This window comes from Phaseolus vulgaris, chromosome 7 (assembly GCF_051622355.1).
Source record: "Phaseolus vulgaris cultivar YP4 chromosome 7, ASM5162235v1, whole genome shotgun sequence".
Lineage (NCBI taxonomy): Eukaryota > Viridiplantae > Streptophyta > Magnoliopsida > Fabales > Fabaceae > Phaseolus > Phaseolus vulgaris.
The window spans coordinates 13181516-13253604 of record NC_143504.1 but is presented as its reverse complement, the minus strand read 5'-3'; the positions used below and the strand labels follow the sequence as shown (position 1 = coordinate 13253604).

At 34.9% G+C, this 72089-nt stretch overlaps 2 protein-coding genes and 1 pseudogene across 9 annotated transcripts in view; 2 read left to right on the top strand and 1 right to left on the bottom strand.

Moving 5' to 3' along the window:
- The window catches only part of LOC137828364 (uncharacterized), a 5546-nt gene extending 3657 nt beyond the window's left edge, over nucleotides 1–1889 (top strand). For 5 of the 8 annotated variants that reach the window (XM_068634895.2, XM_068634897.2, XM_068634896.2 and 2 more), the window contains 5 exons: nucleotides 354–400; nucleotides 500–621; nucleotides 716–817; nucleotides 1233–1589; nucleotides 1677–1889. In XM_068634895.2, coding sequence (XP_068490996.1) covers nucleotides 502–621; nucleotides 716–817; nucleotides 1233–1589; nucleotides 1677–1751 — 654 coding nt within the window. In that variant the 5' untranslated portion in view covers nucleotides 354–400; nucleotides 500–501 and the 3' untranslated portion in view covers nucleotides 1752–1889. Of the gene's footprint in view, nucleotides 1–353; nucleotides 401–499; nucleotides 622–715; nucleotides 818–951; nucleotides 1107–1232; nucleotides 1590–1676 lie in introns of those variants that run through there. The other 3 variants (XR_016523296.1, XM_090305031.1, XM_090305032.1) reach the window with 3 other exon arrangements.
- A 32899-nt stretch (nucleotides 1890–34788) lies between these two features.
- LOC150025789 (uncharacterized) lies at nucleotides 34789–36150 on the top strand (annotated as a pseudogene).
- A 7662-nt stretch (nucleotides 36151–43812) lies between these two features.
- On the bottom strand, nucleotides 43813–47170 carry GH3.9 (putative indole-3-acetic acid-amido synthetase GH3.9). The gene is made up of 4 exons (XM_068635700.2): nucleotides 46786–47170; nucleotides 46575–46676; nucleotides 45104–45924; nucleotides 43813–44608 (listed from the first exon to the last, which is right to left on the bottom strand). The coding sequence occupies exons 1-4, from the start codon at nucleotides 47082–47084 to the stop codon at nucleotides 44013–44015; spliced, it is 1818 nt and encodes a 605-aa protein (XP_068491801.1). The 5' UTR covers nucleotides 47085–47170; the 3' UTR covers nucleotides 43813–44012.
- Nucleotides 47171–72089: the final 24919 nt, after the last annotated feature.

Below are 72089 nucleotides of genomic sequence, written 5' to 3'. Positions count from 1 at the left end.
ACAAATAATATATATATATATATATATATATATATATATATATATATATTTGGAACAGTGCACTAAATTGGAATCTGATAGAATATATAGAACCATAAAAGTGATTATTTGCCTGTCTTCTAAACTGAGTCATTAAAGATTTTTTTTAGCTCAACTTTCATTAATAGTCTTTACTTATTCCCTCGTTGATGAATGGACCATAAAGTCCACATTGGTTAGTGACTAAATTTGTTTGAACTTTTTTGTTATGTGAACTTGAGTTTGTTATTTCATTTTTTGTTATGTGAACTTATTTTTTTACTGTAATCTAATGATAACGTCTATCTTTGATGTGTCTAATGGACATTTTCCAGCTTCACAATTATCTAGCAGCTTCACAGCTTCACAACCATCAATCCAAGTAAGTTTGTTTTGGTTAACTTTTTTTACTTCAGTTTAATATATAATATATGTATACATTACTAGATAAGTAATGTTTTATTTTGTTGTTTTGGTGTAGTCATGCCAATTGATAAATCGAGGATTTGTAAACCACGAAACACCATTGAGTATGCAAATGGGTTGAATGTCTTTGTCTTTGTCGGTGGTGCTATGTCTTTGTCAAGAAGAAGAAATAATTTGGTATTTGTTTACTTATATTGTGCTCTCTATTTTAATTTTAATATATTACAATTTTCACCACATTATACTTATGTTATTATTGTTGAACATATAGAAAATTGAGACTGGTAAAAATATTGGACGAGCTGAAATGTGGAAGATCACACATAAGAGGAAAAATGGCACATATGTGAATGATGAGGCACTGGAAATTGGGGTAAGTGTTTGGACGGCTTTGATGATGATGTATTGATCATGGAAATATATTGGATTGCTTTGATGATGATGTATTGATCATGATGATATATTGGACTGCTTTAATGATGATGTATTGATCATGGAAATATATAGGACTGCTTTGATGATGATGTACTGATTATGATAATATATTGGACTGCTTTGATGATGATGTATTGATCATGAAAATATATTGGACTGCTTTGATGATGATGTATTGATCATGATGATATATTGGATTGCTTGCATACATCAAATCTTCCTCCTGAGTAAGCATCCTGATTACATGCAAATGCTCATGCTATTGGGATGCCTGATTATTATGTTTACTGCTGCCATAATATATTCTAACAAGTATATATGTTGTTCTTTTGATTATTTTCTATTTTATCCAGGAAAAAATTGATGAACTAATGTTGACAAATCCAAAAGGTGGTTCAGATATATCTCCAGAAGATCCAATTGGTGTCATATTTGGAAAGGAGCATCCGGGTCGAGTTAGAGGGCTATCATATGGAGCTTGTCCCAACCTTGCTTTCAAAGGATCCACAACAAGGCTAAGTGGTATGAACCATGCTTCCTCTAGTTCAACTTCGTCAAATGTGGAGGACAAGGTAACTCAAATGGAAAATGAGCTTGCAACTCTGAAAAATCAAATGAACACTTTGCTTGCATATATTGCTTCAAGAAAAGATGTTCCAGAACATTTTGCTGCAATGGCAGCTAATTTGGTTCATGCATCCACCAATGAGGTATTAATATATTTAAATATTTATTAGTGTCTTTTATTTTATAATTATAAACATACAAATTCATTAACTTCAAATTATTTATTTCAGGCATCAGATTATGGAAGTGGTGCTCCATCACCTAATCAAGTAATAGGATCAAGTGCCGGAAGCAAAACTAATTAGGGATGTGTGTTTTAATTTTAAACTTGATTAGGGATATATGAACTTTTGAACAATTATGTGTTGTAATTTTGAATTTGATTAGGGATGTATGAACTTTTTATGTGTTTTAATTTTCAATTACATATAAACTTTTGAACATTATTATGTGTGCTTTAATTTTCAATGAAATGAATGGATGGTTATAACTTTATACATTATTTTATTTAATTATGAAAAGTGGTGGTTAAATTTTATAATTGTATAAAATAGAATATAAAAAAGTGGTGGTTAATTTATAATTGTATAAAACAGATTACAAAAAGGGGTTAAATTTTATTTATTCAGTATTAAAATTACGTCAGTTAAAAATGCCACTACTTACGTATATTATGGTGTTAGAATTTTCTTCAATCATTGTAAATTGCGACAGTTATAACTGACACTCCTTACATATGAAAACCGCCACTATTTACACTATGTTTAAAGTGGCGGGTGTTGCGGCGGGTAACATAAAACCGTCACATTAAACTTTGTGGCGGCCAGTTCTATGGCGGTTTGGGAAACCGTCAAAAGTGTATATTATGGCGGTTATAAACGCCACTTTATACGGAAAAAACCGCCACAATATACACTTTTTTTTGTAGTGTATACACTAGGATATCATCAAAATAAACTACTACATATTTACCTATACAATCTCTCAAGGTGTGATTCATAAGCCTCATGAATGTACTTGGGGCATTAGTAAGCCCAAAGGGCATTACCAACCACTCATATAATCCAAATTTGGTCTTAAAAGCGGTTTTCCACTCATCACCCTCCTTGATTCGAATTTGGTGATATCCACTTTTAAGGTCAATTTTGGAGAATAGAGTTGACCCATGTAATTCATCAAGCATATCATCAAGCCTTGGGATTGGATGCCTATACTTGATGGTGATGTTGTTGATTGCTTGACAATCACAACACATGCGCCATTTTCCATCCTTTTTGGGCACCAACAAGACAGGTACAGCACAAGGGCTTAGGCTCTTTTGAACCCAACCCTTCTCCAACAAGTCTTGAACTTGTGATTCTATCTCCTTTGTTTCCTCGGGGTTTGTTCTATAAGCAGGCCTATTTGGTAGGCTTGCCCCCGGAATGAAGTCAATTTGATGTTCTATACCTCTAAGGGGAGGGAGCCCAATGGGACCCTCATTAGAGAATAGTTCTTCAAATTCACTTAAAAGGTTTTCTATTTGAGGAGGTAAATTCATAAGTTCACTACTTGTGGCAGTGCATGTAAGTGCTCATTTACAAAAGATAAGGCTTGGTTGTTCAACAAGAAGCAAATTTTCAAAAACGTTTTCAAGAGGCTTTTCTTGTTGATCAACCTTGTGGGAAGGAACACTCTTCTCCCACGCCTTCCTATCCCTAAGGATTTTCTCTTTTTCTAGCGCTTTTTTTTTTTCCTCATCCTTCTTATGCTTCATTTCTATTTGGTCTTTCACCACTTGAGAATGTGGTAAAGGACTAAGTACAAACTTTTTATACTTGTGGGTGAAGGAAATCTCGTTAGTGAGACCATCATGCAAGGTTTTCTTATCAAATTGCCATGGTCTCCCTAATAAGATATGACAAGCTTCCATAGGTACTACATCACATAAAACTTTGTCTTTGTAGTTCCCTATGGAAAACTTGATTTCCACTTGCTTGTCTACATGTAGTTCCCCATTTTCATTAAGCCATTGAAGTTTGTAAGGTTTTGGGTGAGCAACTACTTGTAGCTTAAGCTTTTCCACCATCCTAACACTACAACAATTACAACTAGATCCACTATCCACAATGAGGGAACATATGTTTTCTAAAACATTGCATCTTGTATGAAATATGTTCTCTCTTTGTGTTTCAATGGATGTGCTAGGGTGATTGTTGAGGGTTCTCCTAATCATAAGCAATTCTCCCTCTAGTGGAGCTACCCTCTCATCCTCTCCCCCTTCCTCTCTCTCACTAGGCTCATCCTCGCCACTAGTGTATTCATCTACACCCTTAAGAAACAAAGTCCTTTGGTTTGGACATTGTGCTTGCACATGCCCTCTACCATAGCACTTGAAACACTTAACATCTCTAGCTTGGATGGGTGGGGTGGAGGTTTCTTTGGTGAAAGGTTTGGTAGGTTCTTTTGGTTTTTCTTTTGATGTACTACCCTCCCTTCTAAACTCCTTCTTGGGATAAAAGTTAGAGTAAGGGCTCACCTTTTGACTTGACGTTTTGCGTAAGATTTGTTGCTCAACTTTAATGCAAAGTTGAACCAAGTCATTCAAGTCTTGGTAAGGTAAGAGCTCTACCCTATCTCTTATCTCAAGTGATAGGCCACTAAGGAACCTAGCTATTGTGGTATCCTCCTCTTCTCTAATGGATGCTCTCATCATGTAGAGCTCCATTTTTTGCCTATACTCTTCCACACTCATGTTCTTTTGTTGGAGTCTTTGGAGCTTGTCCATCAACTCCCTATGGTAGTAGGAAGGTATGTGGCGGCGTCTTAGGGCTCCCCTAAGGTCATTCCAATATGTAATGGGAGGTTCCCTATGAAGACGCCTTTCTCTTTCGAGAGAGGTCCACCAATACATGGCGTTCCCTTGGAAGCTAAGGGTGGCTAGGGGTACCTTACGTTCTTCACTCACCCTATGGCAAGCAAAGAGTTGTTCTACTTTCATCTCCCAATCTAGGTAGGTTTCTACATTCTCCTTACCATGGAAGTGAGGTAGGTCTACTCTAGTTTCCCTTGGCCCCTCTTGCTCCCTTTGCCTATTCCTTCTAGGGGGTGGTTGGTAATAGTCATTAATTCTAAGGCTTCCCTCCCCTAGAGACTCATTACTCCTAGATGCATGAGTATGAGTTTTCTTTGATTTTTGTGATTTTTGGGATTTCTCTTCTTGGGCTTTAGCCAATTCATTAATTTTTGTCTCATTCTCCAATTGTCTAAAAGAAATCATTTGCACAACTTGTGAAACTTCTTTTAAAAGAGATTTTTATAGATTTTACTTCACTTACAATAGACTTTGGAGAGTGAGGAGGAGAAGACATGGCTAAAGTTTTTGTGTATATAAGTGTTTTACCTTGAGGAAATTTAGGAAAGTCAAAGAAGGTAGTTTTCCAGGTAAGGGAGGTGAGTCACAAAGGACTACTTAAGTACCAAGCCTTTGCCTTAGCCAAAAACTATCCCTCAATGTCTTCACACAAAACTTTCTCTTAGCAAACTACTTAGAACACAATTAAGTTGAGAAATCAATTTTTTTTTTCAATGCAAGAAAACAATGTTAGCTACTAATTAAGAAAGCTAGACGGTTCAACAAGCTTAAACAAACCAAACACACATGCAAAGCGTAACTAAAGAAGCAAGTTAAGTAATTAAAACAAATAACAGTTTTCTAATTAAAACTCTACACTAGTCGGCCCTAGGTGAGGCTTCTTAGACACTTTGAGCCCTTGAAGACACACTCACCGTCTAAGTACGTAATTAAGAAGTAATTAACACAAACTAAGTTGCAAAGAAATTAAGAAAACTCCCTTTGTTGATCCTCTTTTTGCTATTGGCACTTCTTTGGTTGTCTTTGCTTGTTGGGCCTTCCAAGTGTTTGTGGTGTTTTGGGAAAGTGTTTGATTCTGCCTTGTCTTTGTTTCCCCTTAGAATGAAGGTCATAATTCTTGAATTCCAGCACCTATCAAAAGACTAAACCCTACCCAAGTCAAGTTTCCATTCCATTAAGCACCAAAGGAGAATAAATTCCAGCACCAAATTAGAGGTCAAAGAACAAAAGCAAGAAACAATTTAATAGAATAAAACAGTACCACCAAAAGGAGTTAGATTATGACAACTAGAAAGAGGTCCAAGAAATATTAAGCAAGCAATTAAAAGGTACTCAAATAAAGGTAGGCAAACAAAAGAATCCTAAGAATAGCACTAGAATTAGATTACAAAATAAAAAAACAGCACCACTGGAAAATTGTTGTGGGCCAGAAACGTGTTTTTCCCCAATTTATGCTGAGCTGTGCTTTTTAGATTTGATTCTGAAATTTGATATGCAAGATATTCAAGATCTTAGCTAAAATATGGCGTTGGAATCACTCAAAACACATGAACCATTTTGTTTTAATAAATATTTCAATTTCAGTGTTCAGTTACACCAGCTGTAGCGCCTCAGATTTGCACACTGATTTTAAAATATTTATCATTTTTTTTCTGTTGACTCTTTTGAACTAATTCTTTTTTTGTCTTTTCGGTAACACTCTAATCTTGCATATTCCAGAGAATCAAAATTTTCCTATGAGTGAAAATATTTTTCTGGAACAAAACAGCCAGCACAGAGAATGTGAAACAGGGGATTCTGGAAAAAACTGGAAAAAACAGTAAGATACCAAAATTTAAACACAATGGAATTGAGAAAAGGAATTTGTGTAAGATCTAAACACAAATAGGAACTCAAACTAAAATTAAAAAGGCACCAAAAGATTAAATGAATAGCAGATTCAAAGCAAAAGTATATACCCAAAATCAAGAAACAATCAAGCCAATCAAAGGACTACTATGAATTGATGACATTGTGGATGAACATAACTTTACAAAACATATATGGATTTAGAAATTAAAGACTCAAAGAGCATAATATGAACCAAATTAAAAGTTCAATAAAGACTCAAAAACCTAAAATAAAACAGCAACTCAAAGGTGTATGGAATCCTATCACAATTTGCACAAGAATTGTTCAAGATCAATTGAACAAAGTGCATCGGTTGGATCTTCCAAATAGCACACCAAAACAAATTAAAATGTAAAAAAAAGCAAGACAATTATGGGAATAAGATAAACAACATGAAATAAAGAAGAACTAAAAAGGAAAAGACCAAGAACAACTCATCTTTGAAGAACCTATGCTCATGATACCAAATGATGGCAAATTCATGAAGTTCTTCTTAGAATCATGTGAAAGATGGTGAGGAAGCCATGGATGTGTATGAGCAAGATCCTCCTAAGAGCTATGGTGATCTTGAAGGTGCATGGTGTGTATGGAAGTTGGGAGGTTCGGCCAGCCCAATGAGAGGTGAAGGATGTGAAGATTAGAGCCTAGAAACTAGGTAGAAGCAAAACTTGGCACAAAGTTGGCAGCATAACTTTACTATCAATAATCTTGGAAAATACATGAGATGGCCTTCCCTTTTATAGGCTATATGACCGTGAAAGCTAAGCTAAGTCAAATGAAATGAGAGCAAAATGAAATGCAAGATGACAAGGCACATGGCACATGTGCTCATGACCGGCCAAGCAAAATGAGCTTCTAGAATATTCACTCATTTATGCTTTCTAACACTACTCTAATTACTAAGCACCCCTAATGGGCCTCCATGTAACATGTACAAGGCTTTCTCTCTTCCATCCGTGGCTTCATCCAATTGGGCGTGAATGTGCTTAGCCATTGACCTTGTAATAGGGCCTAGACGGTCTAGGTCTCCTCCTAGACGCTCCATGTGTAGCCCTCCCTCATCACGTCCTAGACGCTCCTTCCTTGAGTCTAGACGCTCATCACGGTCTAGCTTTGGGTCTTGGCTTCCATGGTGAGATGTGCTTGGCCCTCCTCCATCAGAAGTTCCCCGTATAGTGTGGGCATATCATACCACTGAGCAATCGGGAACCCATGAAACCCCGTTTAGTTTGGTGTATGGGTGTGATGCGATGATTCCAGTTGAAATCCAGGAAAGCTCGCCGAGATTCCAAAACTTCGTGGCGGAAGACTCGAATGAAGAAAGGAGAATGAACTTGGATTTGCTGCATGAAGTCAGGGAGGAAGCACGGGTGAAGGCGGAGGCGGTGAAGAGAAGAGTTGAACGCAAGTACAACTCTAGAATAAAACCAACGCAATTCAGAGATGGTGACCTGGTGATGAGGAATGCCCACCAGTATGAGATGGAGAACAAATTGTCGCCCAAGTGGACAGGACCATTTAGAATAACCGAAGCACTCGGAAACGGCGCCTACCACTTGGAGACGCTGGAAGGAGGGGCGATTCCTCGTACTTGGAACGCCACCCATCTCAAGTTTTATTACAATTAAAGCATTGTAAGTAGCGGTTAACTTGAACAGTTTAAAGCAGTTTCAGTTAAAACAATTTTTCAAGGGGGCACTCTTTTTCCCTAAGGAGGGTTTTTAACGAGGCCACCCAACAAAGAGGGTTTCAAAGTTTATCAAAGTTTCCAAGTTCATTAAGTTTGCATGCTTATCGTTTTTAAGTTTTCGGAAAAGAGACCTTGTCGCCCTTGCGTGATTTAAGGCAACGGTAAACTCAGATCGCGTGCATTCAGTACAAAGTTTTAAAGTATAAAGTTTTTATGTCCTCATCTTCATCTGGCGATCGGAGGCACTAGTGTAAAGTTTTAAGTCCTCGTCGCCCTCGTGCAATCGGAGGCATCAGAACAAGGTAAAAAGACCTCCTCGCCGTAAGCGAGTGTAGGCAAGAAGAGATTAAAAGGATCTCCTCGCCTTGAGCGGGCGCAGGCCGGAATAGATTGCAAGACCTCTTGGCATAAGCAAATTGAGGCAAGTTGAAAGTCCTCAGTGCATCCAGGGGAGGAGGAGATGTAACCCATGGGCAAGTTGAGGCACCAGGAAAAGTCCTTCTCACCCTCGAGTGAGTTCAGGCAAGATAAAACTGAAAGGCCACGGGTGTTAATGATCTTAAGTATGGGGAAGGAAGGTTGATGGAAAACGCCTTTTCCCTTAAGTGAAACATCAATATTGACCTAGTAAGACCAGTTAAAACTTCCACGCTTGCGGGCGTTTTGAAGATAGATAAAATCCTTCTCGTCTTGAACGAGTTCGGGTACGGTGTGAAGGGTGGAAGAAGTTAAAGGATGGCTGGGGAAGGTTCGCAGAAGACACCTCACCATCTAGGTCATTGTTCTAAATCTCAGGGAGGTAGGGAAGGATCCGAAAGGCGGCTCTACCCCCAGTTGAGGGGACAATGATCAAGTTATCTCAGGTTAAAAACTCAGGGAAGGTAGAGGGAGATCCGAAAGGCATCACTCCTCCCAGTTGAGCAAAGATGAAGTCATAAAAAGTTATAAGGTAGCTCTGCAGAGAACGCTTTCCAGTTAAAAGGAAAATGACATCGCCAAAAGACTATGGCTTTGAGATTGAGATAGTAAGAAGATTACGCGGCAAGAACTAGATCAGCGAAGTTTTAGGCGATGACATAGAAGTACACATGTCACTTGGCGGATCAGGCAAGCGATATTTTAGATACTAAGATTGACCTACGCCTACTGCCCAGTAAGTGATTTCGTGTTAAACGTTATTGCTATAGACTAACAGTTTGTTCAAGTTAAGTTGATTTCCAGAGAATTAAGCATCAGTTTGTGCTAAGTTAATTGGGTTGAGTAAAAACTAGCCAGTTACATCAGATGATCGCACAACAGATAAAGTTAGAACCATATATATATATATATATATATATATATATATCAAAGCAGTTTGAACGGAATGAAAGTTATTACAGATAAATCAAAACTTAAATACAAGAGTTTTCAAGATGATAAAATTGAAGTGGCAAATGGGAGCAGTTAAGTTGAAGGCATGATCTTGCCATCCACCACTTCATTGTACACGGAGAACTTGGAGAGGTCGAGATCAGGGAATTCACAAGCAAACTGCTCCAAAGCAGCCCCAAAGCCTGAGGTAAGAACCTGGGCAGCCTCAAGTTCAAGCTCGTCGATCTTCTTCTTGAACCCACTGTTCTCCTCACGAACCTGGGCAGCCTCTAGTTCAAGCTCGTCGATCTTCTTCTTGAACCCACGGTTCTCCTCGCGCACTTGGGCAAGCTCTGCGGTAGTTTCGCTCAGTTCTTTGGATTTCTTGTCCCGATCTGCTTCGACTTGTCCCATAAGGGTTTCTCTCTCGGTCGATCTCTTCTCCAGTTTAGCCATCTTGGCCTCGCCAGCTTTTTGGGCTTCCTCCAACTCAGCTATTTTGGCCCTCATAGGAACGAGCTTACTCTCTAACTCAACAGTGTCTTGAAGTTTGGCATGCAGTTTCTGGCGCAATTCAGCTTTATCCTTGCGTAAACTTCGAAGCTCATCATTGAGAGCATTTTCCACCCGTGAGAACTCTAGCCCTTGTATCAGCATGTCACATTTGAGTTTATCAGCTTCGGCTCTCGTGGTGCTCGCCTCTTCCTGATGAATGCGGTTGTCGATTTTGAACTTGCTCAGGGAATCCTTCAGAGCTTCACCAACAACTTGAGGAAGGTTCTCGACAACCATGGCATTTAGGTGCCCAGTGAAGGACTTCAGAGCTTCCTCAAGAGGGGCTGGAAGAGCTAGAGTTGGAGGAGGTGGTGAAGGTTGATTCTCGCCACCACCCTCACAAGATTGGATGGCGAGGGGAATCTCGTGGCGTGGTGGTGAGGCAGGTAGCTCTGCTGCAGGTTGAGGGGAAGCTTGCGTATCCGCAAGCTATTCTTGTGTAGCTCCAATAACTGAGGCGTTTGAAGGGAGAACATCCCAAGCAGACTCGAAGGGTGTGGAGGCGCTGGGGGGTTCTCGGCGTAGTCGGGGGTGGTGCCTTCAGCTGCTGGTGGCTCAGCTACAGTCGCCCTTTTTCTCTTACAGACCAGCCCGTCTTCTGTGCTTTCATCTTCCTCCTCGTCCGACACCCCCCCTGGGGGCCTTCCTCTTAGCCCTTTTTGGTGGCAGCTTCTTTCGCTCAGGGGCAGGAAGAGTGACGGCAGTGGATGGGCCAATCTGTGGAGATTTGCCTTGGGCGGAAGCGGCTTCCGCGAACGAGTTGGGAATGGTTTGGGAGCCCGCTGCCAGATTATGAAGTTTGGCAATTGAGCGCAGCCTAGCCATCTTTTATTTCCCTAACATTGTATCTGCATAAAGAAACCAATGATCACAAACCAGTCCAATTCAAGCAGTTGATGACACAAAAAAAAATAAGCAGTGTGAGCTAATGCATGGACTAACTAGTCAAGACTACATGCAAATCAGAATGACACAAGCAACATCAATATGAAAGATAGGGTGATGCGAACTCAGGGAAAGGAAAACTCGGAGATGAGGGGAAGACAAACCTATATGAAAGTCCAGTTGACTTTCATGGAATTCATAGGCGATGATGGAGGAGGTGGCCATGGTTATGTTGGAGGAGGCAACTCCTTTCCAGAAGTTGCATAGATCCTTATCGAGCTCCCCCATCTTTTCTGGACCTCTCGCCCTCCTGAAGTTGTCTTTAGACTCCTTCTTTCCCTTGTTCACCCAGTACAAGGGGAATCCGTCGAGGAGGGTGGGGTCTTGGTTGTTGCAGCAAACACGTACAAACTTGCCTTTCCAGTCTTTGTAGGATTGCTGGAAGATGGAGAGGGTGGACCTCCCCGCAACCCCGTTGAGGCTGGCCCATAGACGATCACCTGGGTTCTTGGCCTCGAATAAGAAGAGGAACACGTCCACGGAGGCTGGGTGTCCCAAGTGCGCGCAAATGATCTGATATGCCCTGACGAATGCCCAGCTGTTGGGGTGTAGCTGGGCGGGGGCCATGTCGAGCTCGGTCAAGAGCTCCCTCTCGAAGCGAGTGAGGGGGAAGCAGAGCTTGACCTTCTTGAACATGGTGGCATAGATGAAACAGAAGGGTTCGCCATTGTTCCCCTAGTCGTCAGTGCAGATGGGCTCCCCAGGGGGACAAGGGTGAACGGTCACCTTGTCATCATGCTCTTTGCTAAAGGAAAGGTGAGCTTTATCACCTTTCTTGAGGCGAAGGACGTCGATGTCGGTGTTGATGGAAGAAGTTTCACCTAGAAAAGCTGAAGTGGCCCAGGGCTACAGTTGTTTGTAGTCAGGAAGAGGTCTCACAGCCACGCTGGTTTGAGGTGGGGTTGGTTGCGGTTGGTTGGGTCGAGAAGGTGCGGGTCTCTCGGCCTGCCTCAAAGGGATACTAGGATCCCTTGATGGATTGCGAGAAGAAGAAGGGATGACCCTACGAGTTTTCGGCGGAGGGTTTTGAGAAGATGAAGGAGGGTTTGGAGTGATTTTGGTGCGAGCCATCAGAAGAGCTGCAAAGAAGATGAAAAGGGAAGAGATAAGAGTTCATAAACAGAATGACTCAACTGAAAAAAGAAGACAGAACGAACAAGGGTGCTCACAGAGAGAAAGCTAGAAAACCTAAACGCAGGAAAAAGCGAAGCAAAGAACAAAAACATCCCACAACATATGCTCCAGACAGTTAATGGATTATGCAAACCGATTAAAATGCAGCAAATGTCAGTGGGAGAGATTAAAAGTTACCTTTTGATGATTAGAGATGTGTTGAGCAAGATGATGATCGAGGGAGACGAAGCGTTCGCTAAGGTGTGTCGGGAGTTTGGAGTTAAGGTGAAGATAATGAAACAGTGAAGTGGCGCGAAGGTTTTAAGAATTTCGAACGTTGCAAGAAGCACAAACGACAATGAATAATAGTCGTTGATAAGTCCACGTGTCATTTGGTCGGAGGGGTTGGTGAAATGTCAAATCAGTAAACAGTATGAGCGTCAGCGCAAGAGGCCACGTAGATCGCCGAAAATTCAACTCCTTAGTCTTTTCGCTGGACAAGTCACAGCTTAAGACTGGGGGGGCTTGTGTGTACCGATCAGATCATCGGGTGTGATGACGTGGATAGTAAGTGACTACGTTGGGCGTGCTTAGAGGGACGCGTGGACAAGAGAAAGATGAATGGTCCAGAAGTGAGCATAGTCGCCGTTTGTGGAGGTGGCGTTCTACAGCGTACATAGTCGGTTGTTGCCAGGTTTTAGTGTCATCGCCGTGTTAGATAATGGAATATCAGGTGGTCTGGAATCGCCACAAAAAACACATCGCCGGGTTTCCCAATAAACTTAGTTGAAGTTGTTGGAGGTTCAGGCGAGTAAGTTCAAGCGTGTAAGTTCAGTAAAGATGATTGTTACGTCAGCATGAAGCGTGAAGGTTAAGTGAGTTGGAGGAAACAGCTTGCTCATCGATGACGGGATTCCCAGAGTGGACATTCGTCGATGGCGAGGTTTCCTCAACTAGAACATGCATGGCGTGGCAGAGAGGAAGGTGGCACTTGCGACAAGTGATATCACAAAGACGGTGTACTTTGTTGCATCCGATACTTGCCTTGTCGGGTAGTGTTCCAGAGCGTGATACGTGCTAGGTTACACCTTGAATAGGAGACTTGGCCGCGCAATTGGATGTTACATAGAAATGACGCTCAAGTTACCCCAGCCCAGATGATGACACGTGTAGGGGTGGGTACTACCAGTTACCCCAGCTCAGATGATGACACGTGTAGGGTTGGATGCTACATAGAAATGACGTTCCAGTTACCCTAGCCCAGATGATGACACGTGCATGGTTGGATGCGAGCCACGCGTCCAAAGCGTAACTGTCTGGAGAGAGAAAAAACCTAGGTATAAAAGGTAAACGTAACAGAATTTGTAGAGGTACGTTCATTATGGCTCATGATTTTTTGGTTGAAAGCACTTGAGTACAGTTCTACAACACTTAGTTTTCTCTCAGTTTTTGGGTGTTCCTGTTACTGACTTGAGCGTCGGAGCGCCATCGGCCGCAGAGGCGCCATACTGTGTTTTCAGGTTCTCAGAGAGACAATCTGTAGCGTGGACTTGAAGCGCATGTGGTGTTCAAGCTGGTGAGGAAAGACCGTGACGAGGCATCGTTATTGCGCTTAGTCAACCGGCAAGATCAATGCACATAACGAAGAAAATACCTGAAAAGCTTCAAGGATATACGCAATATAAAGATATGAAACGTGATTTCAAAACTGTAGTCTGTGAGTCGCCAAATGTTGATTTTTTATGTCCTCGTGGGATAATTTCATAAGTAAATATGAGTTATGCAACAATGATTGGTTGAACACATTATTTGAAGAACGGGCACGATGGGTTCCTTGTTTTGGGCAGGCATGTCCACAACACAATGAAGGAGTATATTAATTCCATTACATGTCTCCAACAATTTGTGCACCAATATGATAATGCACTGCAGCATAAGGCAGAATTGGAGTGTGAAGCAGACTTTGTTTCTCTCAACACAGTTATTCCTTATAGCTCACAATCGGGCATTGAAAGATAATTTCAAGCAGAATACACTCATGCAAAATTCAACGAAGTCTAAGTTGAGTTCAAAGGGAAGATGAACTGTGCTATTAATAATTTATTTGTTGATGGACATACCTGTTGGTTCAATGTTATGAAAGAGTCATTCCGGGATGGCCAAACAAACTACTCCAATTGTGTAGTGTTATTTGACCGCAAAAACCATGATGTTTGTTGCACATGTTTGTTATTTGAATTTAGGGGGATCTTATGTCGCCATTTCTTGGTTGTTCTTGCACAAGAGTGACAAAATTGTCGACGAAGTATATTTTGACCAGGTGGATTAAAAATGTTTGTTGGAAGCACACATATATAAGAGCTTCATATGGGAGCAAGGACAAAGATCAAAGAGTTGAACAATATAATGGGTTGTGCAAGAAATTGTATGATATAGCTGAAAGTGCTAGCAGGACAACGGATACAACATAACTTTTGCACAAGCATTTTGATGATTTTGTCATCAAACACGATCAACCAACACACCACAATTGTAGAACAAAGAACAATGTTGGCTAGCCACTCGTGCTTGATGTACATCCACACAATGTCACCTACTCGTACGACTTTTAGTTACCCGGTCAAAGAAGTTCGTAGCCCTGTGGTTGTCAAACGAAAGGGAATACCATGCTTAACACGAAAGAAATCATGCTCTGAAAAGGGTGGAAAACGGAGAAAATCTTCTACCGCATGCCAAATTCTCGTTCATCCAACTACGGTTAGTCAAATGCATAGCATATTCTCTCCCCAACTTAGAATCTTGCTTGTCCTCAAGCAAAGTAAATGAATATATTTGAATTTAAATATCAAACAGCTTAATTCACTAAACAACTGATCAAATTAGAAACTTATGATTCTTCCAAATTCAAATATAGAAAAATATAGACACAATCAACTTCCAGGATCAAATCAAAACAAACAAATGACAATTCATCAAGGAATATCTTCTCATATGCCTCACAGGTAAGTGTTTTTCTCTATTTTCACTGAATCATAACAAATCACGGTTGTTTTTCATTTCATCTTCAAATCACAAACATATTAGAAACATGAATCTTGAGGTCTTTTCCAGGGTTGTAATGAGGTTGGGCTTTCAAAAAATATTGGTTTTTCTTAGATAACAAAATGCACATCTTAAAGAAGAAGAACATACCTACAATTCAATTACAGAGAACATATATGTTATCTAATTACCACTTTCTTTCGATGTTACCTTTTTCCTTATTTTCTTTCTTTTCATGATTTTCATGAAATTTTTTCTATCTTTCTTTTCTATTTCTTTTTCTTCTTCTGTCTCTCTTTCTTTTCTTTTTTCTTTTTTTGTTTTGTTTTCAATAATAGGAAAAGATTCTTCCTATTTTCAACTTTTTGAACATTCAAAATCAGAACTAACCATTCCCTTTTCTATATGTATTGCATTTATGTTCTCCTTCCTTAGACATGCTAAAGGGTAGGAAATTATATCAATAAAGGTTAAGGTGCAATATTAACAAAAAATTTCTTGGCCCAAAGGGATATATAAAAAAAATGGAATTATAATATAAAGGTTGGCTTTTTGGCCCTGGCTCCTAATTAACACAAACAAATGTCTCAATCATCTTCATGCTCTTTTATGATGCAACAAAAATAAAAATTAAGCAACCACAACTGTCAATTCATCAGTAAAACTCTCAAAATTGTTTAAGGTTCACACATTCACTTGGTTTAAATGGTCTCATTCCTTTTTGTTTTGTCATTCACTGTCTTAATCAATCATCCTGTTAAATTTTCATGTATCACAATTTCAATTATATGTGAATAGGGATTCAATCATATTTTCTTTTCTAACCTATGTCTAATTCATCTCACTATTTAATATTTAAAAACAAATTCTTTTTTTTCCACAATTCAAAATTAATATTCTAGTTCTTTTTTATTTTAGAAAAATAAACTAGATAACAAACAAATTAAAACGGAAATTTATCCAACAAAGATAATTCAAGACCTAAAACAAACTAACAAAACAACAAATTTATTCAAAATGCAAAATAAGCAATTAAAACAAACTAAACAAATAAGCAGAAAACAAAATAACCAAAAAATAAAATAAAAACTAAACAAAAAATAAAATTCAAATAACTAAAAAGAAAAGAGAATTAGAAAGATAAAACCATATTTTTCTCAATCCCCTCTTCTTAAGAAGTCATCCAACTTTTTGTTAAAATCTTTATCTATAGTCTTGCTTCATTTGCTGGATCCAGCTTTTCATCCTATTAGCCAAAATCTTAGAAATTATCTTATAGATTCTACCAACCAAGGATATTAGCCTAAAGTCATTCAACTCCACATGATTTTTCTTTGGCAAAGAGGGTTACAAAGGATGCATTATACCTGTAGGAATATAGGAATGTATTTCAAAGTATTTGACAGCTTGAATTACATCCGGTTTAATAATATCCTAATTATTTTTTAATGAAAAAGAAGTTGAAACCATCATATCAGTGTATATTTATACTCAATTTTTATTCTTAAAACTACATTTTAATTTTCAAATTTATATTTTTTTTCAAATAAAAATGTGGACACACAAAAGTGAAAACTCTAAGACTCGATGTTTATGTTTAATGTGGATGATTTTAATAAAGTCAAAGGTCAAAATTTTGAAAACTCTAAGACTCATGTTTATGATTAATATTACTACTAAAAAAAACAATATAAAATATTTTAGATAAAAAAATAATTAGTTACTATATTAATTAAATTAGATATTTTTTTTAGAGAAAAAAATTATTGGTATTTAAATAGTTTTTAAATTGATATTTAATTAACTACCAAAGTTTTAACTACCAATTGAGATTTTAAAGTTGGTAGTTAAAACCTTGGTAGTTAATTATGTAGTAATTTAAAAACTATTTATCAATAATAAAAATTAATTTAGAGACCAATATTTTTTTTAGTCTATGAAATAATATATAATTTAGTCAATATAACAACTAATTATTTTTTGTCTCTAAAATTTCTTTCTATTTAATAATTTTCTAGTAGTTTATGAATGATTTTAATATAAAACAAAGATCAAAATTCTAAGTTGTGTTTAATGAATACAAAATTAAATTTTAGTTATTTAGTAATTTATTTTAAAGATTTTACATTTTTCTCTAAACTTTGAGAGAGACCTTTTTTTTAGATGATTTTTGCTCAAATTGCGTAATTTGTGGTGATTTATGTATAAAGTAGGAGTTATGTTTATAAAGATTATTCTATATAATGTGATATTTGCTTTCTGTAATGAACTATATGTTTAATACTACATAATATGTCAATATTTATTATGTTAGAACCCATTATTTATTATGTATAAAGTATAAATTAGTATTTCCATTAAAATTGTTGATTATTATATTAGCTTACCTTTATATATAAATATATAGAAGCATATGATTATCAACTTGAATAATTAGTTGTATATTTTAGACATTACAGAAGTACACACGATACCTTAGTTATAAAAAGAAAGTGCCGCTTTCTAAATTTATCATGTTATAAATGTATCATCAACAGTACAGTAAGAAATATGTCCTTGCTCGAGTACATACTTTAAACAAATAATGGTATCAATAACCAAAAATACCAAATAAATTAAAAATAAATAAATGTATTACTAGGTTCATTATTTCTTGCAAGTCTCTTTCAGGAAAAAGAAGTCATGATTTGTAGTGTTCTTATTAACATCAACAATTTTGTGAGCTTTAGTTTTATTTTAAATTTCTTAGTGAAAGAAATTTACCTTTTGGACCATAAAGTACCAAAAGTCAATGTCAATAGGAGAACTGTCTCATTAAAATCTTTCTGACTGAAAATTCTCCTTAGGAAAAAACAGTTAGGTGAGGAAAGAGTGTGTAACTTTTATTTCGTTAGCTATAATAAAATTTGAGGTGCGTGGCATTCCAAGTCCTCGGTATAATTTTGTCCGAAAGTCACTTTAAGTGGTATCCTCCCCCAGCTGCAACTTCTCGGACTCGAAAGGGTCCTTTCCAGTTGGACGAGAACTTCCCTTCACTTCTTCTCGCATCGCTTTACATCCTCCAGACGAGGTCTCCCTTCAGGAAGCTCCTCAGTCAGACTTTGGTATTGTAGCGTCTTGTTGCTCAAAGCTTGCATGCTGCCTCCCGAATTTTGCTCTTGTCACGAAGTTTGTTTTCCAAATCGAGGTTGACCGACAAGCTTTCTTCATTGAGGGTAAGGTCGAACATTTGCCTTCGGATGGTAGGTTCACCTACCTTGATCAGGATCATTGCCTCGGTTCCATACCCTCAATTGAAGCTCCTCAGTCAGACTTTGGTATTGTAGCGTCTTGTTGCTCAAAGCTTGCATGCTGCCTCCCGAATTTTGCTCTTGTCACGAAGTTTGTTTTCCAAATCGAGGTTGACCGACAAGCTTTCTTCATTGAGGGTAAGGTCGAACATTTGCCTTCGGATGGTAGGTTCACCTACCTTGATCAGGATCATTGCCTCGGTTCCATACGTCAAACTGTATGGTGTCTCTCTCGTGGTTGTTTGGGGGGTGCATCTTGTTGTAGATGGATGAAGTTTCTTCTCTGCCAAGCCTTAGTGTGTGTTTGATGTAGAAAATAGCAAGTTTTCTTTGAAGGTTGTAATGTGTAATTAGGTAATCTTGTATATAGGTTAAAGTGATTTTAAAGTTGTCTTTTGCTTCATGACCTACCCTATATGCCTAATCAAAGTGGTAAAATCAAGCACAAGAAGTGATTCAATGTTTTCCTAAAAACTACTTTGAGTTTTCTCAAAATCAAGTTACTGCACAAAAATAAATTTGTTGATTTGTAAAACAATAGATTTATTTCTAAACCGTTGAAATGTTTTCAAAATTCTGTTAGGGCACCAAACAGTTTGTTGCAGACCGTTTCTTCTGTTAAGATGAGTTGGAAGTATTTTCAGAAAGACAATCTGTTTAGTTTTGATTTAACCTTTTCTTTTTATAACAACTTTTTAACTGATTTTTGAAAAGTTATTAGAAGCTATTTTCTATATAAAGAGAGACTCTTCTCACATGAAATGTTGTTCAGAATCACGTTCAAAATAAGAATTAAAATAATAACAGTAAATCTACAAATTAAAATCAAATCAAATCAAATAAAAACAAATCTGTTTAAAACAAAATAAAAATAGTAACAAATATAAACACAAAATTAAAATATTCACAATATTTAGGAAACTGTACTCAACAAATCAAACTTGTTCCCCGGCAATGGCGCCAAAAACTTGATAAATTTTTACGGCAAGTGCACCGAGTTTGTCAAAAGTAATAATTGTCCCTAAGGACGGATCTCGATCCCACAAGGAACAGTGAATTATCGAGTACAATATTTTCTAAATATAACAACAAAACAATAAAAAGAGTTTTGAAGTGATTGTTTTGGCACTGATCAATAAAAAAAACAACAAAGAATTAGTTGCTTCAATTGAAAAAATAGGGATTAAGTTTCATCTCTCCCACTCTCATGTATTTTGATTATCATGTTAATATTGAGTTCTTTGATTGAATTTGATGCCCGTAGAAAATTCATTTATATCAATCCCTCACATATTTATAAAAACAACTTAGAATCACACTCATACGTTAATGGCAATTAACATTTCAAGTCTATCCCTAGCACTCAAATATGTTAAGTATTGATGTTTAGGTCTAAACCCTAAAAATACCTCTCGGTCATATTTAAGATACTCAATTTGTCACGGAAAGTTAAAATAAAACAACAATACCAATAATCAATCAAGAACTGAATACTAATATATAAGATATCACCTCAATACATAAGAGTTTGAGCAGATTACTCTCAATTCCAAAGGGTAGAATTAGCCACGCATACTTCTAGCACCTTCCATTCTCCCAATTGGGTTACAATTCACTCTATGGTGTTTTCCTCTCAATCTAGCACACTAGGGTTGAACCTCTAGCCCCCTATTTATCCTAATTTTCTAGGGTTAGGTGGCTTGTTGTGTCGCGCTAATGGGCTAAATGATAAAACATAAAAAAGGCCCAATCTTTCTTTGCATCTTTTTCCATTATGGGACATTCCGACTTTATCTTTTTAGCTCAAATTATTCTTCTTTATTCCAAATCTTCAATCTTCCCTAGGAATCTGCAATTAACACCAAATTTGGGAATAAAATGCTCTTATTCAAATAAAGCTCATAAAAATGTAAAAAGGTATAAATTCATAAATTAGGGATTATTTTATATGTAAATTAGCAATAAATCCTCATAAATGTCTATATTTTAATATGAAATATTACTGAAATTAGACACTTATCAATATTTGACATTCGATTTACTTTCCATTTCTTAAAACAGTTCTTGAAGTTACTTGTACTTGTTATAGGCCACATATGAGGCTGTCAATTCAAAACTTTTGTGTTCGAGGGTCATGAGTGAAACTGAAGTCAACCTAAATACATTGAATAGGATACGTAATACGGTTCAGGTGGTACGTCAAAATTATATATGTTGTTGAAGAACTTAATTGTTTCAAATGATGTATAATTCTAAATAATGTGTAGTAATAATTGATTCTATTGCATCCAATGTTATGTATCAAGCAATCCTTTTATTGGGTTTGTTTTGCTTTTTACATAATTTGAATAATTCACACCACTTAAGTGCACCTCCGGTCATTCAGTTATTTGAACTATATGTTGTTCCAATGTATTGTCCACTAAATTTGTTATACATTAAATTTTTTTTAAGTCATCTTTCTTATTCCTTTACAGGTTAAAAACAAGGCCCTGAGTAAATGTTGATGAATGTGACAATGTATTGAGGATGGGGTTTATGAATGACACGTGTACAATTTTGTTACGTATTCTTGAACGATGGTGGTATATTTTCTGTCACCCACATGCAATGGGTGGGTTGTATATCTTTGTATGAAAATTTTGTGATCGTGTTCAATATATTTTGTAAGATGAAATGTATATGGTTATCTCCCAAAAATATATTTTTTAGGAAATTTATGTTTTCTCTTCTTTCACAAAGCGTTACTAAAATATTTATTTTGAAAAAAAAAATGCAGAAGGTATTTCTAAATCGGAAAATTATGTGAGTACTCTTAAAACTGCTGCATTTACACTTGACACGCCTATTTTCGCTCCACTCAAAGTCCAACATTAGTTGTATTTAAGCACTAATGTGTTTTCGCTTGCACTAAATAATTTTATTCAAGCAAAACATGTCCAGCGATAGAGGGGTGCAGTTTGGCTCAAACTAGCAGTGTAGGGTGCCTTTTCGCTCACACTAAAATTAGTTGCTTGATTGAAATGGTGAAGGGTTGCAGTTTCGCTGCCACTAAAATTTGTGGCTTGATTGAAATTATCCAGTGGTGAAGAAGTGCAGTTTCGCTTACACTAAAATTAGTGGATTGAGTGAAAATTATCAGGTGGTTAAGGGGTGCAGTTTTGCTCCCACTAAACTTAGTGGCTTCAGCGAAATTGATCCAGTGGTCAGGGGTGCAATTTGGCTGATACTAGCAGTGTAGGGTACAGTTTCGCTTACACTAAAATTAGAAGATTGAGATAAATTTATCCAGTAGTGAAGGGATGCAGTTTGGCTCGCACTAAACTTAGTGGCTTTAGCTAAATTGATCCAGCAGTGCATGTGGTCCAAATCCATTAACTCCCAAGAAATCATAGTTTAACCCACCCCACCACACTCACACATAATGGCATTTTGAGTCAACCACATTCTTTGTCTTGCACATTCAGCCTCAACCACATTGTCCCACAACTACAAAGTGCGAAGGTAGAATTAGGGTTCACCAAAAAAATTTTCTCTACTCCCCTGCTCCAACCAATTACAGTTCAGCCAAGCACATTCTCCCACAACCACGGGGTGTGAAGGTTGAATTAGGGTTCACCAAAGAATTTGGGGACATTCTCTATACAATCCCTGCTCCTATCAATTAGGGTTCAACCAAGTACATTCTTCCACAAGGAGCGTTCCCCCTCAACCACATTGTATTCTATTCGAATCTATTATCCCTGCACTAGGAGAAGGTAATTTATATTTTCTAATGAATTTTGGTGTTCTCAATTTTACACAAAAATAATGTTTGGACATACATATGGATGGCTTTTATATGTGACAATTTTAAATGCACACTAAGTGTTTGATATATTGCTAATGTGTTTCTTATGTTTTGTATGTGGGAAATTATGCACTTATTGATGAAAGAACTTGTCGCAAATGGCTCCAAAAACACAAAAGTGCACAGACAAGGTCTCACACGCTCAAGGAAAGCAACCAATGGTGGAACCCTCCCGGGAAGAATTTCGAAATAAATTGTTTAGGGATGATACCTGCAAGGAACGATATGAAGCCATAAAGCATTGGACGATTATTCCAAAAAGACAAGTTCAACTAAAGGAAGGATAATATTGTGATTTTAGGATTGCACATTTTAGGGTGATACTTTGTTTATGATTTTTGTATATTTAGCAAATATGGTGAGAACTCTAAGAAGATTCTCACTGGACATGAACTTAACTAAGTGGTTAAGTAAGTGTGAAGGTTCACTTCAGAAGGGCAAAGAGAAATCACAATAATATGGTGACAATGATGCAATGGTGCGGAATTGAAGAGAACATAAAAGATGGAATGAAAGAAGACAAAAATTATAAAGATGACAAAATGGAAAGAACAATAAAGAACATGAAGGGAATGGAGGCGCAAAGGAAAATTAAAAAGGGAAGAGATGAGTAGAACTTATGGAGAATAAGGGGATTCACGCCACTTGGAGTAGATGAACTCCAAGATGAGTGATGCAAGAGTCGCCACTTGAGACGTTACCCACCCAAGATAAGACCAAGATAAACCCAGAGTGCTCAAACTCACAAATTCACTCAAGCAGAGTTTTTTTTTTTTATATTCAAAATCAAGTGTCCATACATGAGGCAATGCACCTTATTTATAGGAATGGGTGCCTTGGTGGGCAAGATGGGGGAGGGTAAAATGGAAAAAGGAAGGGGCGGCCATAGGGTGTTAACTAACTCAATACCGCCCCATTAGGCACATCTTCTAGAAGCTAGGTTAAAAACCATAATTCTAGGTGCCTTGTCTTGAAAAAATGGGTTTGTTACAAGTCAATTTCGCTAAGTACACTCCATTTTATGTTATCTGAACATACTCTAGCCTAGTTTTCTATTTGGACCCCCCAAGTGAGCCTAATTTATTTACATTGGTAGGTGGAGGGAAATCCCCTAGAATTAGATGAAGGTAAGTTATGTACATTGGTAGGATCAAATGGGGAACTAAATTTACTTGGTTCAACGATAGGGAAACATCAGAGATATTTTGCGTATGAGACTAATAACAATGGAAAGCCATTCAGAATTCTTCGGTTGAGCATGAAAACTTTGACCCAAATATGGATTGCGTTCTTATTGTCTAATGTTATCCCAAAAAAGCACAGTTCGGACCTCAATATGGGAATGTGCTATATTATGCTCTGTATACGCAAACAGTATGATGTTAACGTCGCAACCCTGATATCTGATTCTATTCATCACTTTGTTCTGCAACAAGGTGGGACAAATCCTGATCTTCGAAAAGGCTTGGGGTTTCCGTCTCTTATTACTTCCTTATGTGCAACAAATGGTATACAAATAAACCTTTTCGCAAGAATCAGACCTCCAATTGACAAAAAAATCGTAGAGAGGAGCTGCTTAAACAAATGACCAACAAAAATCGCAAAGACAATAGAGTCAAGAACGTCAGACGAAGCAATGGTACACCTAATAAACCAATTGCATTCACCCACTGTTCCTGACATGAGTATGCTTGATTACATGAAAAATTTAGAGTCTCACATGAAATATGTTCAACAACAACAAGCAGCAAATCACAGAGCAATGGTCAGCCTCAATGGGTCCTTCCACTCATATGCTTTACATCACTCGGGTCAAAGCACATAGGTTTGGCCAAGCGCTGAAGAATTTGACCATTTGATTCAATGGCCTGGTGAAAAACTGTTTTCGCAGCACATTCAAAAGAAATCAAGAAGAATCTCACAAACTCAAATCTCTAGTTTCTATTGTTGGGTCTCCTTGATATGAACACCTCTATCACTCTCTTCCACATTAATATGAACACCTTTATCACTCTCTCATCCCCATGTGAAACACTTTCACATGTCATATTTTCCATACGCAATTGAGAAATGAGAAAAGAAGAAAGTTGTTCCCTTCGGTCAATTGTTATGGATTGGTTCTTAATTTAAATGTTTTAAAGTAGTATCAGACGATGTTTTCATTTAGAACATTATTGGATATTTATTTTTTTAGTTTTAATCGTTTAAAATATAATAGACAATTTTATATTTTACATTTTTACTTATTTTAATATTTTTAAAATAATTGGCCTATATTGTTATGACATGGAGGTAATTCTGTAATAATTACACATCAACAAGATTTTTAAAAATTTGATCATAAAATATTAATAAATAAAACACTATAAGAAAATGATTAAATGACAACTAATTTAGAAAAAAAAATAGTTTCTATAGTAACTAATTTAAATACCATTTTATAAACTAAAAATTATTAGTTACTAAAATAGAATCTATTATTAATAAAAATTATAATATAATTAGATACTATATTTTTAGTAACTAATAATAAATAAAATAAAATTAGAATCATTTTTTTAGTCTCTTTGTTAACATGTAATTGGAAACCAATTAATTTTTAAGTCACTTTTAATCTATTTTAGAGACTGATTTTTTAGTTTCTAATCATCACATAATTAGATACTTAAATTTTTGGTCACTACTATTTAAATTTAGATACTAATTTTAGAGTAATTAAATTTTATATAATTAATTATCTTTTTAATTTTTTTAATTTGAGCAAATTGGTTGCAGGGAGGTAAAATTAATTATTATTTTTTAATTTTTTTAATTTGAGCAAATTGTTGCAGGGAGGCAAAATTAATCTATCTTTCTCTTCAGCCTTTTCTTCTCATCTCTCAATCTCCACAACACACTCTCCAATCGGCGGTGGCGACGCATCCACGAAGGTTGATGTGATTCCAATAGCCACATAGAACAAGATTCTTGACACTTTGAGGAATCACCTTGAGCTGGAAAATGTAGAGGCACTTTCTTAGAAGTTGGATCATGGTTCTAAGATCAAGAACTCACCAAAACAAGTACCAAATCCCAAACTCATTTGGATGAACCAAATATTGTCAAATTGAATCAACAAAGGAGAAGGAAAAGAATAAACCGAACAGAATTGAACTTAAAACAAAAGAACCGAACAGAATTTAAAAACTAAACAGAATAAAGGTGCTGGAAAATTATAGGAACCGAAACAAAAACAACTCAAAACTCAAGGCAACAAGAACAAATTGAAGAAGAAGAAAGGAAGGAGAAGAGAATGCTCATGAAGATGGAGGAATGGTTGGATGATCACGCCACTAGAAGAATGGATGCTCCTAGATGAGTGTGGAAGCCGCCACTTGAGGAAACCATGGTCCTTCAAGATAAGACTAGAGAAGAAGCTCAAAGCTCTCCAAATGCTCACTCCAATTTTGAGTATAGTTTCTTTAGATAAAATTCAAATCTGAATTTTACAAAGGAAGCACCTCTATTTATAGCCTAAGGTGCTGAAAAATAGGTGGGAAATTTCAAATAAACTCATTTGAAATTCCCACCAAAAACAAGTCACATGGGAGGTGTGACCTTTTTCTACTATGACACCTCCCAAAAACTATACCTACACCACTCTCCTAAGTCACATGGACAATGTGACTTTATTTTACATTTTCACACACCTTTATTTAATAACCACACCTCCTAAAACTATACAAGAGTATTTCAAAGCTTGGCCTTGCCCCTCATGGGATGGACTTGGGCTCTTTGGGCTTTGGCCTTCTTGGGCTTGGGCTTGGGCCTCATCTTTATTTTATGTCTTCTTTTAATTTTGAGAAGACTAGAAGGAAGAACTTCAAATGTGAGGGTGGATGTCCTCTTCCTCCATTAATAAAAGCCTCCTTTATTTGATTCTCATCATACTCCTCGAGTTGGAGAGAATTCGTCCACGAATTCTGAATCCCTGCATATAACAAAGTCAGTTTAGTTTTACAATTAAAAGTTGAAGAAAAATGTAAACATGACTTAGCATTTGTAAATAATGGGATTTCAGAAAAGGAGGTTCTATAAATCGACCAAGTTGGAAAAATTTGTTTGGAAATGATGTGATGTTTTGGAAAAAGACCTCTTAAATGGTGACAACCATTAGGAGGTATGAAAAAATCATCCCTAACATTTTTTAACCAAGATGGTGGTGAAATAGGAACCTTGGGTAATGAAAAAGATAAGGAAGGAAAACACCTTGGAGGTGAAAGGATAAGACCCATGTCAACTTGGCCTTCTTTGTCTTTTTCTTGTTTACTTGTGGTAGGTGGGTGAGTTAGGTCTTGTTTTACCTTGTTGATCTTTAAGATTTGCTTTTGTGGACAATGAAGAGCTATGTGCCCAAAACCTAAACATTTAAAACATTTGATATTTGAAGTTTTGGTAGGTGACTTAGGAGTAGAAAGATTTGTAGTAGAAACTTTGTTTGGAAACATGGTTTGTTTGGAAAAATTGGAAGGAGAAATTTTGTTTGCATCCTTCCTAGAAGAGTTGTAGAAATCATCATCATGAGTATTTTTGAAAGTTTTGTTCAAAAGATATGATTCTACCTTGATGGCTTTGCGAAACACGCTCTTTAAAGAAGAATATTCTTTTAATTCTACAAAATCTCTAATATCTCTTTTCAAACCACGTACAAACCATTTAATCTTTGACTCTTCATTAGCATGCATATTCATTTTAGTCAAAGTTGTTTCAAAATCTTTAAAGTATTCATCTACCATCCTATGTCCTTGAGGAAGCCTTTGGAACTTCAACAAGTGTTCCTTCCTAGAAGGAGGAACAAACCTCGCGCGCATACACTCTTTCAAAGCATTCCAAGAAACCACGGGAGGTTTCTTGCGATATATAATGTCCATTACAATTTTATCCCACCATTCTTTGGCATAGCCCAAAAAGGATAAAGAAACTAATCTAAGTTTTTGGTCATCTTGGACCTTATACACATGAAAATAATGGTCAACCTTAGTCTCCCATTCTAAATACACATTAGGATCACTATCACCATTAAAACTAGGGACTTTTTTACAAGCAATGTTGAACACTTGGTGATATCTTTGGTCACGGTTATAGCTCTCTTCATGAGAATGATGGTGATGCCTCCTTCTTCTATGTTCTTCTTCACCAAGGACTGAAGCTTTGGAAGGAGAATGCTGTTTGTAAGATGCACCACTTGAATAGCCAGCCATTTTGCAAATAAAAAAACAGCAAACACACAAAAACAGCAAACAAGTTAAGAAACAAAATTAGCAAAAACAGTGAGCTTTTTGGCAATGAAACTGCCGAAATGAACTAAGGCTGAAAAGATATCACTCTCAAAGAAATAATGTTCTTGCACCAATCTGATCTTGAGGCCTTGGAATCCTCAAATGAAATATGTCAAAGCAAGCACACCAATCTTAAGAGCAAACCACCACAAAACCAAAGAAACAATAAAGACAAACAAGAAAAGGTATAAGCAAGGAAAGGTAATTGCAAAAGGAATACTATATGTAAGACAAACTCAAAGAGTAAGAATGAAAGACAATCAAGAAAATAAAGAACTCAATGAGAAAAGTAGGCACACAAAAGATTACCTAAGGAAAAGCACTAGAGTAGATGAAGAAAACAAAAAAAATTTAGCTACTGGAAATTTTTTTTTTTTATGCAAACTGTGTTTGATATTCACTGATTTAACTGGAACGTTGTAGAGCGAACTGGATTATGAAATTTTTACCACAGAAACTTCAAGATGTTAACTCAAAAATGGCACTGGAATCAATTAAAAACAGTAAGCCAATTGAGAGAAATAAATTTTTTAAAATCACTGCCAGATTACCGTATTTTTTTCGGCAGGAATGTACACTTTTTTTATTTTATTTATCATTTTTTGTGTACTTCATATTTTTGAATGATTCTTTTTTCTATTCTTTTCTAACACTTTGAATATCTCAAATCCAGAATTTCAGAATTTTACAGTACGTAAATCAGTTGCAATAAGGAAAAACAGTAAGCACTCTTTTCAGAAACAGAGGAATCTTAATAGGAATAAAAAAACAGAATGATGAACTATCAAAGACATAATAGAAAATGATGTATTGGAACTTGTATAGGTCTAGAATACAAGTATGAACTCAATGCTAAAAAGAAAATGCTCAAAGGATCAACATCAATTCAGAAAATTATATGACACCAAAGCAAGAAACAATCAAAACAATAAAAGTACTACTAGAAGTAATGACATATATGGAATAACATGACTAAGACAAAACTTAACATGATTCAAAAATTAAAAGACACAACACAAATTGTAACAAGTGGAAGGAAGCTTAAGGTAAACTCTAGGAAGGATAATGCCATTCCAAAAGAGCAACCATACTCATAAGAATGATGAGTGCCATAAACCTTTCCACAAACACTTGGAGCAAAAGAAAAACAGCAAGAATACTCAATTAAAATTCTAAAACAGAAACTTAAATTGCAAGAAATTAAAAAGAGCTCTTGAAATAAAGTGCACACAACTCAACAATTAAACAAGAATGAACCCAAGACTCATGATACCACATGATGTGATTCCAATAGCCACATAGAACAAGATTCTTGACACTTTGAGGAATCACCTTGAGCTGGAAAATGTAGAGGCACTTTCTTAGAAGTTGGATCATGGTTCTAAGATCAAGAACTCACCAAAACAAGTACCAAATCCCAAACTCATTTGGATGAACCAAATATTGTCAAATTGAATCAACAAAGGAGAAGGAAAAGAATAAACCGAACAGAATTGAACTTAAAACAAAAGAACCGAACAGAATTTAAAAACTAAACAGAATAAAGGTGCTGGAAAATTATAGGAACCGAAACAAAAACAACTCAAAACTCAAGGCAACAAGAACAAATTGAAGAAGAAGAAAGGAAGGAGAAGAGAATGCTCATGAAGATGGAGGAATGGTTGGATGATCACGCCACTAGAAGAATGGATGCTCCTAGATGAGTGTGGAAGCCGCCACTTGAGGAAACCATGGTCCTTCAAGATAAGACTAGAGAAGAAGCTCAAAGCTCTCCAAATGCTCACTCCAATTTTGAGTATAGTTTCTTTAGATAAAATTCAAATCTGAATTTTACAAAGGAAGCACCTCTATTTATAGCCTAAGGTGCTGAAAAATAGGTGGGAAATTTCAAATAAACTCATTTGAAATTCCCACCAAAAACAAGTCACATGGGAGGTGTGACCTTTTTCTACTATGACACCTCCCAAAAACTATACCTACACCACTCTCCTAAGTCACATGGACAATGTGACTTTATTTTACATTTTCACACACCTTTATTTAATAACCACACCTCCTAAAACTATACAAGAGTATTTCAAAGCTTGGCCTTGCCCCTCATGGGATGGACTTGGGCTCTTTGGGCTTTGGCCTTCTTGGGCTTGGGCTTGGGCCTCATCTTTATTTTATGTCTTCTTTTAATTTTGAGAAGACTAGAAGGAAGAACTTCAAATGTGAGGGTGGATGTCCTCTTCCTCCATTAATAAAAGCCTCCTTTATTTGATTCTCATCATACTCCTCGAGTTGGAGAGAATTCGTCCACGAATTCTGAATCCCTGCATATAACAAAGTCAGTTTAGTTTTACAATTAAAAGTTGAAGAAAAATGTAAACATGACTTAGCATTTGTAAATAATGGGATTTCAGAAAAGGAGGTTCTATAAATCGACCAAGTTGGAAAAATTTGTTTGGAAATGATGTGATGTTTTGGAAAAAGACCTCTTAAATGGTGACAACCATTAGGAGGTATGAAAAAATCATCCCTAACATTTTTTAACCAAGATGGTGGTGAAATAGGAACCTTGGGTAATGAAAAAGATAAGGAAGGAAAACACCTTGGAGGTGAAAGGATAAGACCCATGTCAACTTGGCCTTCTTTGTCTTTTTCTTGTTTACTTGTGGTAGGTGGGTGAGTTAGGTCTTGTTTTACCTTGTTGATCTTTAAGATTTGCTTTTGTGGACAATGAAGAGCTATGTGCCCAAAACCTAAACATTTAAAACATTTGATATTTGAAGTTTTGGTAGGTGACTTAGGAGTAGAAAGATTTGTAGTAGAAACTTTGTTTGGAAACATGGTTTGTTTGGAAAAATTGGAAGGAGAAATTTTGTTTGCATCCTTCCTAGAAGAGTTGTAGAAATCATCATCATGAGTATTTTTGAAAGTTTTGTTCAAAAGATATGATTCTACCTTGATGGCTTTGCGAAACACGCTCTTTAAAGAAGAATATTCTTTTAATTCTACAAAATCTCTAATATCTCTTTTCAAACCACGTACAAACCATTTAATCTTTGACTCTTCATTAGCATGCATATTCATTTTAGTCAAAGTTGTTTCAAAATCTTTAAAGTATTCATCTACCATCCTATGTCCTTGAGGAAGCCTTTGGAACTTCAACAAGTGTTCCTTCCTAGAAGGAGGAACAAACCTCGCGCGCATACACTCTTTCAAAGCATTCCAAGAAACCACGGGAGGTTTCTTGCGATATATAATGTCCATTACAATTTTATCCCACCATTCTTTGGCATAGCCCAAAAAGGATAAAGAAACTAATCTAAGTTTTTGGTCATCTTGGACCTTATACACATGAAAATAATGGTCAACCTTAGTCTCCCATTCTAAATACACATTAGGATCACTATCACCATTAAAACTAGGGACTTTTTTACAAGCAATGTTGAACACTTGGTGATATCTTTGGTCACGGTTATAGCTCTCTTCATGAGAATGATGGTGATGCCTCCTTCTTCTATGTTCTTCTTCACCAAGGACTGAAGCTTTGGAAGGAGAATGCTGTTTGTAAGATGCACCACTTGAATAGCCAGCCATTTTGCAAATAAAAAAACAGCAAACACACAAAAACAGCAAACAAGTTAAGAAACAAAATTAGCAAAAACAGTGAGCTTTTTGGCAATGAAACTGCCGAAATGAACTAAGGCTGAAAAGATATCACTCTCAAAGAAATAATGTTCTTGCACCAATCTGATCTTGAGGCCTTGGAATCCTCAAATGAAATATGTCAAAGCAAGCACACCAATCTTAAGAGCAAACCACCACAAAACCAAAGAAACAATAAAGACAAACAAGAAAAGGTATAAGCAAGGAAAGGTAATTGCAAAAGGAATACTATATGTAAGACAAACTCAAAGAGTAAGAATGAAAGACAATCAAGAAAATAAAGAACTCAATGAGAAAAGTAGGCACACAAAAGATTACCTAAGGAAAAGCACTAGAGTAGATGAAGAAAACAAAAAAAATTTAGCTACTGGAAATTTTTTTTTTTTATGCAAACTGTGTTTGATATTCACTGATTTAACTGGAACGTTGTAGAGCGAACTGGATTATGAAATTTTTACCACAGAAACTTCAAGATGTTAACTCAAAAATGGCACTGGAATCAATTAAAAACAGTAAGCCAATTGAGAGAAATAAATTTTTTAAAATCACTGCCAGATTACCGTATTTTTTTCGGCAGGAATGTACACTTTTTTTATTTTATTTATCATTTTTTGTGTACTTCATATTTTTGAATGATTCTTTTTTCTATTCTTTTCTAACACTTTGAATATCTCAAATCCAGAATTTCAGAATTTTACAGTACGTAAATCAGTTGCAATAAGGAAAAACAGTAAGCACTCTTTTCAGAAACAGAGGAATCTTAATAGGAATAAAAAAACAGAATGATGAACTATCAAAGACATAATAGAAAATGATGTATTGGAACTTGTATAGGTCTAGAATACAAGTATGAACTCAATGCTAAAAAGAAAATGCTCAAAGGATCAACATCAATTCAGAAAATTATATGACACCAAAGCAAGAAACAATCAAAACAATAAAAGTACTACTAGAAGTAATGACATATATGGAATAACATGACTAAGACAAAACTTAACATGATTCAAAAATTAAAAGACACAACACAAATTGTAACAAGTGGAAGGAAGCTTAAGGTAAACTCTAGGAAGGATAATGCCATTCCAAAAGAGCAACCATACTCATAAGAATGATGAGTGCCATAAACCTTTCCACAAACACTTGGAGCAAAAGAAAAACAGCAAGAATACTCAATTAAAATTCTAAAACAGAAACTTAAATTGCAAGAAATTAAAAAGAGCTCTTGAAATAAAGTGCACACAACTCAACAATTAAACAAGAATGAACCCAAGACTCATGATACCACATGATGTGATTCCAATAGCCACATAGAACAAGATTCTTGACACTTTGAGGAATCACCTTGAGCTGGAAAATGTAGAGGCACTTTCTTAGAAGTTGGATCATGGTTCTAAGATCAAGAACTCACCAAAACAAGTACCAAATCCCAAACTCATTTGGATGAACCAAATATTGTCAAATTGAATCAACAAAGGAGAAGGAAAAGAATAAACCGAACAGAATTGAACTTAAAACAAAAGAACCGAACAGAATTTAAAAACTAAACAGAATAAAGGTGCTGGAAAATTATAGGAACCGAAACAAAAACAACTCAAAACTCAAGGCAACAAGAACAAATTGAAGAAGAAGAAAGGAAGGAGAAGAGAATGCTCATGAAGATGGAGGAATGGTTGGATGATCACGCCACTAGAAGAATGGATGCTCCTAGATGAGTGTGGAAGCCGCCACTTGAGGAAACCATGGTCCTTCAAGATAAGACTAGAGAAGAAGCTCAAAGCTCTCCAAATGCTCACTCCAATTTTGAGTATAGTTTCTTTAGATAAAATTCAAATCTGAATTTTACAAAGGAAGCACCTCTATTTATAGCCTAAGGTGCTGAAAAATAGGTGGGAAATTTCAAATAAACTCATTTGAAATTCCCACCAAAAACAAGTCACATGGGAGGTGTGACCTTTTTCTACTATGACACCTCCCAAAAACTATACCTACACCACTCTCCTAAGTCACATGGACAATGTGACTTTATTTTACATTTTCACACACCTTTATTTAATAACCACACCTCCTAAAACTATACAAGAGTATTTCAAAGCTTGGCCTTGCCCCTCATGGGATGGACTTGGGCTCTTTGGGCTTTGGCCTTCTTGGGCTTGGGCTTGGGCCTCATCTTTATTTTATGTCTTCTTTTAATTTTGAGAAGACTAGAAGGAAGAACTTCAAATGTGAGGGTGGATGTCCTCTTCCTCCATTAATAAAAGCCTCCTTTATTTGATTCTCATCAAAGGTGATGCCCCCCGACAGCGACGCACCCGCGACAACAAAGCACCCGTGACGGCAGCGCATCCCAGGACAGTAACGTGCGACGGCAACAGAGTAGTATGTTTCTCCTTGTCTCATTTCGTGCTATATTCTTACTATGTTTTTTTTTTATTTTTTGTGCTTGCTCATCCTTATAGATTTTAGGTCATTGCAGTAGAGTAGGATGCTTCTCCTTGTCTCAAATTTAACAATTATATTCCAATGTGGAGTTTCAACATTTGATTTTCAATCCCATAGACTCTTTGAATGGCCCTCCTACACATTTTTTAATTATTACCTTTTCAGAAATCCAAAACTTGGCAATTCTTTTTAATCTTCTCATCCAATGATTGCGTAAATACTTAATTTATAACTTCTCAACTATCAACTGATAACACAGTTGATAGTTTTTTTAATCTATGTATAGATTCCTTATAAGATAATAGTGTTATTTTTTTATTTTTTTTGGAATAGAGTATTCCCTGCTGTGTGGTATAAAATGTAAATCAATCCATTAATTTATTAACAAAAGTATCCATCACTTTTAAATTTATGCATCTTGAACATGTTAATAAGATATCCATTTGTATGAAATTGGCCTTATAATCTTGCACACACTTTTTTATTTTATAAACAATACATATGATGTTTCTATTCCAATCTTTGACGCCACATAATGAGTATCTTCTAGCATTATTTAATTCACGAGATCGAATATGGTCTAGTTCCAGACCTATAGGATTGTTACATATAATATTGAATGACTGAGTATTAAAAGTCATAAGATTAGAACGTCTTATGACTTGAGATAACCTAATTTTTTATGAGTTTTCTTTCTACTTATTTTTTTAAGCAGTGTCTCTCTATTATATCTTCATTCTGAACTTGTTATTTTCTTATGTGGGTTTTGTTCTTTGGTTGTTTTCTTCTTTTTCATATCGGGAATTCTTCTTATCTTAAAGGCATTGGAGTAACATGAGAAAACTCTTACTTAGCTATTTGGAGAATTAGTCTTGGCAACTTTTTATTGTATTTAGGATTTTAATTGGATATCCTCTTTGTTATCAATTCTTTTGAAGAATAGGATTTGTTTAGCATTACCATCTACATGAAGCTGAAACTTAAACAAGAACCGCTGAAGATAACCTAATTTCTTCTATGTGTTGAGATGGATTTGTTTATAAGTCTTATATTTATTCATAGGCTTTATATATGAAACTGTTTTGTTGAATGTCTACGTAGCTAATATGTGTATTAATATGTGTGTGGTAGGTGAGTAAATAGGTTGAATTCTTTTAGTCCAAGACTATTACATGTGGGGCTGCAGGTTTCTCCTGTTCTTTAGGCGAAAAAAAAGGTTAGACATTTTTTATTTTAGTCATTGTATGTTCATAGTTTAGGGAATATTTTATTGTTCTCAAATAAATTAAACAATGACACATTATAAGACTTTCTTTTATAGTTGAATGATGCATTGTGTTATACGACAGATTATGGATATTCGTCAAAATCGAAGTTGGATGTATGATAGATTTATGTCTGATAGAAGGGGATATAAAGATGCATTTTTAAAAGGAGTAAATGAATTTGTGTCCTATGCATGTGAAGAAACAAATTTGTCAAATGGAAAAATAAGATGTCCTTGTTCTAAGTGCAAAAATCTAAAGTTCTTCCATTTTGAAGAAGTTAAAGTTCATCTTTATAAGAAAAGATTCATTCCTAAATATTGGTATTATGGAGAAAGTGACCCAAACATATGCATAGATACTAGTCTTGAGATTTCCAATACACAGGAAGGACACCTCAATAGATTTGAGAGCATGGTTTATGATGTTGTTGGTCTAGAGTATGAAATAGATCATGATCAAGAAATGGATGACTCTCCAAGTATGAATGAGACTCCAAACATAGAAGCTCAAAGGTTTTACGAACTATTAGATGCATCCCAAAAACCATTATGGCCCGGATGTAATAATCACACTGAATTATCTTTTGCTGTTAGATTTTTTACAATAAATCATAGGGGAACATGTCTCAAAGATCTTGTGATCAAACATTAGCCCTTATGAAAGAGACACATCCTATTGGTAATCTTATTCCTAAATATTTCTATAGGGCCAAAAAGTTAGTCTCAAAACTTGGTTTAACTGCAAAAAAAATTGATTGTTGTGTTGATGGTTGTATGTTATTTTACACTGATGAAGAAATGGAGTTAAAAGAATGTAGATTTTGTCACAAACCACGTTTTCAGATACGAGGTGTTGGTAGAGATAAACACAAAGAGGTTCTTGTTAAAAGAATGCATTATTTACCTTTCATTCCTAGGCTTAAGAGATTATATGCCTCCATGAGTTCTGTTCCACATATGAGGTGGCATCATGAAAATAGATGAAAACCTGGGGTGTTGTGTCATCCATCTGATGGTGAAGCTTGGAAACATTTTTGATAAAATGTATCCTGAATATGCATCTGAACCAAGAAATGTAAGGTTAGCTTTATGTTCTGATGGTTTTTCATCTTTTACTAATTCGACTCCACCTTATTCTTGTTAGCCGATAATTATCACCCCTTACAATCTTCCTCCAGAATTATGAATGACTACTCCTTTTATGTTTTTGACATTAATTATCCCTGGGCCACATAGTCCAAAAGGTAAAATTGATGTGTATTTGCAACCATTGATTGATGAGTTAAAACAATTATGGAATGGAGTGTTGACATATGATATTTCAAGAAAACAAAATTTTATGATGAAAGCTACATTAATGTGGACTATTAATGATTTTCTTGCATATGGATTATTGTCGGGTTGGAGTACATCAGGGAGATTAGCATGTCCATATTGTATGAACTAATCAAAGGCTTTTAGATTGAAAAGAGGTGGGAAAATTTCTTGGTTTGATTCTCATAGTCAATTTTTGCCTATGGACCATTCATTTAAAAGAAATAAGGATGCATTTTATAAAAATCGAATTGAAAAGTCTCAACCTCCAAAAATTTTGACTGGGAATGAATTGTGGGAACAAGTTTGTTTTTTTCCAAAAACAACTGAAGTTAGTCCTTGTATTTGTGATGAACATGGTGGGTCTCATAATTGGACAAAACAAAGCATCTTTTGGGAGTTGCCTTATTGGAAAACCAATTTGATAAGACATAATCTCGATGTAATGCATGTAGAGAAAAATGTGTTTGATAATGTCTTCAACACAGTGATGGATATAAAAACTAAGACCAAAGATAATGTTAAGGCGAGAATGGACTTGAAGGAGTATTGTAAGCGAAAAGAACTAGAACTACAAGTTCAACCTAGTGGAAAAGTCTTAAAACCTAAAGCAAAGTTTGTTTTGTCCAATGAACAAAAAAATATTGTTTACAAATGGACTAGTGAGTTGAAAATGCCTAATGGGTATGCCTCAAATTTGCGTAGATGTGTAAACCTAAATCAGAGGAAGTTGTTTGGAATGAAAAGTCATGATTGTCATTTGTTAATGGAGATGTTATTACCTATTGCTTTTCGTGCACTTCCCCCATCAGGTGTGGAATCCTATAGCTGAATTAAGTAAGTTTTTTAACGATTTGTGCTCAACAATAGAGTGGATGATTTGTTATTAATGGAAAAAAAACATCATCATTACGACATGTAAGTTGGAACAAATATTTCCTCTTGGATTTTTCAATTCCATAGAGCATCTACCTATTCGTCTACCTTATGAAGCTAGAGTGGGAGGTCCTATTCAATACCGCTGGATGTACCCATTTGAGAGGTAATTGTTTACTTCATTTAATGTACACAATTGTATATGTTAGTTATAAGTTTAGTAGTTAACAATATGCTTTTGTATAGGTACTTGAATAGGTTGAAACGAATGGTTAAAAACAAATCCCATGTAGAGAGTTCTATTTGTGAGGCATACTTAAGCTTGGAGACTTCTCATTTTTGTTCATATTATTTTGAGTCACATGTCCAATCAATGAGAACTAAAGTTGGTCGAAATGATTTTGGAGGTCAAAATGACATTAGCCAAACAACTTTATCAGTTTTCAATCATGTTGGTCGTCTAGGAGGAACTTGTAAGAGTCATTATTTGAATGAGAAAGAATTAGTTACTGTGCATTTGCATGTCCTGCTTAATTGTGAGGAAGTTCAACCATATATTGAGTAAGTATTTTAATTTTATATCTCATTTATTTATTTTTTTTAATAGTTTTAATGTATATAAGAATGTATACAATTACAGACACTTTCTGCAATATTTGGAAGCATCTATTCCAATATAAGTAGAATTGATATTGATGGGCTAATTGCATCCAAATTTCCATTTTGGTTTCAAACATATGTAAGTATTATACACTTTTCTTCTGAATGGTTTTATTAATTATGAAAAATAATGATTTTGGGATTGTTATTTATAGGTTCATGATAGAAATAACTTAGTAAAAAATCAACATTTGCATCACTTGGCATGGGGTCCCCAAAAAAAGGTTCATACTTGGCCCATATACTTTGTCAATGGTTTCAAGTTTCACACGAAAGAATGGAGCATTGGTAAGAAAACAATCAATTGTGGAGTTTGTGTGAAGGATGATAATGAAAAATACTATTATGGTATTATTAAAGAGATTATGCAAGTAGAATACTCAGGAGAACCAACCAAAAAATTAGTGGTATTTAACTGTGAGTGGTTTGATAATACCATTAATCATGGTATAAAAGTTCAACCCCAATATGACATTGTGGAGGTTCATTGTCAAAGAAGATATTCAAATTTTGATCCTTTCATATTTGCAACAAATGCAATTCAAGTATATTATGTACCTTATCCAAAAAAAATAAAAGAAAAGGTCAATTGGTGGGTGGTTATTAAAACCAAACCAAGATGTACAGTGGATGATCGATATACATTAGAGGTTGCTTATCAAGAGTCAACAACTAATGTTAATATCACAACAAATGGGGAGCTACTTGGTCATTTGATGGATGAGACGAGTATGAGGAAATAGATGAACTAGACATGAGAGTTGTTGAGAATTCGAAAGAAAGTAAGCAAATAGAAGAGGAAGAAGAAGGTTTTTTTGAAAGTGAATTTGAGTATGATTCTGAAGATGATGAAATCTTAAATCAATATAGACTTAATGATTACTTTAATGGTAATAGTGATGATAGTGATGAGTAAATCACTTTCTTTATGATACTGTAAAGGTGAGGTTTCATTTGTATTTGTGTTCTATTTTTTCTATTATGTTTTATTGATTTCAACAATTTTCTAATTTGTTTTATTATTATTGTAGATGTCAAACAAAAATCATGGTAAAGAAGTTACTTTTTGTGAACATTCGACCAAACAACGTTCAAGACGTCCTTCACAAATTACTTGTGCTTCTCGACCAATTGCTTTCTCATCCATTGATTCATCATTCAGAACATCTCAGTTTGCAGCTCAACCTTTGGCAGTAGGAGCTTTTAGTTCAAATTCAAAACCAAATGTTAATCAATCATTCAAAACACCTCAGTTTGCAGCTCAACCTTTGGCACCAGGAGCTTCTAATTCAAATTCAAAACCAAATGTTGATCAATCATTCGGAACATCCCAGTTTGTAGCTAATTCAACATCAAATGAAATTAATTCAACACCAGATGAAACTAATTCTACATCAAATAAAACTTTTGTTGCATCAGAGTCCTATGGCAATTATGTCAAGTCAGTTTTAAACCTTGATGGGCAAGGGTATGTATATCAATGTAATCATTACTCTTAGAACAACCAAATTAATAATAAACTGTGGAATTATGATAATTTACATGTGATTTGCAGATTCTTACCTTCACACCCTACAGCTAATGGGATTGGAAATATCTTCAAAAGTCATTATACCGATCCATGGCCATCTTGGAAGAAGATACCAATTAGAACAAGAGACTTGTGGTTTGGAGAGTTTTTGGTTGATTTCATATAATTAACTTCGTTTAATTATCTAGTTTAATTTTATTATCTATGTTAGTCTTACATATAATTAACTTTGTTTCTTTATTAATGCAGAAGAAGTTTTCGATTTGTCCACCGGATCATTGGTGGGCAAGAAAGAATTTTGAAATGTGAGGTGCTGTAATCATGAAAAATAATCTAAATAAGGCTCGACAGAGAAAGATTAAGCCAAACTGGATTGGAGATAGCACATGGGATATATTATGTCAGAAATGGGCATCTGAAGAATTCCAAAAGAAAAGCACGATCGGGAAAATAAATAAAGTCTCTGGATGTGGAGGTTTTGGAGGGTCTCGTCACACATGTGGCTCTATTAGCACATCTCAACATAAATATAATATGGTAATTTGTTTTCTAACTATTTTCTTTTTATAATATCTCAATATATATATATAATACGGGAAATGTGTGAATTTTATTTTTTTAGACAAAGATGAATGGAATTCCTCCCACTATATTAGAATTGTTTTGTCGCACACACCAACGATGTAAGGACAACTCTTGGGTGGATAAAAAAATCAGAACAAGTAAATGTAATGAACTATTACCTTTTATTTTAGTTGTTTTGTTATATTTTCTGTTTTTTCATTTTCAATGTTAAAGTTACTGTTAGTTTATTGCTGCTGTGTGTTTAAATACATATCTGTCTAGAAACCACTACCACTGCCACGAGACCAATTGCTATCTCTCTAGAAGTTCCCATCACAGCATATACAAATTTAAGTACAAAAGCAAAGTAGAAAGAGAACATGAATATTGTTGGCTGAGTCATTGTGAGAGTGTGTGTAATAGAAAGAAAGATAGAAAGAGAGAGAAAGATGATCAACAAACAACATCCACCTGCCACGTTGTCCCTTACTCAAGGAATTTCCAACTTTAAAACCAATAAGACTGTGAAATCAATTAGTAAGCAGCTACAAGATCTGATGTGACTTTGAGAACAGATAAGACTCTATATAGTATTCTCAAATCACCAATTGACTTTGAAAATTTGATGATCGTATTCTCAAATCACCAATTGAATTTTGAGGAGAAATATAGCACTGTAAATACAAATTGGAGAGAAAGCATAAATATTGTCTTCCAAGATGCCAAAGAAGTCTTTGGAAAGTCTGAAGTAAACTTTTGTTTTGCAAATTTCAGCTTCCTTTTCTCATATATATGCACTATGAGCATTTGAACCTCATGTTAACACCCAAATAAGTAGATGGAATCTCCAATTCTTTTTAGTTGAAGTAGCAAAATCAATTCAATATACCAATAGGTTTTACAAGCTTAAAATTAAACTATGTGAGAGCATAAACAAAGTTATTTTTTGAAACACTGCTTGAGAGTGAGTTTTCTTACTCTGAGTGCATTATCTGACAATCAATAGAAAGGTAATTGCATGAAAATCAAAATCTAAACCCACTACAAGTAGTTTTCTAATACTGCTACAGGTTGGGAAAATTGTTGTGTTTTTTTTTTCACAAACATCTCTTTCATGCACCAATTAGTGAAGTAGGAAACAATTATTGCACATTTCAACCTTTTATTTTAATAGTTAAGTACGTTGGAGTTTGAAATTGCATTTGTAAGGCATCCACTTTATTTGAAAGTGAAAACTAGGCAACACTGGCAATTGCTTCTTTGGTGCCAAAGAGAAAGAGGGGAATTGCTGGCACACACATAGATCCTTACCAAATCAACCTCAGAGTACATTGTTATGGTAGGGATTGCAATGAAGCTCATTTGTTCCATACAAAAGTTATGTATTGTAAGAGTAACTTAAAATCAATTTTAGTATAAACTTTAGAATGTCTTAGATATTCAATAAAGCATAACACAAGGAAAACATTTAAGTACCTAAATTACAAACATTTTTATTTTATTTTTATAGAGTTTAATAGCCTGAAAGCAATGACAACTTATTAAAAAGATAATCTAATTTTCTTATACGGAGAATGTGTTTGTGTGTGTGTGTCTGAGAGAATAAAAGAAAGATAGTTCAGTGACTGCAGGATCTACTCCAACAGCAGCAAAACTCCTGAAAATAGAATTCACCTGTGAGACTAATTTCTATTTTACAAATTTAAAATAGAAAAATAATATTTAAGGTTCTATTAGAAATCTAATTTCAGTATCAGTCCATGTCTGAATAGGTTTCAAGTAAAATTTATGTTACTGATTTCACATATCCTTTCAGCATATTATATTCTCATATATTAAATGTGAAGCACATGGCTTCAAGCTTTGAGTATCCTATATTACAGCAACTTTTTCAGACAATTTTACCTAATAAGTCTTCCCTATTACATATAATACACACATATATGAATATTTTTCAATACCTTCACCTGAAGGATGCCAAATGTGAGTATACATTGTTAGTTTACATTTACTCAAACACTCAGGAACTGAATTAACTTCTAAGACTCTATGTAGTTTGGTGTTAAATTAATCAAATTAATAGTTCAAAGTGCAGCTTCTATAGAGACATCGAGTTTGGATAAAAGAAAACATGTATTTCAGGGCTAAATGCAAGTGGTTTGCACATTATAGGATAATTGCAGGTCACTGTTATTGTTTACCTGCACATTAATGAAAATTTTCCAACTAATTTCTTTTTAATTACTTCAAATAGACTGAGAAGCAATCATTCATGAAATAACATCGGTTTGTTTTCTTGATCAATATTCTATTGGTATGAATATTCTATTGATGTTAACGGGCAGAATTTACACGTAAATTTGAAGACTTAACACAAAGTGCATCTGCACAAGGAATTCCCCCTCCAAATGAGTTAGATGTTTGGTGTGATGTAGCTGGAACCAAGAATGGGAGAATATATGGTCTTGGAATGGAATCTACTGTTATTGGAGGTAGGCCTTACTACCTTGGCTCATCTTCTTCCTTAAATGGGTGGATACAAAGTCAAGAGCTTGATGAACTTAAAAGAGATATGGAAGTAGTTAAGAAAGAAAGAGATGAGCTTCGAATCAAAATTTTGAATATTGAACAACTTTTTAAGAAAAACAATGCAATGATTCGACAATGGATGGATAGCATTAATCGTCAATCAATGCCACCAAGTTTTGAGGAAACTCAAGATGAGGATGAAACACAACCACCCAGTCAACCACTCAGTCCTTATCAAGGTAATTTTGTTACACTATTCTATATATTTTTAAATTTCAATCTTGCTAATAAATTTTATTTTATTTTTTTTACAGGAAGATTATTATTGTTATAGCTAGCATCAAAAGCTCACATGGTACACCATTGAGCACTAGCTCTTCATGGAATAAAGTTCACAAAAAAAACGATAGATTAAGCTTTTTACTTTTCAAACGCCTGTTTGAATCATTTGTAATGATTGGCAGCAGCTCTTAGCTTCTACATTGCATAAAATTACTTCTAACAATAGAAATAGTTGTTATAAGTTGTCAATGACAGCATAGTTGGTGTTGCAGAATTATAATATGTGTCACTCTCATGTGCTTTGAAGTCTTTTGTTCTGTTTTTTATGCAGTTTTATCTCAGCTATGTCAATCTTTTTTGCCTCACTGCCAGGAACTAAAACCATAGTTGGTAGAGGGCAGATAAAGTGAGTATGATAGTAGGTGCAGCTGTGTAATTTTTTATCTTAGCTGCAGGTTCGGTGGTGTTGAGGAGAATGGAAGGAAGCATATGAAGGGGAGTTAGAATAGCTATTTGAAAAGTTATTTTCATCAAACCTTGTTATCTATATGATGTACATACGATCTTAAAATATGTCAAATGTATTGATTTTTATACTTGATAAATAAATAAATAAATAAATAATAATAAAAATAATGAAATTATAAAATTATATTTTATAATAAATGATATTATTTAGAGACCAATATATTGACCATTTTTTTGTATTTATATATTTGATCACTAAATGAGTTTCTATATATTTTGGTCACTAAATTGATTTCAATAAAATTGGTTGTTAATTTAGTTTTTATATAATTGGTCACTAAATTAGTTTATATATATTTGGTCACTAAATTAGTTTCTACACATTTGGTCACTAAATTAGTTTTTATATATTTGGTTACTAAATTGGTTTTTATTTAATGTCACTAAATTGGTTTCTAAATTAGAATCTAAATTGGTATCTAAAGTTAACGACCATGATTTTAGCTACTTAAGACTATTAGTTTGTAAATTAGTTTCTAATCAAGTTAGTGACTAATTTTATCATTTTAGAAACCAAAAATTTAGTTTCTAAAAGCACTTTTTTTCTTGTAGTGAAAGTAATTAATAACTGTAACAATTAAATTTAACATTGAAATGATAATCGTTATTACAATTTTTTTAATAATAATAATTTACCGATAGTTTTTAGTGATGAATATTTTTATCAGAAAAACTAGTATTTGTTGTAGTGAGTATTTGAGAATTACTTACTCACACAACACAATTTTAGGTGGTTGGAGAAACCCCTAAGTGGCATAAAAGAGATGTAATAGTTGTTCCAATGTTAGTTTGTAATAATGATGGAACAAAGAAGAACCTATTGCATAGTAACGAAGTTGAATGATTATTTTTTCTTCAATTCATAACAGAGCATATATATCTAAAGAGTAATGATATTTGATACTGTGAAACAAACATTATTCATATCTAAATGGTTAATTAGGAGTAGAAATTTGGTTGATATGATGAAAGCCAAGTTGAGTTGTTGTGCAAGAAAGGAAAGAGCAGAATGGAAGTTAGTTGATTCAGCACATCTTGGGTACCCAGTTAGGATCTCTAGGGCTGAAGAAGGAGGCAGTAACTTTAGAGTTGAGTAATTTGAGTGCCTTCTTAGACTTGATGCACCTGGGAGTTTTGTACTGATTCATGGAAGCCCCTTGACTGATAAACAAGTCCATCAACGCATCAAAGGTTCCTGGCTCCACCACACGTATCTCCAGTGGCCCCACCGACTTGTCGTGGCTACGGCACCGTCTGTATACGTAGTCCAGTTGCTCCTCCACCGCAATGCAACATTCCTCAAGTACACTTCCATCAAGTACCACTGCGTTCCCATTCTCAGCTTCTGCCTTTATGCCGCAATGGAGAATTTCCCAGTACAATACGTAGTGTCCTGGCACTGAACACGTATCGGGGTAACTCGTGTACTCCACTAAGAGACCATCGTAGGGTTCCAACAGCTTCTTCGACATGCTCACGCTCCTGTGCAGGTCTTCCTCGTTCGTCTTTTCAGTGTCCACGCTGATCACTACATTTCTCCTGCAGATGAAACGCACTTGTGGGGCGTTGTTGTGGAATCCCACCACCTGCAGCACGTCACCCACGCGGTATCGGTACAGCCCTAGATGTTGAGGTCATGGTGGTGTCAAAGGAAAAGTAAATTCAACTTGCGTTAGTAGATTTAACCAATGGATGTGTATAATAATGGCGATGATGACAAATGGGTTACTGTTCTCAAGTACACAACTCACTTTTCTGTACTTCGTAGAAATTTGTCTGATACGATACCAATGACAAAGATACACCATTCTACTGAATAATCATTAAAGAATGGAACTGTATAAATAGGTTTTAAAGTTTCTTTTTTCAGAAAAGATGATTAAAATAGTAATATTTTGAGTTGTGTCAGAGAGATAAATAAGTGTTTTGAAGTACGTGTCATTAGAAGAAGAAAAAGGCTTCTAAAGTAACGGTTGTGTTAGTTAAACTTCTTTAACTATTTGGCAGTACTAGTCGGTTAGATGACAGCATAAAGAAAAAGAAATGCTTGTGTGTTGGTGTGTTAACATATAATTTGAAGTTGCTAGGAAATGGGTCAATTAATCAGGGAACTCACCAGCAAAGGTAGTGACCACGGGCTCATAGAAGCAACCGAGCTTGACATGCACCAAATCCACGAGCTTATCATTGGGAACATCCCCTTCATCAAAGTCCATCAAAAGTTTCCCGTTATGCCCAAGAGGAAGGAACTCAAAGTAGCCCATGTTAGGCAAGAGGGTAAATGCGACATCCGCAGGATCACACAGAGGTTTAAGATTAACCCCAAAGTAGCACTCAGATGAAGCATACAAGGTACAAACCAAAGGCAGCCTCCCATCACTGTAATGCTTAAGAGCAGGAACATACTGAGCCATGGACCCTGTGACCACAGCCTCTATGTACTTGGCATTAGGCCAAAGCTGGCACAGAATTCCCTTCCAACACTTTTGGCTACAGATTCTTGTGATCTCATCAGCGAGACGAGGGTCAGGGGTTGAAAGCACTGAGGACATGCATGAGCGACATGAAGGGTCTGTTATGGAGGAACTTAGTTGACCATTGCATATGTCCTCACACAGCTGCCTCCAGTTTTGTTCTAAGAAGGAAATGGCTCGAAGAAATGCAGAGGCAAAGACGGCACCGAGCCTTAGAACCTGGCGCCGGTGGATCAAACCTGCTAGAAGCTGGCAATACATGCTTTGGTTGCTGTCATTGCATAGAATGGTTTGGTCAGGGCTTGTGTAATCGTTCCAAGGGTCGTATGTGCGACACTTGAAGTGCTTGCTCTTGTAGTAGCTTGTTAACACTGTCCTTGCAGGTAAGCCACAAGGAGTAGACATTTCTGCTTTTACGAAGAACAGATACATCGCCTTGCCCTCGTCAAGATCAGGAACGTACCTAAGATTGATTGCTAATTATGTTCAACTGGGAGATATGGTTCGGAAAATGATTATGAAAATACTCAGCATGCAGCAGTTAGTTATAAGAAATGTTTATATGTTTCCATTATATTATATCTGATACTGATACTATAAGGTACTAGGTAGTACGAATTTAACTAGACTGATATGTTTTTGAACTTTCTGGTATTGGCCATGGTATATGGTAATTAACTCTGTACGACTAATGCGATTGAAAATATGCATAAATGAAATACATGTCAATATGCACTAGCTAGTTAGCATGCACTATATATGATATAACAAGCAGGAATCATTATTTTTTAAATGTAAACGTAACCTATGCATGGTAATGGGCCCTCCACCAACCTAATAGTTGTCACGTCATATCTTTTTCATCTTATCTTTTTTTCATTTGTCCATATACTTAGAATGAAGAATCATAACCCAAGCATGATGACATCAAGCACAGAAAAGACTCAAGTTGCTAAGCAAGAAAGTTAAGCTTCAGCCATGTGTTGGAATTCGAGGCAAATGAACATTGAAATATTAATTTGAAATGCAACAGAAAGGGTATGACTAATAAATGTCTGCGTGCATAATCAAGGCCAAGAAATAAAAAGATGTGACGATGTTACTGTTATTAACTGATTCATGATTGGCATGGTAAGATTGTACACGAAGGTGCGGCGTTCTAGATCTTCTGCAATTGATGGCATTATTTTAGGCTCTCCACCTGATGTCCCTGAACTGCACATACCATAATATATGATTAAGAATGTTTACATAAAATACAAGAAGAAAGTTATGATAAAGGAATGAAATAATGAACAAATACTAGCAGTAGCAGAGTTATTACCTGCATAACATTTCTGTTATTGAGTGACCAGTGATGAGAGAAGAGTCTTCCCCATTTGCAATTCTCTGGATATATGGGAAGATTCTTTCATAAGTGGTGACTGGAACACTCCTCTTAAACTCTGCTATGTCAGTTATATTTTTTTCTCCCCTCATAAACTTATTCAAATACTCAGTTTCTCTATTATGAGTTATGATCTGTTTCAAAAGGCTTTCCTGAACTTCAGAAGCCTTCATTGTAAGCCTCTCTATCTCCTTCAGTGCTTCCTCACCTTTGTACTCTAATTTCTTTCCGTCCATGGTCACAGAAAGGAACAGAAGAACTAACTCAAGAGTGGAGTATAACACTTAATGTTCACTTGGTGTGAAATGCATTTAGTGTGCTTAATTATTTATAGATAAGATAAGTATGTATATTATTGCATAAAGTTTCTTTGGCGCTTATTTTGTGTTATTTTCAATAAAAACGTTTTTTGCATTATTTTTTTTCACTTTATCCTTCATTTTAATGTCCCAAAAGTTAGGTAAATAAAAGAATACACGTATTTTTTTTATTGGAGTAGTTTTGTCCTATTATAGATATGGCCACATACAACTCTTCTTAAAAAAAATCTTCTTTTCTCTTTTCTTTTTTTCTTAATTTATCTTTACATCAGAGCAACCCCATTGGAAACAACTAATGTTGATGCCATTCATGTGGTCCCCATAATACATTTACTCTGTTTCAACTAAATGATTTCAGAACTGAGGTTCTACCAACATAAATTTTTTGGCACATTCTATGGAAACAATCATGCAAAATGTTGCAAAATAGATAGTATAACTTCCAAGAGCTTAGCTGTGCTAAGCAACAATGAGAATTAGACAGAGCAAATAACCTGAAAATTTTATGGTTTTATGATTATGATGCCCCCCTCATCACTCCTTTTCCATTGGTGTGTGAAAACATCTTACACATTGTACTGTTGTCCTCCAAGATGTTCCATGTTAGTCAGATAAGATTAAACATCTTAGTTTGTTCAATGGAATAATTTGATTGGTACAGTATCACTACGGATACCACAATTATGTCAGGGACTTTTGTAACTTTGCATAATTTGAGTGAAAGACAAATACAATAGAAAGAATAAGGTGAAGCACAAGGAAGCAGTACACATTTCTGAATAATCTACAGTACAAGGATGCGAGGTTCGATTTTATAGCTTTGATACTGCATTGGTGGTTAAACAAGGAAGTTATTATGTCTATTCTTCAGATTTGCTGGCAGGAACATCAGACACCGAAGATGGTGGTATGTATGTGTAACAAAGTATCTGGTTCTAGTTCATGATTGGACATGTATATATTCTTCTCTGCACTTTTATATTTGATATATTCTTGTTCTCTCCGTGTTTTGGAATTGAACTTGTTGGTCTTCCAGAAATTGAAACCATTAAGTAATTTCTTTCTATAACTAAGCCAGTATTTAACTGGATGCTAGTTCTAAAAATATCGTTTATGCAAAATCAGTTGCAAGCATCAAAAGATCATTGATAGCGTCCATTGGTTAAAAAAGAAAACAAAAGAATAAAGTTATTCTTGTTAGCTTACAAAGATAGACTGAAATGTAAGATGTGTTGGGGGTGGATTAAACATCAGAAAGAAATGTAGCACTAGACCAAACCTAGCCGACTAGAATTGAATTGAGCACGCACATCCTTATCCAGAAGGAGAACAACTAGTGTCACTGTCGAAGATGTCATGAAGGAAAAGTGTGACAACACTCTTTGCATATCATATCATATCAATGCCTTTATTTACTGAGTTGTGTTATAGTTGTTTGGTTTGCTTGATGAATGTGTAGGTTCTCTGCTTGTTCCACTTGAAAATTGTAGCAAGATCATAATGGTGAGGTGGTAAAACTTGTTTGCTATTTGTAAAAATAGTAATGATATATTGACAACAATTTACCAGATTACAACTAGAAAGATAAACAATTGTTTGTTGAAATGGGAAGTCCAATCACAGTTGTAATATGATGTCTTTTATTTTACAGTTGTCAAAGTAACATTTTTCCTGGTAGGAAGGAGTGATGGTGAAAGGAGAAAGTGGTGGTTTTTGCATGAGTGACTAGGTGAGCACATAGGTTATACCATATGAGAATTTGTGTGTCCTCCAAAAACTCATTAGAAATAATATTGTATTTGAAAAGGGTTGAATGCAACATGAAAACAATCGAGGCATAAGGTGATGAGTGGGTTAGCATTCTTGTCCACAACTAGCTTAGTGGATGTAACCTTTAAGACAGAGTGATGGAAGGGAAACATGTGCGAAATGGGAGTGTGTTTGGTTTTGGATTGCATATGGGTGTGATGCGATGTGACATATAAGCATTACTTAATATGTGATACATATATGTTTACTCTTAGCTCTATCATGGAAGGTGTTTGATATTGTTGCTAAAACATGGAATGCTAGCTACACTATATATCTTTAACATCTATCACTGCTAGTATGAGTATGACTATGACTCCGAATGAACTCACCTTTCTTCGCAAATATGGTCTTAGTGGAATTTATTGTTTTCAGTGAACTCCTGTGAAAATACATCTCTACCCTTCACATATAAATGCGGCGAATAAAGACTCTTTTGCTTTTGTGTCTTATCTATTTCTTTTATAGGAGAATTTATTATTTTGTTGTAATCTGAGAGAAATTATTAGAATGGATAAATTCTAAAAAAATTATATAATTAGCTCAGTCAGACATATTTAGGAAGTATGATTGTGTTTTATAAACATGATTTTAATTTCTATTTTAACAATACCAATTTGTGTTTGATATATATGATTTTGTTTTATATCACACCATTTTTAATTTTATTTTATTAAAATCATTTCAATTAAGTATGATTTTTATTTCTTCTTTTTACATTGAAGTCTATTAAAGGATACGGATACCAGAGTTACAGAAGGTTATCAGTTGTTTCGTTTCTCTTTATAGAGAAGAATAATTGGGTGTCTTTTCTAATTATCAGTTGCTTATCTTTATAGAAGAGAATAATTGGTTATCTTTTCTAATTATCATCACTTATTTCTCTTTATAGAGTGGAATAACCTTTATTTTATCTTTGTGTGTTATGATTCTAGTATTTAATTATTGATTATTTCCTTCTTTAGTTAAACCCTAAAATGAGTGTACTACGTGTATATATATTCAGACCATTTGTTTTGATTTGAATAATAAAAAAGAAGAGATATTCATTCTCATATCTTTTGTCTTCAGTTTACTCTTTTATTCATCTTTGTTCCTTTTCTTCATCTCTGTTCTATTTTATAATAAAGTCATATGGATAAACATGACTTTTAATTGTTTATTTGTTTTTATACTAAAATCATATTTTATGTGACTTATTTTTACTAGAATCGTGTGTGGTACACAAAACTTTAATAAAAACAAAATAAACTATAATCATATTTACTAAACACAATTTTTAAAAAAAAATAAAAGTAGTATTTATCAAGCATAACTTTGTAAAAAAAATATTTAAAATAAAGTAATGTATATTAAACACGATTTTTATGTTATAAAAATAAAATATTAAAACTATATGTTCGTGAAACATGACTTCTTCAAAACAATATGTATTTCTTACCTACATCTTATCTAAATTTCTATTTTTTTACAATTAGCTTACATCGTGTTTCTTAAGTACATCTTATCTAAATTTTTGTTTTTTTTACAATTAGCTTGTTACAGTAGTTTCTTCAAAAATTAAACTAGAATGTAAATTTGTCTATAAAATATATTTTTAATCAATAAATTTAATTCTAAACATATATACTTTTAAAGAAAATAAACATGCAATGGAATTTTTTTATAATATCGTTCTTTCATAAGAATAGGTTATCTTGTAAATTTGTATATAATTTGTAATTGTTAGTTGAACCAGTTGGATCCCAGAAAAACGAATACCGGGTCAAGTAACATTTACAACATAATAAATACGCAGTTACAATTAAAGTTGAACGAGTCAAAGGCATGTCCCAAAATACTTGGGTAAATATCTCAATGTAACGATAAATCGAAAGATACACTCCCATGATTTCAGGAGCCACTACACATGTTCTGATCAACTGATTATCCAACCCACACAGGTAAGGGCCCATAAGTCAACCTATAAATAGAACTTCTAAAGGGGGAAAAAGTACGTTTTTCATATTCTGCTAGAACACATCAGAAATACTAGCACTGACTTGAGCGTCGGAGTGCAATCGTAGGTACCCCCGACCGGCGGAGCACACGTAGCGAGAGGAAGAACTTTAAGGAACTAGAAGACCACCGACACGTCAACAAATTGGGTACCCAGTGGACAGGTATTACTTGGGCCTCATCATCCGTACAGGTACAATTGGCGCCCACCAGGGGGTCGAGGTAATCTTCAGCCTTTCAAACACAAGAATCTCAACAAACAACGATGGTGTCTACAAGGAACAACGCAAGCAACGACTTTATGGTGGAGGAACATAATAAGCTCAGATGGAGGAATTACGACAAAAGGGAATTGTGGATCAACTACGTAATGAAGAGGATCGGCGTAAACAAGAAGAAGAATGGCGTCGGCAGGCAGAAGAGGTGGTTCATTTAAAAAGACAAAATAGAAGGTTGTTGCAGCGACTTTGAGAGCCTGAACGGGAGGAACACTCCCACACACCAATACCAACACCCCAAACTCATCAATCCAGAACGGTACCACCAACCCATCAAACCCATCATACACATCATACCTTTCTTACACATTAAACCCACCAAAGTTCTAAAAATATTGTTCCCGACAATGAAGAAAATCTGAAAGGCCACCCCTTCACGGACGACATAATTGTTGCGCCACTTCCTAATAAATGGAGAGGTTTAACTATAAACCTTTATGATGGTTCTACTGATCCGGACGAGCACTTGAACATTTTCAGGACCCAAATGACTTTGTACACGACAGATCAGACAGTATGGTGCAAAGTCTTCCCCACATCTCTTTGGGAGGGTCCATTAGGATGGTTCACCGAACTCCCCTCAAATTCTGTGACAAGCTTCAAAGTCCTGGAAACGAAGTTTACCATGCAGTATGTGACGAGCAGACCCCACCGCACTTCATCCATGTCTCTCCTCAATGTAAAGCAAGAAAAAAGAGATTCCTTGAGAACTTTCATGGACAAGTTTAGTAAAGTCTATATGGGAATCAGGAACCTGAATCCAAAGATAGCAATGCATCATTTGATCTCGACCATACTTCCGGGCCGGTTCACTAAAAGCCTTATAAAGCGACCACCACAAAATATGGACGAACTAAGGACGAGAGCCACCAAATTCATGCAGATAGAAGAGCACATTGACTATCATAGAAAACGCAGGTCAACGCCTCTGAAAAGGAAAGGGAGAAAAACAAAAGCACCCGTCCCCCCATGTCGGGATTCGACCGATACCGGCCAAGCCGAGGTCCTCGTTTCCACAGCTATACCCCTCTGACAGTACCAAGAGGCAAAGTTCTGGACGAAACTTTGCAAACTGAACTTATCCCAACACTCAGGCAAGCACAAACTCCACGAAATGTTGATACCGCCAAACATTGCCAATACCACTACAATTATGGTCACACGACCGAAGGCTGTCAAGCGTTAAAAGATGAAATTGAAGAACCCGTCCAAGCTAGCCACCTCCACAAATTCATTAAAACGTCCATTGTTGTCCCACGATCACCCTAGCGTGATACTGATTATTTCTCTAGAGACAAAGAACGCTCTGGACGGAGAGACACTCGAAGTCGTGACGATTATCAATGTACGACACGACGAAAACGAAGCGAAAGTGTAGTTAGAAGAACCCGTCCCCGAAGTGAAAGTCCTGAGCGGGGCAGCCAAATCAAACAAAGAGTTCGTGAAGTCATTAACACTATTGTTGGTCCAGTTTCGCTCGGTATACCAAACCAAGAAGTTAATTATATAGCAAGAGGTTTTGCAGGTGGTGGATGTTCCAATTCCGCAAGGAAAAAATACCTAAGAGCAATTCAATCCATTCACTCTACTTCAACACACAAGCTTCCACACATAACCCCAATCATGTTCACTGATGATGATTTCACTGTAATCGATCCGGCATAAGATGACCCAATGGTAATCTCTATGGATATAAACAAATTCGCCATCGCTAAAGTTCTAGTGATTTAAGGTAGTTCAGGGGGAGACCTTTAGGAAAATGTGAATTCCTGAAATAGAAATACAGCCTTATGACTAACAGATAGTCGGATTCTCAAGAGAACGAGTGGATACCAAAGGTTACATTGATCTATTCACAACTTTTGGCGAAGACGACTCTCTCAGTAAGACAATCAACGTCCGGTACTTGTTGGTTAACGCCAATACTTCGTACAACATACTACTCGGACGTCCTTTTATCAACAGATTGAAAGCCATTGTTTCTACCCCTCATTTGGCTATGAAATTTCCTTCTGTTACCTGCGACATTGGACAGTACATGTTGATCACAAAACTGCTCGAAAATGCTATGTAGCTAACTTAAAAGTTGAAACGACCAGACGATTGTACACCATGGCATCGAACGACCGATCCCCCAACAGAAGGGGGTGATCACCAGAGAGACGTTCCAGGGGTCGAAAGTCCAGAAGGCACATGGTTGCCCTTGTAGACCTAGACCCACGACTAGATGACCCTCAGATGGAGGCTGGTGAAGACCGTAAAACATACATTGGAACATCATTAAAGTCAGACGAAAGGTGATAAGTACAACGTTGGTTATACCACATGGTTGGCTAATGTGGTGATGGTTAAAAAGTCTAACGGTAAATGGCGGATGTGTGTAGACTATACTGACCTCAACAAAGCATGTCCAAAGGATTCTTATCCTCTGTCGACCATCGATCGGCTGGTCGACGGAGCAGCAGGAGATCAGATTCTCAATTTCCTTGACGCGTATTCAGGGTACAACCAAATCCAAATGCACCCTTGTGATAAAGAAAAAACGGCTTTTATGACAGATTCCAACAAATTTTAGTATGAGTTTATGTCGTTCGGCCTCAAGAACGCCAAAGCCACTTATCAGCGATTGATGGACTACGTCTTCCACAACATGATTGGGAAAAACATGGAAGTCTACGTTGATGGTGTTGTTAAATCTGACTCGTGAACAACATGTTTTAAATCTGAGGGAAGTTTTTCAGGCTTTATGCAAGCATCGCATGTATCTGAATACTGACAAGTGTGCATTCGGTGTGGAAGGAGGGAAATTCTTAGGATTTATCATCACACATGAGGGCATAGAGGTCAATCCCGAGAAGTGCAAAGCTATTGCAAAAATGCAAAGTCCCAACAGCATTAAAGAGATCCAAAGACTAGTCAGACGACTCACTGGTCTGTCCTGGTTCGTGCCAAAACTTGTAGAACGAACGAAACCCATCGTCCAGCTGTTAAAAAAGGCATCCCGATTCGAGTGGACTACCGAGTGTGAACAGATTTTCCTCCAGTTGAAAGCATTCTTAGCATCCCCACCAGTCATTAAATAACTTAATGTACCGTCCTCGATCAGAAACCCATTAATAACTTAAGTGTTATTCATAAGTATTATTTTACCGTCCTATCGGTCTAAAACTTAACTACATTTATTACGTTATCATTATACCACTCGTTCTGTCAGATATTAGTTATGATTTAAGCACAAATTACTTAACAAAATCAAATATATAAGGGTGAAACCATAAACGCAGTTGTTCAAAGTAGTTGAAAATAAAAGCATGGAAATGCAAAAAATTGTTCAAAACCCACAACCTGAGTCCAGGTATTTTGCTATTCAAACAATATCCTCGACCGACTGATCTGGTTCGGTCACTTCGATGCACTGAGGATCTTCCATCATATGGTCGGCACTCTCCCCAAGCAACACTAGCTAGCCGTTCACCACGTCTTTACCTAAGTCATACCGCGAGTCATTCGTCGGCACGCCATGAAAAAAGGTTGCCTGCCGGACACCCTGGTAAAAACTTTCTTCATTAATGCGCATCATGAACTCTTGGCACTTCTCCACTTCAGCGGTAAGAGATTCTTCTTTGACTTCAACATCAGTTTTTTCCTTCAGAAGTTTATCTCGCTCAGCCATCAACTTGGTGAGAGTTTCCTTCAGGGTTTCTTGTTCCTCTTTGGCCAGTCGATCGTTCTTTCGCATTTCCTCCATGCAAGTTTCAGCAGCCTCTAAATTCGCTTTCAAGGAACTGGTTGACTCCTCCAACTCAGCCTTCAGCTTCGGCACTACTACCATCTTGGTCCTACTTAATTCATCACCAAGAGCCTTACCCACGATAGTAGCCTGCAACTCCACCAATTCTTATATTAAGTCTTTGGTGGGGATGGCTGCCAGGACACCCTCATCTTCCAGACGAAGATCGAATTGCATAGTTTGAGCCACTCACATTGAAGGACTCAACATTGTAAGTGGTCTGCCAGACGACTACCCCACCTCAGAAACAGTTTGGACCTTGGGTGGACGCCCCCTCTTTCGACTGATGGTGGGAGGAACCACCTTCGTAATCGGCGCAGCTTCCTCAACAACGACCTTTTCTTTCCCGACCCCCGCGAGACTGCTAAGCTTTCGCGTAGCCGCCTGACGTTTAAGATTACTCATGAAATTGCTCAAGGCGGGATACATCTTTTTGATAATATCTGCAAGGTGCAAATATATTAACATAGCGAATACACAACGGAATGCAAGAAATCCACGTACCATTGAAGTCTGTCCACTTCTTGGATGACTTATATAAAGCCATCAGCTCTCGGGTCGGCAGTTTATAAGGGAGTTGATCATTAACGACTCAAATTTCCTTATCAAAGGGCGAAAGAGACGACCACAACCAATTACCAAGTTGAGTTTGTTTCTCCGTCCAGTGGAATGGAAATTTGGTTGTCCCATTCGCATTATAAAAATAGTATCGGCCATGCGGCTCCACAAAATTTTTAAAGTATTTTTCTTTGAAATTTTTATACGAAGTAGTAAAAGCGGAAAATCGAATATTCCCCGGTCGACTAGACAAAGATAACCAACTCACAGGAGTACTCGGACGTGTGTTATAATAATACAAAAAGGCTTCGAAAGTAGCCTCAAGTTTGAAAAGGCGACAAAGTACACGGAACCCCTGAAGGGCTGCCCACGAGTTACGATGTAATTGTGTAGGTGCTACGTTGAGAGTCTGAAGGACCCCATCGTAAAATTATCAAAAGGTAAGGTTATATATAAATCAGCAAAAAAGGTATTATATACAAAGAAGTCGACCGACACGTTCTCCCGGCCATGACACACACGGTTGGTCATGCCACAGCCGGGTGCTAGAAATGAATTTTCATAAAGAAATTGATCTAATTTATCAGGGTATTTAAACATAAAATATTATATTTGTTAATTTTCGTGTATATACTTTATTTTAAGTACTTTAAATGCGTTTGTTTGATAATTTAAATAATATTAATAATTAAAATAAATATAATATTTTATTATTATTTAAATACATATTTTAAAAATATTTCCATCATAATACTAGTTTTACAACACATATAATTTTAAGAAAAAAACAAACATATAAATAAAATAAAATTTTATAAAATTGTTTAAAATATTAATTTATACGATAATATATATCGTAATTTTTTATTCAACATAGTATCTAATTTATATTTATGTGTATTATGACAAATAGATTAAAATTTTATTATTTATTATAATATTAAATTAAATAATCATTATTAAAATACTTTTTAAGATATTAATTACAATTTAAAACATTATATAATTTTATAATATGAAAATAGTTATATAATAAATATAAAGTTGTATAATTTAGTTAAAATTTAATAACTTTTATAATTAAAAAAATAATTCAAATTCAAATTTTAGAAAAATATATGTAATTTTAATAAATAAATAAAAATTTGTTATTTAAACATAATTTACTTTATATTCTAACATTATTTCATTATATTATTTATCATGCTCTAATTTTATATGATATAATTGTGTCCTATTATATTATATTCACCAAAATGAGTCTTAATTATGTTATCATTAGTTTAATTTTAAATAAATTTACCATGGACATTTTCTACGATAAAAAAAATTAGGAAATACCTATAGGTAAAAATTAGTTACCTACGGATTACTTAAAGAAAAATGTGTAGGTAAAATGTTTTGGGTAACAATTACCTAATGATTTTGGAATTTGTAGGTAAATTCATGTGGTGAATTCCTAGGTAACACCAGCATGTAATTACCTACTAATACTACTAATAGGATTTGTATGCATTGTAAAATTCATATGTAATTATTTATTATACAAATTTATAGATAATGCATATATATTCGTAGGTAATTACAGTATAACCTATAAGTAATTATATATGAATACATATTCGTAGGTAATTGCATAAGTACAACTCGTAAGTAATTATATATTATATATGGATACATGTTCGTAGATAATTGCATAGAGGACAATCCATAAGTAATTATATATGGATTTTTTTTTGCAAATAATTATATACAAATATTTTTGTAAGTAAACTCATGTCTTCTAGCTGTATTTTTTATTGCTTGTGGGTGCAATTATGTGAATATATAACAAGAATTGATGAGAAGAATGTTGTTTTCTGATATTTGCATTGCTTATCATTCCCTTTTAAATATAAATGGACAATTTGAAACCAATAATTCATCTAATAAAATAAAATAGTTACCATGAAAAGTTTAAAAAAAAAAATTAATTGTACAACTAACCTATATTGTGTAAGTTTTCAATACTATAGAAAACTCCAATCATAATAAAAAATATAACCATAATATACATTCGTTTGTATTATAAATAATCCATAATAAAATTCTCCTATGATAACTAATAATCATTATATCTTTTAGGCGAATTATGCTCTTGTTGATCTCTGCATAGTTGTTCCCTATAGTTGTTCATTATCTTGTTGTTGGTGATCGCTTTCTTCTTGTTGATGCTGAAAAATGTTTTCTGCAACAATTGCTATCGGAGTTGGTAAGTATGGTAGGACTCCACCAATAAATGTCTGGATGGACTAGAATTGGGAACTCATATGATGAATCTACTCCTCATTGGTCGATAATCGCTCCTCACTGGTCGTTAGTCATTGTCTTAGTTGATTATTCTCTTGCGAATCAACTTGTTGTCTAGAATATGTTTGTTTTTGTCGTAGATATATTATAACAAAGTCATCATGAGGATCAACATATACAACCACATACACTCCTCATTTATACCTTCCGCCTACAACTTCTAACCGACATCGATTCCTAAGTCTCTTCCACTCAACAAGGTCTAAGGAAGTGCAGTCTGAGACACCAATAATAAAAGGAAACTCGAACATTGCTCGTGAAAATATACTCTCAGAATCCTCATGTTCAAATAATAAATGTATTATAAATATAATAAATAAATGACTTTGGAAGTAAACAACAAAGAAAGGACTCATGCGTTCACTTAGACATTTCACCAACAAATTGACTAGTATTCTTTTGTATATGGATTTGTTGAAAAACCTCATTTACATGTACTAAGTAACCAAGCTCCATTATCTATAAACAATAAAATGTTACAACTAAACAACTAATACATAATTATTAACTCACATGTGAATATAATGAATATATTAAAGAATTCATTCTAAGAGAATGGCGTGTTCATGCATGTTGCTGGAGTTGCTAGAGTTCAAACTTCCACCTTTATCAGATGTTCGATTTTTCTTAAGTGTGTCACATTTTGAATGATACAAAAGCATATTCAAATTTTCTAGCAGACTGTTCCACACACGATTTCCAATCTACTTAGGCTTTTTACCTTCTTTTCGAGCTTCCTTAAATATCTTTGAAATTCTATGATAAGCTTTATAGTAAAAAGTTTTCTTTTACTTTATCCTTTTCCTTTTTCATGTTTCCTTCCTCTATAAGCATAACAAATAAAAATTATACACTCTAACAAAGGTAACACATAATAAATACTATTAAATATTACCTTTTAAGTTATATCTAAACAAAATTCATATTCATCGATTATTGAGATAAGTTAATCTATGGAAATTTAAGCCTTAGTAACTCGATATTAAGGTAAATCTAGCAACATATTTGACATATTATGATAAGATGCATGTGATAAGTAGTTGTAGTTGTTAGAGTTAAAGGCCTTAAACAAGAGGGGGTGAATTGTTTTTGAAAGATTTTTGCAAGTATTGAAGGTAGAGTGAAAGGCTATGAAGAATCAATCAATTAGAAATTTGTTCAACCAAAAATAAAATTGTTTTTAGTTTGATTCTAGAAAATCAACTTGTTGTTTTCACGAAACAACCAGTTGTTTATACTAGCAAATTTGAAAACCAAAGATAAAACATTTTAGTGAGTGTAAGGATAGAGAGATTCACAGAAGATGTTTATATTGGTTCACTCTTAAACAAGAGCTACATCTGGTCCTCGTCTAACCACTGAGAATTCACTATGTAATCAAACCTACATTACAAACCACACACCAAAAGTGATGATCTTGAACCCTTCAAGAACACACACCACTTTGGCAAACCACACAGTTTCTAGAGACACCTTCTAAAACTGCACCACACCAGAACTCACAAAAATACAATGTTCAAGGAAGAAGGGAAAAGAATACACCTGGGTAAATCAAAGATTAAAGTTTAGAATTGCAAGACTCAATCCTATTCCACACTTGAGATGATCCAAAAGCTCTTGAATTCTTGAAAATTGTTTTTGATTAATCTCTCTTTCTTAGTTTTTGCATTGGAGCGTAAAACAACCTTTTTATACACAATCAAGTGGTTAAAACAGTTAAATCAAAAACCAAAAGCAGTTGGAATCATTTAAAACAAATTGGAACATCCTAACAGAATTTTGTTAAGGTTTCCAAGAAAAACAACCAGTTGAATTCTCGAAACAACCAGTTGAATTAGTTTAATAGCAAAGTCAAAACAAAGCCAAGCTTTTCAAACTCATTTTAAAAGCCACTAAGTGTCAAACAATCGGTTGAATCGACATTTCAACAGGTTGAAATTTCACACTCTTTAGAAAACTCATATTTTTCAAAATGATTAAGATTCAATTAACCTTTGATCATCTTAAAGAGTGGATTAACAATTCAAAGACTACTAGACACACACACAAAACCATAAGCATAGTCTTCAAGTATTCCTCTTGGATTTGGAGACATCAAAGCACCTTGTTCAACAGTAGTCTCATAAATTGAACAAATTAAGAAAGTTTCAAAGAATAAAAAAATCCAAATTAAAAGGGGATACTTTAGTAGAATTTTTATTGTACATTTCAAAACTCAACTTAGATATATGGCTTAGTAAATGTACTAAGTATTTCAAACTCATATGACCAAATTAAAGATTTATTATTACATGGTTTAATTTTCCAAATGTAGGAGTAATGATTGAAAGCAAAATCATTTGGTTATTTTTTTTTTTTTATAAAAGCTCTCATGTTATGCATCACTATGAAACTTGACATCTCAGCTGGGCTGACACCTCAAGTAACAACAATCATCTGTCACCACACGAAATATAAGTATTATTAAAATAAAAAAAGAAAGGAAATACAAGAAAATATGGTGGGACTAGACCAAAGCTCATATATTAACAAAAACAATATATAGGTAATTTATACCTACTAACAAAAGACTGGATCAAAGCCTATTATACCAATGAAAATCAAAGTCTAAGTTAGCAAGCTTATCAGCACATACAATCCCTTCACGAAAAATGTGAGAAACCCTAAACCTGATTTTTCCATAGTGGTTAACACAAGTGTTCCACCTATTACAAAGCATCCAAAGAACATTAGTTCTAGCAATAAATGCAACACAAACCAAGGCAGGATCACATTCAAACCATAAACTAGTAAGACCCATCTTTTGAGCTTGTTGATGACTTTTTACGGCAAGTACACCGCGTTGTCAGAAGAATAATGTGTCCCTAAGGACGGATATCAAACCCACAAGGAACAGTTGAATAATCAAGTAAAATATTCGTTAAGTAATTAATAGAATAATAAAATTTTGTTGGAATTTTTTGGAATGGCAATGATTAAAAGGAAAACAAAGCAAAGAGTTCTTGCTTCAATTGGAAAATTAGGGATTGGGTTTCATCTTTCTCACTCTTTTATATTTAGATTAGCCTGATGATATTATGCCTTTGATTGATATTGATGCTCGTATAAAAATTATTTATGTTGATTCCTCACATATAAAATTCTTAAGATGCTTCCTAAATATCGACTTCTCGCATATTTATAAAAACAAGTCAATAATAAGATCAGACGTTGATAGCAATTAATATTTCAAGTTTATTCCTAGCACTCAAATATGTCAAGTATTAGTGATTAGGTCAGAACTCTAAAAATACTTTCGAGACAGATTTAAGATTCTAGATCAAGAATTAGAAGCAAAACAATAATACAAATAATCAATCAAGAACATAATATTATGTTCAAAGATCCTCTCAATTCATAAGAGTTTGAACATATTACTCATAATCCTAAAGGGTAGAATTAGCCACGCTTCTTCTAACACCTTCTATTCTCTCAGTTGGATTACAATCCACTCAATGGTGTTTTCCTCTAGGGTCGAGTCTCAAACCCCTTATTTAACCTAATTTACTAGGGTTAGGTGACTTCTTGCGCCGCACTAATGGGCTTGTTGATTAAAACATAAAATGGTCCAATGGTTATGGGCTTTCTCGCTCATGCGAGATATAGCTCGCTTCAGTGATAAAGGCGTTGATTTTTAACACTGCCACTTGAGCATTCTCGCTCAAGCGAGAATGGGCTCGCTTGAGCGAGTTGCTCTGCTGTTGAGTTGAGCTTTTTGTACTTTTATGTGTTCCTGGTCCTTCCAGTTTTCTCCTTGTAACTTGTATTGTTCCTTTTAGAATTTTCTTGTAACATTTATCACTCTCCCCAACTTAGAATTTTCATTGTCCTCAAGCAAAGTAAATGAATATATTTGAATTTAAATATCAAAACAGCTGAATTTACTATACACAACAGATTAAATTAGAAACTTATGATGCATCCAAATTCAAATATAGAATAATATAGATACAGTCAACTTCCAAGATCAAATCAAAACAATAAAATGACAATACATTAAGGAATTTCTTCTCATATGCTCACAGGTAAGTGTTTCTCTCTATTTTCTTTTAATTATAGCAAATCACAGTTGCTTTTCATTTCATCTTCCTATCATAAACATATTAGAAACCTGAATCTAGAGGTCTTTTCTAGGGTTGTAATCAGGCTGAACTTCCAAAAAGTATTGATTTTTCAAATAACAAAATGCACATCTTAAAGAAAAAAAACATACCTACAATCCAAATATAGCACATGTGTGTTATCTAATCATCGTTTTATTTTGACTTCACAATTTTCCTCATTTTCTTTTTATCTTTTCATGATTTTCAACATGAATTTTTTTCTTCTTCTTTTTTCTTTCTTTTTTCTCATTAATAGGAATAGATTCTTCCTATTTTCAACTTTTTTACCTTTCACAATTAAAACCAACCATTCCCTTTTCAATACTTGTTGTATCTATGTTCTCCTTCCTTAAACATGCCAAATGGTAGGAAAATATATCATTAAAGGTTTAGGGTGCAATAATGATACGACTCAAATACACAAGAAGATGACCAAGGATGCCAACTATGAAGGGTCATCTCACCAATCAAGGGAAGACCTCATCAGTAGGAGGAATGGACAAGGTCCAAAGCACTTGAAGTTCTTCTTACTAAACTTCTTAAATAATTAGAAAATATTGTAAATAAGTTGGGCTCACATGAGGGGTCCAAATAGTAGAAATAAGCTAGAATAAAGTGTCTTTAGCATAGTAGGGGTGTGGGTAACATTCTAGCTTGTTCGTAGCCCATTTGAAGGAATTTTGACCTAGTTTCTAAAAGGATAAGCCTAGAATACGGGATTGACTTAGTCAAACCCTATGGCTGCCCACTTTTTTCCTTTTCCCATTATACCCTCTTTTCTTCTTTTCCAAGGCTCCTCAATCTATAAATAGGGAGGCCTACCTCATGTATTCACATGTTGAATGAAGAGTAAAGTTACTATACACAAATTGTGTTAGAATTGTGAGTGAGAGATTCTCCTCCTAAATTGGTCTTATCTTGTGAGTGTTATGAGCTCTCAAGTGGCGACATCTACACTTATCTTGGACTCAATTCACACTTCCAAGTGGCGTGCTCCTTCACAACTCCATATCTCCTAAGTTTCCTTTCACTCATCTTTTTTTCATTCCATTTCCATTCCTATTTTCAATTCCAAAATATGTCTTGTTCTTGTTCTTGTTCTTGTTCTTGTTCTTGAATTTTCAATTTGGTTCATGTCTTGCACATCTTGTGTTTGATTAAATTTTGCACATATATTTGTCATTCATCTTCACCATTAATTGTGTTTTTCCTTTGGTCTTATGGAAATGAACCTTCACATCTACTTAACACTTGTTAAGTTAATGTCCAGTGGGAATTTCCCTTAGGATTCTCACCTATATTTGTTCAAAAATCTAAATCTAAGTAAAGTGTCACTAATCAAATGAACAATCCTAAAATCAACTCACATCAAATAATAACAAAAAATCTTGGCTCAAAGGGGATATATAAAAAAAAATGAATTCTAATAAGATAAAGGTTGGCTATTTGGCCCTAGTTTCCTAATTAACACAAATGTCTGAATCATCTTTATGCTCTTTTATGATTAACAAAAAATAAAAATTAAGCAACCATAATTATCAATTCATCAGTAAAACTCTCAAAAGTGTTTAAAGTAAACGCACTCACTTGGTTTAATTGGTCTTCTTCCTTTTTGTTTTGTCATTTTGTGTTCTTATCAATCATCCTGTTAAATTTTTTGAACCCAACTCCAAATATGCATAGGATTAGGACATTCAAAACAAAAATGGTTAATAGATTCCTCATGTTTTTCACAAAGCGTACACATAGAACATATATGCAAACCTCTATATTGAATGTGTTGATTTGTAGGTAGTCGCTCATGAAAAACTTTCCAGAGATCTAGAGTTTTGGAAGGAGGTATATATGAAGACCAAATGAGTTTACCCCAACCACAGGAAATTCCAGGATCCAAGAAAAGAGTTTTAGCCGACTTAAGAGTGAAACGCCTAGAATCTTCCAGAATCCAATTAGAAATATCATGTTTCTTCCTAATCATGATATGTTCAAAAAAATGAGGCATATGTCGTAATGGCAAGGGAATACTCCAATCACTACCAGTCCAGAATTGAGAAACTGTATCTGGGATTCTAAAACCATTAGGTAACCCTGCAATGATTGATAAAGAAAGAGTTGAACAACGTTTATCACTCCAAAAATTAATAGAATTGCATGTACCAACAGTCCAATAAGTATGTTCAAGAATAGTGTCATAAAACTGTTTAATCTCAAACCAAATAGAGGAGAATAAACCATAATAAACCGGTACTTTGATTTAAGAACTTTGGCTTTTAAGAGAAGAAACCAAGCTTTGTTACTATAAGAAAAATTCCAACTAAGCTTAAGAAGATACGCATTATTTTCATGAAGGAGATTAATAATCTTCAATGATCATTCTCAAGAGGAGAAAAGATCTTAGCCCAATTAAATGTAGTTATGTCTTTTTTCATAATATCACAAGTCCAAATAAAATTTATGTTTCACTGTTCAACTTGCTTAAGAATAGAAACTAGTCATTTATATATGTTAAAACTATAAGATAGAAAACCAGTAATCACCATATTAACCAACTGGATCCGACCCATCATGCTAAGAGATTTCCCTTTCCAAGATGATAGCTTCAATTTGACTTTATCAACCAAAGGTTGAAGAAATCGAAACTTTGGAGCACCAACAAAGATAGGCACCCTTAAATAATTAAAAGGTAAAGTCCCATGACTGCAAGAAAGAAGACATTGAACTTTTGTAACAAATCTTGCAAAAGTATCCATGGTGAACAAGCTACTTTTAGAATTATTAACATATTGACCAGAAAAATCACCATATATTTTAAGGAAGATACTCAAATTTCTAAGAGACTTATTATTTACCCTACAGAAAACAAAGATGTCGTTAGCGTATAGCAAGGAGTGATGTAACCTGTAAAGCTAGCCATATGCTAAATCTTTTTATCATTCACAAGCTTAGAGATGTCTATACTTATAACCTCCTTTACGAGGCAGAAAAGCAAGGGAGATAAAGGATTCCCTATCTCACACCTCTACTACAAGGAAAAAAAAATCATTATACTACCATTTATCCTTATAGAAAGCATAAATTAACGAAGGATTGTCCCAATCCAACTGACAAATGAGGAATGAAAACCAAAGCGTCTTAAAATTAACAATAAGAACTTCCAAGTCAGAGTGTCAAATGCTTTATGCATATCAATTTTGTAAGCCACATTACCTCCTCTAACCCTTTTAGAACGCATGTTAATAGCTTCAGAAGCAATATCAATACAATCATGAAACTGTCTACCCTGCACAAACCCATATTGATTGTAGTGATATCAATGTTTTTTCTTTAATAGATAAACCCTAATTACTTAGCCAAGTGGTATTGTAGGAAAAAGTTACAATAAAGATTTTTTTTCTTTACTTCAAATGAGATCCAATTGCACATATTGAATGAGAATATAAAAAAAATATACCTGAAAATCCATTTGAAATAAAATTAAGTCAGATAAAGCATTTCAATCATTCATAACACACCTTTTATATGTTTACAAGTCTTAATATTCAATTTAATACCTAAAATAAATTTATGTTAGGTTGACTCCTTGTTTATGGAAAAGTGTAAGGTGTGGTCTATATTTCCATAAATAATGCATCCAAATTATATAATTTTGTATAGAACACAGGACCACCCTTGACACATTTCAAAAAAGAATAGACCAAAAGGAGACAATTCTCATTTTAGGGATTAAAAGCAAACTTTTTGCATACTTATCAATCTAAAAACATTTATCATAAAATGTAAATTATCATAAGAAAATTTTATAGAAAAAATTAGCATTATAATTTTGATTATTGTTTTGAAAATTATCCCAAAAAATTAAAGGGAAATAATTAATATTAGAAGAGTGTGCAAGAATGAAAAGAAAACATCTAAAGGGGATAAGTGAGATTTTCTAAGAACGATAGTCAACAATAAAAAAATATATTAATGGTGGATCTAAATTAGTAAATGTCTACTTACAAAATTATGGGAAGACATGAAATTTCTAATGACAATGGGGTCATGGACACAAATTACTTAAACCATGTAACAACCAAAGAGATTAAGTGAATTTTCTCTTCCTTAAAAAATAATAAGCAATTTAATCAACATAGTGTCATATTTAAAAAATCTATAGTGTCAAGTAACAATAAGTTGATCAAACACCAAAATTTTGTTCACCATATTTGAAATCTTGCAAAAAAAAAAAATAATATCATCAATACATAATACTCAATAAAGAAAATATAACATGTTGCAATGGTATTGTACTGATCCCATTTTAAGTTAATTTTTCAATTTTTCACAATAAAAATTGTTGAAGATGGGAAGCTTTGATGTGCCAAATCCAAGTGAAGCCTGAAATTGTGTGATGTTTTAGGTTTATGATGGATTTGTGTCCTCCTCTTTTCGGTTTTGGTGATGGTTTGCGGAAGCTCCATGGATTGATGATGGAACAAGATCCTCCTAAGAGTGATGGTGATCTTAAAGGTGCATGAGAAGTAGGATTTGAGAGTGGTGAGGCCAACTCTTCTTGGAAGGTGACGGTTTAGGAAGATTAAGAGCCTAACCTAGGAGGTTTTTAGGCAAAGAGTGAGAATGGCACAAATTGGCAGCATTTAACTAATGTATTAATCTTGAATTTACATGACCCAAGCTCCTCTATATATAGCAAGAGTGGGCTGAAAATGAAAAGAGAATTGGAGGGAAATTCAAATGTTGGCACATGGGAAGGTGGCTCCTAAATTCAGCACATGTGAGGTAGGTTCTAGAATTCTTCCATGTGCTAGGAGTTCTAGAACCTTACGCTCCACTTAGGCTAAATGTGGGTTGGACCTAAGTTTAATTAGGAGTAGGAAACTCTAATTAAACTTAGGTTAGTATTTTAGGTACCACTTTGCATGTTTCAACAAAAATACAAAAGAACTAAACTATGTTACTTTTGACAAAAATGTAAAAACTATTCTACACTAGAGTTTATGACATGTAGAATGCATCCTCTTGACCCCTCTTTAACCATAACTCTAGTGGTTGCCTCAATTTGACATTTTGGTGGCCTTTCAATGGATTGGTGTTGGGGCCTCTTCCATCATCCCCTCCCTCTTGAAAAGGATTTGTGCTCAAATCCAACGCTTCGTCATCGTCATTAGTAGGGGGATGTATGTGGTTGGATGGTGTCCATCATCTCCTCCTTCTTGAGAAAATCTATCCTCAGATCCACAGGGTCGATCTCGGATAGCAGCCTCTTGCTTTGACAACTATGCTCGTCCTCCCAAATCAAACGTCCATCTATGGGAATCATCAAACAAAGCAAATGAGTTAGTTTGAGCAGTTGTATAAAAATCAATTTTATGAAGTTGCCATTCCTTTTGTTTTTCTATTGGCAACTTTTTACAATATTTGTTCAGGGAGGAGTTCATAATTTTCTTTTCTTTCAAAAGCTCAAGAGTTTGATCAACTCCAAAATGACTTATGAATCCTCCTTCATGTGACTCATTCACAAGGAGTTTTCTATGTGTTATTTGGGATATGCAAAGTTTTTCTTCTTTAAATAAGTACCCCTCATAAACATAAAACCCTCCATGTGCTCTATGTTGGTACTTAGCAAAAGTGGGTCCAAAATCTTGATCTTCTTTATAAAGTTTAGGTATGTTATCAAATCCAAGAATTTGGGCTCCAAGTTTAAAAAATAGGGCATGTCTCCTTGATAGAGCATCCACCACAATATTTGTATTTTCCTTCTTGTATTTGATAACATATGGAATTTTCTCAAGAAATCTCATCCACTTTGCATGTATTTTTAACTTGTGTTGGCTCTTTAAATATTTTAAAGACTCATGCAGGGTCCTCACAAGTGTATAGAACTCTTTGTTATAGATGGGGTAGTTGAGGGTTGCACCATGAAGTTTTTCAATAAAATATGCAATTGGGTGCCCACCTTGCAACAACCCAACACCTATTCCTTCTCCCAATGTATCACACTCTAGCTCAAAAGTTTTTACAAAGTTTGGTAAAGCTAGAATGGGTGCATTGGTGAGTTGAGCTTTCAACCTTTGAAAGGCTTGCTCATGCTTCTCTATCCAACAAAATGGAGTGTCTTTCTTCACTAACTCATGGGTGGTGAAGCTAGACTTGAGAAGTTAGGATCAATTTTCCTATAATAACTTGCTAGACCATGAAAACTCCTAACATCTCCTACATTTTTTTATGTTGGTCATTCTTGGATGTTTTTTATTTTCTCGGGGTCAACATGTACCCCATTTTTGTTAGCTATAAAACCCAAAGACATTACACTATCAACATATAAAGTACATTTATCATTATTAGCAAACAAACTATTAGCCCTAAACACTAAGAAAACTTCCCTAAGGTGGCTTAGGTAATCATAAACTACTACATATTTACTTATGCAATCCCCTTTTAAGGGTTCTTTTTTCACTATGCTTGTAAGGGATGTTGTAAGATATTCCTTATTCTTTCTAGATTCACACAACCCCTCACTTGGCTTTTCTATTTCTTTCTTCTTCTTTTTCTCATTTTCTTCACTCTCACTAGTTTCTTTTTCTTGGCTACTATATTCATCTTTGTTACTTAAGATCATAGATCTTTCATTGGAACAATTAGATGCTAAATGACCCTTACCAAGACATTCTAAACATTGAATTTCTTTAGCTTGAGTGTGTGAGATATGTTCAGCTAAGTTTTGGGAAAGTTTTAGAGATGTTTCTTTTATATGTTCTTCCCCTCTTTGGAACTCATCCTTGTCATAAGATACAGAGTATGAACTTTGTTTTTGACTTGATTGTTTTCTCAAAATTTGTTTTTCAACTTTAATGCTAAGTTGAATCAAGTCATTTAAATCTCTATAAAATAAAAGTTCAACTTTTTTTCTTATCTCAAGTTTGAGACCACTTAAAAACCTAGCTATGGTGGTATGGTTGTCTTCGTTAATCCTTGCCCTTTTTATATATATCGCCATCTTTTGCCAATATTCTTCTACACTTAGATTTGTTTGATGAAGTCCTTGGAGTTTGTCCAATGACTTCCTTTTGTAGGATGAGGGAATATGACGACATCTCAAGGCTCCCCTAAGGTCATTCCAGTATGTAATGGGAGGGTCCTTGTGGAGAAGTCTCTCTCTTTTTAGGGCAATCCACCAATTCATAGCATTTCCTTGAAAACTTAAGATGGCTAAGGGTACCTTTCTTTCCTCACTTACTATATGGCAAGCAAACAATTGTTCTACCTTCATTTCCCAATCTAGATAGGTTTCTACATTTTCTTTCCCATGGAAATAAGGTAGATCTACCCTAACCTCTCTTGGGCTCTTGTTCTTTTCTTTCTTTTCTAGTTCTCCTAGGGGGTGGTTGATAATATTCATTTATCCTAGGACTTTCTTCCCCAAAAGATTCATGATTGTGAGAACTAGATGCATGTGAACATATTTTTTTAGATTTTTGAGAGCTTTCATCCTTTTCTTTAGCCATTTTCAACTCTTTGATTTGTACCTCATGTTCAAATTGTTTATATGAGAATGATTGAAAGTCCTTGGCTAATTGTTTTAAAAGAGTTTTAATGGACTTTATATCACTTTCACTAGATTTAGAAGAGTGAGTTGACATGACTAAAGCTTTGTGTTAAAAGTATTTTACCTCAAGAAAGAAAAAAAAAGGAAAGTAATGAAGGTAGCTTTCCAGGAAAGAGAGGTGGATCACTAGGATCTCTTAAGTACCAAATCTTTCCTTGCCAAAACCTATCCCTCAAGACTTCACACAATTCTTTTTCTAAGTAATTTACTTATATCACAATTAGGAATGAAAAGTCAATTTTTATGCAAAGGAAAACAATTCAAAGCAATTAAACAATGCAAATCAAGTTTGACAATACAAAATAAGTAATTAAAGTAAAGCAATTAACTAAGCACAAATTAAAGATTGCTAACTACAAAGCTTTAAACTAGACGATTCCTAAGGTGAGGCTTCTAGACTCTTGGAGCCATTGAAGACACACTCACTGTCTACACGCAATTAATCAAGGTTAAATGTAATTACAACTCAAAGAAATACAAAGAAATTGAATTACACAAAATAAAATTCAGATTTCCTAAACTATGCACTCCTTGGCTTGTGGTTGATCTTCCTTGTTGTGTTCTACAAAGTGTATGTGTTTGTATTTGTATTTGCTGCAGCTCCTTGCCTTAACCTCTTATGGTTAGCCAATTAAAATCTTCAAAACAGTACCTACTAAGTAGGGATAGACTCACCACAAGGTTAATTCCACTTAACAAGCACCAACTGAATTTTGTTCTCCAATCAATTTTAGAGGTCAAGAAATGAAAGCAAGAAACAATTCAAATTTAAAAATAGGACAACAGCAAATGGATTTGATTAATAGGACATAACTAGAAGGAGTACTGAATAATATTGGACAAGCAATAAAAATAGGCACTCAACAAAAGGCAGCACAAAAATTGAACCTAGAGAATGGCACTAGAATTTATTAGAAAAACCAAAACAGTACTACTGGAATTTTTAGGTCCAAAAAGCGTGACTTATAAAATTTATGCTAAGCTGGCTATTTGAAATTTGATTCTGAAATTTGAACCACAAATAATTCAAGATCTTAGCAAACTTTTGGCGCTGGAATCACACCAAAACTATGCACCAAATAATTGTGATAAATTTTTCAAAATTCTTGTCCAACTACCGTTTCTTTTGGCGCCAGGATGCACACTTTTTTTGTTTGATTTTTTTTTTTTCTGTTTTGCATTTTGATCTGATTCTTTTTTTCTTGATTTTATAATACATCAATCTGTATAGATCAAGATTTTCATAATTTTCTTCAACTTATTTTAATTTCATAACAAAAAACAGCCAAAACAGAATATTCCTAATTCTGGAATTAAAAACAGATTGAAGAAACTTCAAAAACACAATGGAGTGGATGTATATGAATTTGTATGGATCTAACACACAAATATGAACTCAAACTAAAAAAAATGTACCAAAGGATCAACAAACACAGAATTATAAATCTGGACTCAAATCAAATCAAGAAACCAAAATTATCAACAAAATCAACACTACATGGAATTGATGACAAATTAGGAAAAACATGACTTGACAAAACAGAATTGGATTCAAAAACCCAATGACTCAAATGAACACAATATGAACCAATTAAAATTGCAATAAAGACTCAAATAAACTAAAAACAGAACAGCAACACAAACTATATGGAATCCTACACAAAATTGCACAAGGATTGCTCAAGAACAATTGAACAAGATGCATCGATTGGAATTTCCAAACAGCACACAAATTCAAAACGAAAATTAAAAAACAGGAAGACAATATGGAAGTGATGAACAACAAGGAATCCAGAATCAAACACAAAAATTAAAATGAAAAGAAGAAGGTGTTGAAGATGGATGAAGCCTCTTCTCTACCTAGTTTTAGTGTGTGTTTGATGTAGAAAATAGCTAGTTTGTTTTGAAGTTTGTAATAGGTTTAGATGATCTTGTATGTAGGCTTGTGTATGTGTAAGGTTGCCTTTTGCTACATGATCTATCCTAGATGCCTAACCAAGCCTAGAATAAGCACATGAAGTGGTTAAAAGTTTTTCCAAAAGCTTTCTAGAGGTTTCTTCAAAAATCAGGACTCTGCACAAAAATAAATTTGTTTCTCTGTAAAAGAACAGGTTTATTCTTTGGTTTGCTGAAAGGATTTTCGAAAGTTAGTTAGGGCACCAAAGGTACAACTCAGACAGTTATTTCAGTTAGCTGAGTTGGCAGTTTTCATAAAATAAATCTGTTAAGTTTAAAACTGAATCTGTTATTTTCATAACAGCTTTTCAACTGTTTTTTGAAAAGAAGTTAGAAAATGTTTTCTATATAAAGAAAAGCCTCTCTCACATGAAAGGATGCTGAGCAATTACGTTTTTGACAGAAATCAAACACTTTCAATGTGAGAAGAAGGAT

What these genes read in the sequence shown, in the direction of transcription:
- GH3.9 (XM_068635700.2), bottom strand. Translation starts at nt 47,084, where the DNA reads ATGGACGGAAAGAAATTAGAGTACAAAGGTGAGGAAGCACTGAAGGAG. An exon ending in ATAACAGAAATGTTATGCAG is followed by an intron (nt 46,677 to 46,785) that starts GTAATAACTCTG and finishes TGGTATGTGCAG; the next exon opens with TTCAGGGACATCAGGTGGAG. An exon ending in CGTGGTCACTACCTTTGCTG is followed by an intron (nt 44,609 to 45,103) that starts GTGAGTTCCCTG and finishes CTCAACATCTAG; the next exon opens with GGCTGTACCGATACCGCGTG.